The sequence below is a fragment of the Alosa pseudoharengus genome, unplaced genomic scaffold (genome assembly GCF_046254945.1).
Source record: "Alosa pseudoharengus isolate Yale_2024_CS ecotype anadromous, Long Island Sound unplaced genomic scaffold, YU_APseudo_1.1 YU_APseudo_1.1_scf_10, whole genome shotgun sequence".
Classification (NCBI taxonomy): domain Eukaryota; kingdom Metazoa; phylum Chordata; class Actinopteri; order Clupeiformes; family Clupeidae; genus Alosa; species Alosa pseudoharengus.
The window spans coordinates 14,158,941-14,219,770 of NW_027468565.1; the positions used below are offsets into that span (position 1 = coordinate 14,158,941).

The 60,830-nt window shown below is 41.3% G+C and overlaps 1 protein-coding gene across 1 annotated transcript; it reads left to right on the plus strand.

The window, feature by feature from the left end:
- The first annotated feature begins 28,703 nt into the window (after nt 1-28,703).
- LOC143101156 (proton myo-inositol cotransporter-like) lies at nt 28,704-36,431 on the plus strand. The gene is made up of 11 exons (XM_076264574.1): nt 28,704-28,982; nt 29,249-29,408; nt 29,789-29,994; nt 31,701-31,809; nt 32,305-32,468; nt 32,621-32,738; nt 33,112-33,237; nt 33,354-33,472; nt 33,582-33,734; nt 33,942-34,169; nt 35,730-36,431. Exons 1-10 carry the CDS (start codon nt 28,742-28,744, stop codon nt 34,163-34,165), a joined length of 1,620 nt encoding a protein of 539 aa, XP_076120689.1. The 5' UTR covers nt 28,704-28,741; the 3' UTR covers nt 34,166-34,169; nt 35,730-36,431.
- Nucleotides 36,432-60,830: the final 24,399 nt, after the last annotated feature.

The following is a 60,830-nucleotide window of genomic DNA, read 5'->3' on the forward strand; positions in this document are numbered from 1 at the left end:
CAACTAAGGTAATTAAATGGTTGCTAGGGTGTTGCTAGAGTAATCATAGTGGTTACTATTCTATATAAATGTGCTATAAATAAAAGTTACTTGACCTGACTTGATATAAAGTGGTTGCTCTGCAATTTGCTAGGGTAATCATTGTGGTGCTATAGTGGTTTCTACTGTAGGTTTACATTATGTTAGTGGTTGCTGAAATGTTGCTAGGATAATTGAGATGGTTGTTATTTAGGGTAATGATTATGTTTCTGATTATGTGTTTGTTAGGTTGGTTGACATTAGGCTATCTTATGGCTGTGGTTGGTTGGGTTTATTTTTCTTCTTTCAATATTTCTTGTTTTGTTTCAGGCATTTTCAGGACACTGGGGCACATGCAACTTTCTGGGCATGTAGCACCACTAGGCTGATACTGAAAATAAGCTCGGCTTCTCGCGCACACACTCTCTCACACATTCACACTCTGAAATATATACTGTAAGGAAAACGTATTGCGTACAGTAGGCTACATAATGCATAATAGCCTTGTAATAGCTTTTGAAAAAATATACTTCAGAGTGCAGTCTTCAAAAGCTTCAGACACACACAGATGCACAGACCCCTTTCTGTCAAGTTGCATGTCACAACAGCTTTTCACTACATTTTCAACTTCCCTCTAATCGCTCATTCAGAATATTCTTCCTAGTGAAGAACCACATATTGTATCCTTGATGCTTTTCTACCCAAAATAGAGAAATGCATAGTAATGAATAGAAAGGTGCATTAGGTTGTATACTGTAGATGAACATGCACATCTCCTATATACTGAAGATACGTAGCTTACATATTCATTTGTTTTCTACAGAATGTTACAGGCAATGATATAGCTGAGCTCCTGCTCTGTAAGGAAACAGCAAAAATAAGACAGGAGGAGGAATCTACAGTCTACGATCTGGTAGATATAGATGGCAAGGCAAAGCGTAGGGCTAAGGGGACCCTTAGTGTAAAAGCTGTAGATGTCAGCAAACCTGGCGACTGGAGCGCCGCATCACAGCGCTTCAGGCAGTTGCTCTGTGCAGGCAGGGCAAAGGTAATGGTAATGTGTTGTTTACTGTCATTATATTAAGGCTGCAGTGCATGTTAGTTGTCAATGTAAAGGTGAAAAATGTGTTATCTGGAATTCCAGGAGGCACTGGAATACGCTGTCCAGAAGGCGTTGTGGGGCCATGCCTTTCGACTGGCAAGCAGGATGGGCACCACAGAACTGCAAAGAGTTGTGGCAAGGTGAGAAAAAGTACCCCAAATGATCTACTATTTCTTTATCATTATCTATTCATCCTTTTATGTATTAAACTATTATTTTATACATTGTAGTACTACATTACTACTATATCATTATTCTTATGTTTTTATGTTTACATGTTTTACACTTCTATTTCATGTATGTAAACATGTGCACAACTGTGATGTACCCTTTCCCTGTAATCCTGACACCATTAATAAGGGAGGTTGCCACAATGTGTTACCCCAGGATTAAATAATGAATTTAATTCATTGAAAATGTCTTGTAAAATAAGCCAATTTACGTAAAGACACTCCATGAGACTGTACCATTAAAATAATTACACACAAATCTAAACTACACTAATCTAATATTGATTAGATTAAGGGAACAGAATTACACAAGGAGGGCCCAGATATCCCAGGAGAGGATGTGATATATACAGAGACAAAGAGGGAAATGGGGGAGGCAGTACTGAGGCAGGGGTCAGGCCATGCTGAACAGATTATTCTTTTTTTTCCCCATGACATATCCGGGGCTCCGTAGAATAGTGTTGTACATGGGTGATTTAACACTTTTTTTTCTTCATAACTATACAGACCTGTAAATCATGTCATATTGTCAACTCTTAGATTTGCTGATTCTATGGAGGAGGGTGATCCCCTGAGGACTCTATATCAGATAGAGTCTGGAAGAATACCAGACGTTGCCACGGTATGCATTCCCTAGTTGTGCTGGTTCTGTATTTGTGGTGTGAGAAACATATTTTGACCTTTACACAATGTCAAATGGTTCCTCTTCCAGCGTTGTGGTGAAAACTGGTACACTCATCTGGCCTCTGTTTTGACTGCGGTGTGTCCGAAAGATCTACGGATCACAACAGCAAAAATGATGGGAGAAAGCTTGAGTAAATATGAACAATTACTATTGCTTTCCTTTCTTAATGCAATTTCTTAAAGACATTCTACTACATTCTACCATCACACACATTAATGACTAACCTTGAGCCACTTCTGTCATCAGGATCGAGGGGCATGATGGAAGCATCCCATTTTTGTTTTGTGGCTGCTCAGATCCAGCTGGGCACACTATATTTAGTGCCATTAAAAGTTGAAATTGACCCTGACCAAAGGTGAGAGGTGGAGTGATGGTATGCATGCATTTGGTGATATCCAGGCAAATGTATCAATGTATTTACCGGTACAGCATGTCTTTCCTTCTACCCCACAGAACTCCTCTTGTTCTGGAAGCAACGAAGGTTCCACTAGCTTTCAAGGTTTGACTTCTTAATTACCGTCCTTATAAATTGATTAAATGTGCTCTTGCATTTCTGTCTCTGAAATATATAAGCCTCGTTTCCATTGGATTGCAAATTAAATTTAGAAAGTGGAAAAATTACAGGCAACCTACGTTGGCCCTCTCAGCCATTGTGTCTCTATTACAAAAAGGGATCGTAGCGGGATTTGCCAGACTCCGGAGGTGACGTGCTCACCACACAAGCTTATTATCAGTCTACTTTTCATACATTCTTGTCCTTGTTCTTGTCATACTTTCTTCTCTTGTCTTATTTTCTATCTTCTGCTAGTCATCACTCTTCTTCGACTTGCTTTTAAAAATGGCGCTGTTGTTGTAGCACGAGGGTCGACTTTTATTTATGTGACATCCCGCCTTTAGTCATATCAAATCAGCATCGAGGATTTATTCGCGATCGAAAAATAGGCTACCTTTCACTGGGTAGATATTCTTTTGGCCCTGAAAAAGCCTAGAAATAAGCCCTTAGGGGCAGGGTCTGTGAAGGGAGACACACCCAGACAGGTAAATTTACCGGGTAAATTTGTTGATGGGTTGAGGCTATTTTAACTCTCATTCCAACAAATTCAACATATCATACCCCTTGTCAGCAGGAGGTGACGGCGGCAAAAGCCGAAGATCCTCCTCTCGCTGACAATGAGGCTTCAGTGCCCATCTCTGCAGGGCCAGCACAAGTGCCCATCCCAGCACCAATGACCATTACCGTCCCATTGGGAAAAGTGAAGCAGTCACATGCTGACCACTATCATCTGAATAGTGAGTGTGTTTGTTTATCTCATAACGGTGTTTCTGAAAACCATTGCCTTGGAAATAGACTCCAAGTAGCTAATCAGTCTGGAGCTGACATGTCCCATAATATATCTTCGAATCAGCTGTAGGTTCAATTAGATGTAGTTTACCATACTATGGCAAATGCATTGATGGATGTATCTCGATTCACATTTACAGATGAGACTGGACAGTGCATAAAAACGACTCTGTCTGCTCAGGTATCACATAACTGTTCAATTCAAAAGTAAAATCAATTCAAAAGTAAACAAAATAAATTTCTTTTTAAATCATTCAAATTCAAACATCTTCAATATGTCACACCTGTCTCCTCTCAATAGGAGGTGATGGCTGTCTCTCCTGCTCCTGATGTGGAGGCTGCCCAGTCACAGCCTCTGATAGAGCAGAAGCTTCTGGAACCAGCTGCTGATAGTGTCACAGGCACTCAATCACTCAGAGGAGCGAACACTGTGGATCCTGGCAAGATGGACGCAGTGAGTCCTCAAGTGAAGACTGCTTGCACCAAGAATGACGCACCATCCTTTAAGGTTTGGATGAAGATCCTGCATAAAACACACAAATGTTATGTCTTATTCATAATGAGATTGCATTACTTTTGCTGGAAAAAGCTCACAGATTTTACAAGTTGAATTTAATTAAACATCATCAGAAATAAGTAACTACGGTACAATAGGATGATGCAAGAACGACACAATGTTGTGCAATCAGTTTCATTTTTGCTCCAATAACTGCATTCAGAAGGAAAACTTACCTTTTCTTAAGGGTTATCTTGAACTCACTGTCACAAATGTAACCATTACAAGCTATTTTAACTCCAACAAATTCAACATATCATACCCCTTGTCAGCAGGAGGTGACAGCGGCAACAGCCGAAGATCCTCCTCTCGCTGACATGGAGGCTTCAGTGCCCATCTCTGCAGGGCCAGAACAAGTGCCCATCCCAGCACCAATGACCATTACCGTCCCATTGGGAAAAGTGAAGCAGTCATATGCCGACCACTATCATCTGAATAGTGAGTGTGTTTGTTTATCTCATAACGGTGTTTCTGAAAACCATTGCCTTGGAAATAGACTCCATGTAGATGGTCAGTCTGGAGCTGACATGTCCCATAATATCTCTTAGAATCAGCTGTAGGTTCAATTAGATGTAGTTTACCATACTATGGCAAATGCATTGATGGATGTATCTCGATTCACATTTACAGATGAGACTGGACAGTGCATAAAAACGACTCTGTCTGCTCAGGTAATCACATAATTGTTCAATTCAAAAGTAAAAAATATATATATTTCTGTTTTAAATCATTTAAATTCAAACATCTTCCATATGTCACACCTGTCTCCTCTCAATAGGAGGTGAAGGCTGTCTCTCCTGCTCCTGATGTGGAGGCTGCCCAGTCACAGCCTCTGATAGAGCAGAAGCTTCTGGAACCAGCTGCCGATCGTGTGACTGGCACTCCATCACTCAGAGGAGTGAACACTGTGGATCCTGGCAAGATGGAGGTAGTGAGTCCTCCAGTAACAGCTGCTTCCACCAAGGATGATGCACCATCCTTTAAGGTTTGGATGAAGATCCTGCATAAAACACACAAATGTTATGTCTTATTCATAATGAGATTACATTACTTTTGATGGAAAAAGCTCACAGATTTTACAAGTTGACTTTAAATAAATATCATCTGAAATAAGTAACTACGGTACAATAGGATAATGTAAGGATGACACAATGTTGTAGGAAAACGTACATTTTGTTAAGGGTTATCTTGAACTTCCTGTCACAAATGTAACCATTACAAGCTATTTTAACTCCAACAAATTCAACATATCATAATCCTTGTCAGCAGGAGGTGACGGCGGCAAAAGCCGAAGATCCTCCTCTCGCTGACATGGAGGCTTCAGTGCCCATCTCTGCAGGGCCAGCACAAGTGCCCATCCCAGCACCAATGACCATTACCGTCCCATTGGGAAAAGTGAAGCAGTCACATGCTGACCACTATCATCTGAATAGTGAGTGTGTTTGTTTATCTCATAACGGTGTTTCTGAAAACCATTGCCTTGGAAATAGACTCCATGTAGCTGATCAGTCTGGAGCTGACATGTCCCATAATATCTCTAATCAGTAGGTTATGGGATGTTTAGAATGTTTACTGGTTTATAGCAGACATATGAACGCAGCTCTGGTCCTCCTTTCTCCAACAGGGCCCAGGGGGAGGTATGAGGATGTATTTGCAACATCAGAGCTGACTGTGCCAGTCGCCCCACCTAACATGCTGGACCTCATAGCACCAATGGCCATTCCTGACCTCATAGAACATCAAGGTTAGTCACACAAAAGCACACTGTGCAGACATCCATTAGTGTCCATGGCATCTGTGAGAAGAAGTCATTTGAAAACAAAAAGGATGGCTGACAAATTTACATGTAGTTTACCATACTATGGCAAATGCATTGATGGATGTATCTCGATTCACATTTACAGATGAGACTGGACAGTGCATAAAAACGACTACTCTGTCTGCTCAGGTATCACATAACTGTTCAATTCAAAAGTTTAAAAAAATATATGTTTCTGTTTTAAATCATTCAAATTAAAACATCTTCCATATGTCACACCTGTCTCCTCTCAATAGGAGGTGAAGGCTGTCTCTCCTGCTCCTGATGTGGAGGTTGCCCAATCACAGCCTCTGATAGAGCAGAAGCTTCTGGAACCAGCTGCCGATAGTGTCACTGTCACTCCATCACTCAGAGGAGTGAACACTGTGGATCCTGGCAAGATGGAGGCAGTGAGTCCTCCAGTAACAGCTGCTTCCACCAAGGATGATGCACCATCCTTTAAGGTTTGGATGAAGATCCTGCATAAAACACACAAATGTTATGTCTTATTCATAATGAGATTACATTACTTTTGATGGAAAAAGTTCACAGATTTTACAAGTTGACTTTAAATAAATATCATCTGAAATAAGTAACTACGGTACAATAGGATGATGTAAGGACGACACAATGTTGTAGGAAAACGTACATTTTGTTTAGGGTTATCTTGAACTTCCTGTCACAAATGTAACCATTACAAGCTATTTTAACTCCAACAAATTCAACATATCATAATCCTTGTCAGCAGGAGGTGACGGTGGCAACCGGTGAAGTTCCTCCTCTCGCTGACAATGAGGCTTCAGTGCCCATCTCTGCAGGGCCAGCACAAGTGCCCATCCCAGCACCAATGACCATTACCGTCCCATTGGGAAAAGTGAAGCAGTCATATGCTGACCACTATCATCTGAATTGTGAGTGTGTTTGTTTATCTCATAACGGTGTTTCTGAAAACCATTGCCTTGGAAATAGACTCCATGTAGCTGATCAGTCTGGAGCTGACATGTCCCATAATATCTCTAATCAGTAGGTTATGGGATGTTTAGAATGTTTACTGGTTTATAGCAGACATATGAACGCAGCTCTGGTCCTCCTTTCTCCAACAGGGCCCAGGGGGAGGTATGAGGATGTATTTGCAACATCAGAGCTGACTGTGCCAGTCGCCCCACCTAACATGCTGGACCTCATAGCACCAATGGCCATTCCTGACCTCATAGAACATCAAGGTTAGTCACACAAAAGCACACTGTGCAGACATCCATTAGTGTCCATGGCATCTGTGAGAAGAAGTCATTTGAAAACAAAAAGGATGGCTGACAAATTTACATGTAGTTTACCATACTATGGCAAATGCATTGATGGATGTATCTCGATTCACATTTACAGATGAGACTGGACAGTGCATAAAAACGACTCTGTCTGCTCAGGTATCACATAACTGTTCAATTCAAAAGTTTAAAAAAATATATGTTTCTGTTTTAAATCATTCAAATTAAAACATCTTCAATATGTCACACCTGTCTCCTCTCAATAGGAGGTGATGGCTGTCTCTCCTGCTCCTGATGTGGAGGCTGCCCAATCACAGCCTCTGATAGAGCAGAAGCTTCTGGAACCAGCTGCCGATCGTGTGACCGGCACTCCATCACTCAGAGGAGTGAACACTGTGGATCCTGGCAAGATGGACGCAGTGAGTCCTCCAGTAACAGCTGCCTCCACTAAGGATGATGCACCATCCTTTAAGGTTTGGATGAAGATCCTGCATAAAACACACAAATGTTATGTCTTATTCATAATGAGATTACATTACTTTTGATGGAAAAAGCTCACAGATTTTACAAGTTGAATTTAATTAAACATCATCAGAAATAAGTAACTGCGGTACAATAGGATGATGTAAGGACGACACAATGTTGTGCAATCAGTTTCATTTTTGATCCAATCACTGCATTCAGAAGGAAAACATACCTTTTCTTAAGGGTTATCTTGGACTCCCTGTCACAAATGTAACCATTACAAGCTATTTTAACTCCAACAAATTCAACATATCATACCCCTTGTCAGCAGGAGGAGACAGCGGCAACTGCTGAAGTTCATCCTCTCGCTGACATGAAGGCTTCAGTGCCCATCTCTGCAGGGCCAGCACAAGTGCCCATCCCAGCACCAATGACCATTACCGTCCCATTGGGAAAAGTGAAGCAGTCATATGCTGACCACTATCATCTGAACAGTGAGTGTGTTTGTTTATCTCATAACAGTGTTTCTGAAAACCATTGCCTTGGAAATAGACTCCAAGTAGCTAATCAGTCTGGAGCTGACATGTCCCATAATATCTCTTAGAATCAGCTGTAGGTTCAATTAGATGTAGTTTACCATACTATGGCAAATGCATTGATGGATGTATCTTGATTCACATTTACAGATAAGACTGGACAGTGCATAAAAACGACTCTGTCTGCTCAGGTAATCACATAATTGTTCAATTCAAAAGTAAAAAAAAATATATTTCTGTTTTAAATCATTCAAAATCAAACATCTTCCATATGTCACACCTGTCTCCTCTCAATAGGAAGTGAAGGCTGTCTCTCCTGCTCCTGATGTGGAGGCTGCCCAGTCACAGCCTCTGATAGAGCAGAAGCTTCTGGAACCAGCTGCCGATCGTGTGACTGGCACTCCATCACTCAGAGGAGTGAACACTGTGGATCCTGGCAAGATGGAGGCAGTGAGTCCTCCAGTAACAGCTGCCTCCACTAAGGATGATGCACCATCCTTTAAGGTTTGGATGAAGATCCTGCATAAAACACACAAATGTTATGTCTTATTCATAATGAGATTACATTACTTTTGATGGAAAAAGTTCACAGATTTTACAAGTTGACTTTAAATAAATATCATCTGAAATAAGTAACTACGGTACAATAGGATGATGTAAGGACGACACAATGTTGTAGGAAAACGTACATTTTGTTTAGGGTTATCTTGAACTTCCTGTCACAAATGTAACCATTACAAGCTATTTTAACTCCAACAAATTCAACATATCATAATCCTTGTCAGCAGGAGGTGACGGTGGCAACAGCTGAAGTTCCTCCTCTCGCTGACAATGAGGCTTCAGGGCCCATCTCTGCAGGGCCAGCACAAGTGCCCATCCCAGCACCAATGACCATTACCATCCCATTGGGAAAAGTGAAGCAGTCATATGCTGACCACTATCATCTGAATTGTGAGTGTGTTTGTTTATCTCATAACGGTGTTTCTGAAAACCATTGCCTTGGAAATAGACTCCAAGTAGCTAATCAGTCTGGAGCTGACATGTCCCATAATATCTCTTAGAATCAGCTGTAGGTTCTTATGGGATGTTTAGAATGTTTACTGGTTTATAGCAGACATATGAACGCAGCTCTGGTCCTCCTTTCTCCAACAGGGCCCAGGGGGAGGTATGAGGATGTATTTGCAACATCAGAGCTGACTGTGCCAGTCGCCCCACCTAACATGCTGGACCTCATAGCACCAATGGCCATTCCTGACCTCATAGAACATCAAGGTTAGTCACACAAAAGCACACTGTGCAGACATCCATTAGTGTCCATGGCATCTGTGAGAAGAAGTCATTTGAAAACAAAAAGGATGGCTGACAAATTTACATGTAGTTTACCATACTATGGCAAATGCATTGATGGATGTATCTCGATTCACATTTACAGATGAGACTGGACAGTGCATAAAAACGACTCTGTCTGCTCAGGTATCACATAACTGTTCAATTCAAAAGTTTAAAAAAATATATGTTTCTGTTTTAAATCATTCAAATTAAAACATCTTCAATATGTCACACCTGTCTCCTCTCAATAGGAGGTGATGGCTGTCTCTCCTGCTCCTGATGTGGAGGCTGCCCAATCACAGCCTCTGATAGAGCAGAAGCTTCTGGAACCAGCTGCCGATCGTGTGACTGGCACTCCATCACTCAGAGGAGTGAACACTGTGGATCCTGGCAAGATGGACGCAGTGAGTCCTCCAGTAACAGCTGCCTCCACTAAGGATGATGCACCATCCTTTAAGGTTTGGATGAAGATCCTGCATAAAACACACAAATGTTATGTCTTATTCATAATGAGATTACATTACTTTTGATGGAAAAAGCTCACAGATTTTACAAGTTGAATTTAATTAAACATCATCAGAAATAAGTAACTGCGGTACAATAGGATGATGTAAGGACGACACAATGTTGTGCAATCAGTTTCATTTTTGATCCAATCACTGCATTCAGAAGGAAAACATACCTTTTCTTAAGGGTTATCTTGGACTCCCTGTCACAAATGTAACCATTACAAGCTATTTTAACTCCAACAAATTCAACATATCATACCCCTTGTCAGCAGGAGGAGACAGCGGCAACTGCTGAAGTTCATCCTCTCGCTGACATGAAGGCTTCAGTGCCCATCTCTGCAGGGCCAGCACAAGTGCCCATCCCAGCACCAATGACCATTACCGTCCCATTGGGAAAAGTGAAGCAGTCATATGCTGACCACTATCATCTGAACAGTGAGTGTGTTTGTTTATCTCATAACAGTGTTTCTGAAAACCATTGCCTTGGAAATAGACTCCAAGTAGCTAATCAGTCTGGAGCTGACATGTCCCATAATATCTCTTAGAATCAGCTGTAGGTTCAATTAGATGTAGTTTACCATACTATGGCAAATGCATTGATGGATGTATCTTGATTCACATTTACAGATAAGACTGGACAGTGCATAAAAACGACTCTGTCTGCTCAGGTAATCACATAATTGTTCAATTCAAAAGTTAAAAAATATATATTTCTGTTTTAAATCATTCAAAATCAAACATCTTCCATATGTCACACCTGTCTCCTCTCAATAGGAAGTGAAGGCTGTCTCTCCTGCTCCTGATGTCGAGGCTGCCCAATCACAGCCTCTGATAGAGCAAAAGCTTCTGGAACCAGCTGCCGATAGTGTCACTGGCACTCCATCACTCAGAGGAGTGAACACTGTGGATCCTGGCAAGATGGACGCAGTGAGTCCTCAAGTAACAGCTGCCTCCACTAAGGATGATGCACCATCCTTTAAGGTTTGGATGAAGATCCTGCATAAAACAAACAAATGTTATGTCTTATTCATAACGAGATTACATTCCTTTTGCTGGAAAAATCTCACAGATTTTAGAAGTTGACTTTAAATAAATATCATCTGAAATAAGTAACTACGGTACAATAGGATAATGTAAGGACGACACAATGTTGTAGGAAAACGTACCTTTTCTTAAGGGTTATCTTGAACTCACTGTCACAAATGTAACCATTACAAGCTATTTTAACTCCAACAAATTCAACATATCATACCCCTTGTCAGCAGGAGGAGACAGCGGCAACTGCTGAAGTTCATCCTCTCGCTGACATGAAGGCTTCAGTGCCCATCTCTGCAGGGCCAGCACAAGTGCCCATCCCAGCACCAATGACCATTACCATCCCATTGGGAAAAGTGAAGCAGTCACATGCTGACCACTATCATCTGAATAGTGAGTGTGTTTGTTTATCTCATAACGGTGTTTCTGAAAACCATTGCCTTGGAAATAGACTCCATGTAGCTGGTCAGTCTGGAGCTGACATGTCCTATAATATCTCTTAGAATCAGCTGTAGGTTCAATTAGATGTAGTTTACCATACTATGGCAAATGCATTGATGGATGTATCTTGATTCACATTTACAGATGAGACTGGACAGTGCATAAAAACGACTCTGTCTGCTCAGGTAATCACATAACTGTTCAATTCAAAAGTAAAAAAATATATATTTCTGTTTAAAATCATTCAAATTCAAACATCTTCCATATGTCACACCTGTCTCCTCTCAATAGGAGGTGAAGGCTGTCTCTCCTGCTCCTGATGTGGAGGTTGCCCAATCACAGCCTCTGATAGAGCAGAAGCTTCTGGAACCAGCTGCCGATAGTGTCACTGTCACTCCATCACTCAGAGGAGTGAACACTGTGGATCCTGGCAAGATGGACGCAGTGAGTCCTCCAGTAACAGCTGCCTCCACTAAGGATGATGCACCATCCTTTAAGGTTTGGATGAAGATCCTGCATAAAACACACAAATGTTATGTCTTATTAATAATGAGATTACATTACTTTTGATGGAAAAAGCTCACAGATTTTACAAGTTGACTTTAAATAAATATCATCTGAAATAAGTAACTACGGTACAGTAGGATGATGTAAGGACGACACAATGTTGTAGGAAAACGTACATTTTGTTAAGGGTTATCTTGAACTTCCTGTCACAAATGTAACCATTACAAGCTATTTTAACTCCAACAAATTCAACATATCATACCCCTTCCCTTGTCAGCAGGAGGTGACGGTGGCTGAAGTTCCTCCTCTCGCTGACAATGAGGCTTCAGTGCCCATCTCTGCAGGGCCAGCACAAGTGCCCATCCCAGCATCAATGACCATTACCGTCCCATTGGGAAAAGTGAAGCAGTCATATGCTGACCACTATCATCTGAATAGTGAGTGTGTTTGTTTATCTCATAACGGTGTTTCTGAAAACCATTGCCTTGGAAATAGACTCCAAGTAGCTCATCAGTCTGGAGCTGACATGTCCCATAATATCTCTTAGAATCAGCTGTAGGTTCTTATTGGATGTTTAGAATGTTTACTGGTTCATAGCAGACATACAGTATGAACGCAGCTCTGGTCCTCCTTTCTCCAACAGGGCCCAGGGGGAGGTATGTGGATGTATTTGCAACATCAGAGCTGACTGTGCCAGTCGCCCCACCCAACATGCTGGACCTCATGGCACCAATGGCCATTCCTGACCTCATAGAACATCAAGGTTAGTCACACAAAAGGACACTGTGCAGACATCCATTAGTGTCCATAGTATCTGTGTGAAGAAGTCATTTGAAAACAAAAAGTATGGCTGACAAAATTACATGTAGTTTACCATACTATGGCAAATGCATTGATGGATGTATCTCGATTCACATTTACAGATGAGACTGGACAGTGCATAAAAACGACTCTGTCTGCTCAGGTAATCACATAACTGTTCAATTCAAAAGTAAAAAAATATATATTTCTGTGTTAAATCATTTAAATTCAAACATCTTCAATATGTCACACCTGTCTCCTCTCAATAGGAGGTGAAGGCTGTCTCTCCTGCTCCTGATATGGAGGCTGCCCAATCACAGCATCTGATAGAGCAGAAGCTTCTGGAACCAGCTGCCGATAGTGTCACCGTCACTCCATCACTCAGAGGAGTGAACACTGTGGATCCTGGCAAGATGGACGCAGTGAGTCCTCCAGTAACAGCTGCCTCCACTAAGGATGATGCACCATCCTTTAAGGTTTGGATGAAAATCCTGCATAAAACACACAAATGTTATGTCTTATTCATTATGAGATTACATTACTTTTGATGGAAAAAGCTCACAGATTTTACAAGTTGAATTTAATTAAACATCATCAGAAATAAGTAACTACGGTACAATAGGATGATGTAAGGATGACACAATGTTGTGCATCAGTTTAATTTTTGCTCCAATAACTGCATTCAGAAGGAAAACGTACCTTTTCTTAAGGGTTATCTTGGACTCCCTGTCACAAATGTAACCATTACAAGCTATTTTAACTCCAACAAATTCAACATATCATACCCCTTGTCAGCAGGAGGAGACAGCGGCAACTGCTGAAGTTCATCCTCTCGCTGACATGAAGGCTTCAGTGCCCATCTCTGCAGGGCCAGCACAAGTGCCCATCCCAGCACCAATGACCATTACCGTCCCATTGGGAAAAGTGAAGCAGTCATATGCTGACCACTATCATCTGAACAGTGAGTGTGTTTGTTTATCTCATAACAGTGTTTCTGAAAACCATTGCCTTGGAAATAGACTCCAAGTAGCTAATCAGTCTGGAGCTGACATGTCCCATAATATCTCTTAGAATCAGCTGTAGGTTCAATTAGATGTAGTTTACCATACTATGGCAAATGCATTGATGGATGTATCTTGATTCACATTTACAGATAAGACTGGACAGTGCATAAAAACGACTCTGTCTGCTCAGGTAATCACATAATTGTTCAATTCAAAAGTAAAAAAAAATATATTTCTGTTTTAAATCATTCAAAATCAAACATCTTCCATATGTCACACCTGTCTCCTCTCAATAGGAAGTGAAGGCTGTCTCTCCTGCTCCTGATGTGGAGGCTGCCCAGTCACAGCCTCTGATAGAGCAGAAGCTTCTGGAACCAGCTGCCGATCGTGTGACTGGCACTCCATCACTCAGAGGAGTGAACACTGTGGATCCTGGCAAGATGGAGGCAGTGAGTCCTCCAGTAACAGCTGCCTCCACTAAGGATGATGCACCATCCTTTAAGGTTTGGATGAAGATCCTGCATAAAACACACAAATGTTATGTCTTATTCATAATGAGATTACATTACTTTTGATGGAAAAAGTTCACAGATTTTACAAGTTGACTTTAAATAAATATCATCTGAAATAAGTAACTACGGTACAATAGGATGATGTAAGGATGACACAATGTTGTAGGAAAACGTACATTTTGTTTAGGGTTATCTTGAACTTCCTGTCACAAATGTAACCATTACAAGCTATTTTAACTCCAACAAATTCAACATATCATAATCCTTGTCAGCAGGAGGTGACGGTGGCAACAGCTGAAGTTCCTCCTCTCGCTGACAATGAGGCTTCAGGGCCCATCTCTGCAGGGCCAGCACAAGTGCCCATCCCAGCACCAATGACCATTACCGTCCCATTGGGAAAAGTGAAGCAGTCATATGCTGACCACTATCATCTGAATTGTGAGTGTGTTTGTTTATCTCATAACGGTGTTTCTGAAAACCATTGCCTTGGAAATAGACTCCAAGTAGCTAATCAGTCTGGAGCTGACATGTCCCATAATATCTCTTAGAATCAGCTGTAGGTTCTTATGGGATGTTTAGAATGTTTACTGGTTTATAGCAGACATATGAACGCAGCTCTGGTCCTCCTTTCTCCAACAGGGCCCAGGGGGAGGTATGAGGATGTATTTGCAACATCAGAGCTGACTGTGCCAGTCGCCCCACCTAACATGCTGGACCTCATAGCACCAATGGCCATTCCTGACCTCATAGAACATCAAGGTTAGTCACACAAAAGCACACTGTGCAGACATCCATTAGTGTCCATGGCATCTGTGAGAAGAAGTCATTTGAAAACAAAAAGGATGGCTGACAAATTTACATGTAGTTTACCATACTATGGCAAATGCATTGATGGATGTATCTCGATTCACATTTACAGATGAGACTGGACAGTGCATAAAAACGACTCTGTCTGCTCAGGTATCACATAACTGTTCAATTCAAAAGTTTAAAAAAATATATGTTTCTGTTTTAAATCATTCAAATTAAAACATCTTCAATATGTCACACCTGTCTCCTCTCAATAGGAGGTGATGGCTGTCTCTCCTGCTCCTGATGTGGAGGCTGCCCAATCACAGCCTCTGATAGAGCAGAAGCTTCTGGAACCAGCTGCCGATCGTGTGACTGGCACTCCATCACTCAGAGGAGTGAACACTGTGGATCCTGGCAAGATGGACGCAGTGAGTCCTCCAGTAACAGCTGCCTCCACTAAGGATGATGCACCATCCTTTAAGGTTTGGATGAAGATCCTGCATAAAACACACAAATGTTATGTCTTATTCATAATGAGATTACATTACTTTTGATGGAAAAAGCTCACAGATTTTACAAGTTGAATTTAATTAAACATCATCAGAAATAAGTAACTGCGGTACAATAGGATGATGTAAGGACGACACAATGTTGTGCAATCAGTTTCATTTTTGATCCAATCACTGCATTCAGAAGGAAAACATACCTTTTCTTAAGGGTTATCTTGGACTCCCTGTCACAAATGTAACCATTACAAGCTATTTTAACTCCAACAAATTCAACATATCATACCCCTTGTCAGCAGGAGGAGACAGCGGCAACTGCTGAAGTTCATCCTCTCGCTGACATGAAGGCTTCAGTGCCCATCTCTGCAGGGCCAGCACAAGTGCCCATCCCAGCACCAATGACCATTACCGTCCCATTGGGAAAAGTGAAGCAGTCATATGCTGACCACTATCATCTGAACAGTGAGTGTGTTTGTTTATCTCATAACAGTGTTTCTGAAAACCATTGCCTTGGAAATAGACTCCAAGTAGCTAATCAGTCTGGAGCTGACATGTCCCATAATATCTCTTAGAATCAGCTGTAGGTTCAATTAGATGTAGTTTACCATACTATGGCAAATGCATTGATGGATGTATCTTGATTCACATTTACAGATAAGACTGGACAGTGCATAAAAACGACTCTGTCTGCTCAGGTAATCACATAATTGTTCAATTCAAAAGTTAAAAAAGATATATTTCTGTTTTAAATCATTCAAAATCAAACATCTTCCATATGTCACACCTGTCTCCTCTCAATAGGAAGTGAAGGCTGTCTCTCCTGCTCCTGATGTCGAGGCTGCCCAATCACAGCCTCTGATAGAGCAAAAGCTTCTGGAACCAGCTGCCGATAGTGTCACTGGCACTCCATCACTCAGAGGAGTGAACACTGTGGATCCTGGCAAGATGGACGCAGTGAGTCCTCAAGTAACAGCTGCCTCCACTAAGGATGATGCACCATCCTTTAAGGTTTGGATGAAGATCCTGCATAAAACAAACAAATGTTATGTCTTATTCATAACGAGATTACATTCCTTTTGCTGGAAAAATCTCACAGATTTTAGAAGTTGACTTTAAATAAATATCATCTGAAATAAGTAACTACGGTACAATAGGATAATGTAAGGACGACACAATGTTGTAGGAAAACGTACCTTTTCTTAAGGGTTATCTTGAACTCACTGTCACAAATGTAACCATTACAAGCTATTTTAACTCCAACAAATTCAACATATCATACCCCTTGTCAGCAGGAGGAGACAGCGGCAACTGCTGAAGTTCATCCTCTCGCTGACATGAAGGCTTCAGTGCCCATCTCTGCAGGGCCAGCACAAGTGCCCATCCCAGCACCAATGACCATTACCATCCCATTGGGAAAAGTGAAGCAGTCACATGCTGACCACTATCATCTGAATAGTGAGTGTGTTTGTTTATCTCATAACGGTGTTTCTGAAAACCATTGCCTTGGAAATAGACTCCATGTAGCTGGTCAGTCTGGAGCTGTCATGTCCTATAATATCTCTTAGAATCAGCTGTAGGTTCAATTAGATGTAGTTTACCATACTATGGCAAATGCATTGATGGATGTATCTTGATTCACATTTACAGATGAGACTGGACAGTGCATAAAAACGACTCTGTCTGCTCAGGTAATCACATAACTGTTCAATTCAAAAGTAAAAAAATATATATTTCTGTTTTAAATCATTCAAATTCAAACATCTTCCATATGTCACACCTGTCTCCTCTCAATAGGAGGTGAAGGCTGTCTCTCCTGCTCCTGATGTGGAGGTTGCCCAATCACAGCCTCTGATAGAGCAGAAGCTTCTGGAACCAGCTGCCGATAGTGTCACTGTCACTCCATCACTCAGAGGAGTGAACACTGTGGATCCTGGCAAGATGGACGCAGTGAGTCCTCCAGTAACAGCTGCCTCCACTAAGGATGATGCACCATCCTTTAAGGTTTGGATGAAGATCCTGCATAAAACACACAAATGTTATGTCTTATTAATAATGAGATTACATTACTTTTGATGGAAAAAGCTCACAGATTTTACAAGTTGACTTTAAATAAATATCATCTGAAATAAGTAACTACGGTACAGTAGGATGATGTAAGGACGACACAATGTTGTAGGAAAACGTACATTTTGTTAAGGGTTATCTTGAACTTCCTGTCACAAATGTAACCATTACAAGCTATTTTAACTCCAACAAATTCAACATATCATACCCCTTCCCTTGTCAGCAGGAGGTGACGGTGGCTGAAGTTCCTCCTCTCGCTGACAATGAGGCTTCAGTGCCCATCTCTGCAGGGCCAGCACAAGTGCCCATCCCAGCATCAATGACCATTACCGTCCCATTGGGAAAAGTGAAGCAGTCATATGCTGACCACAATCATCTGAATAGTGAGTGTGTTTGTTTATCTCATAACGGTGTTTCTGAAAACCATTGCCTTGGAAATAGACTCCAAGTAGCTCATCAGTCTGGAGCTGACATGTCCCATAATATCTCTTAGAATCAGCTGTAGGTTCTTATTGGATGTTTAGAATGTTTACTGGTTCATAGCAGACATACAGTATGAACGCAGCTCTGGTCCTCCTTTCTCCAACAGGGCCCAGGGGGAGGTATGTGGATGTATTTGCAACATCAGAGCTGACTGTGCCAGTCGCCCCACCCAACATGCTGGACCTCATGGCACCAATGGCCATTCCTGACCTCATAGAACATCAAGGTTAGTCACACAAAAGGACACTGTGCAGACATCCATTAGTGTCCATAGTATCTGTGTGAAGAAGTCATTTGAAAACAAAAAGTATGGCTGACAAAATTACATGTAGTTTACCATACTATGGCAAATGCATTGATGGATGTATCTCGATTCACATTTACAGATGAGACTGGACAGTGCATAAAAACGACTCTGTCTGCTCAGGTAATCACATAACTGTTCAATTCAAAAGTAAAAAAATATATATTTCTGTGTTAAATCATTTAAATTCAAACATCTTCAATATGTCACACTTGTCTCCTCTCAATAGGAGGTGAAGGCTGTCTCTCCTGCTCCTGATATGGAGGCTGCCCAATCACAGCATCTGATAGAGCAGAAGCTTCTGGAACCAGCTGCCGATAGTGTCACTGGCACTCCATCACTCAGAGGAGTGAACACTGTGGATCCTGGCAAGATGGACGCAGTGAGTCCTCAAGTAACAGCTGCCTCCACTAAGGATGATGCACCATCCTTTAAGGTTTGGATGAAGATCCTGCATAAAACAAACAAATGTTATGTCTTATTCATAACGAGATTACATTCCTTTTGCTGGAAAAATCTCACAGATTTTAGAAGTTGACTTTAAATGAATATCATCTGAAATAAGTAACTACGGTACAATAGGATGATGTAAGGACGACACAATGTTGTAGGAAAACGTACATTTTGTTAAGGGTTATCTTGAACTTCCTGTCACAAATGTAACCATTACAAGCTATTTTAACTCCAACAAATTCAACATATCATAATCCTTGTCAGCAGGAGGTGACGGTGGCAACCGCTGAAGTTCCTCCTCTCGCTGACATGGAGGCTTCAGTGCCCATCTCTGCAGGGCCAGCACAAGTGCCCATCCCAGCACCAATGACCATTACCGTCCCATTGGGAAAAATGAAGCAGTCACATGCTGACCACTATCATCTGAATAGTGAGTGTGTTTGTTTATCTCATAACGGTGTTTCTGAAAACCATTGCCTTGGAAATAGACTCCATGTAGCTGATCAGTCTGGAGCTGACATGTCCTATAATATCTCTTAGAATCAGCTGTAGGTTCATTTAGATGTAGTTTACCATACTATGGCAAATGCATTGATGGATGTATCTTGATTCACATTTACAGATGAGACTGGACAGTGCATAAAAACGACTCTGTCTGCTCAGGTAATCACATAACTGTTCAATTCAAAAGTAAAAAAATATATATTTCTGTTTTAAATCAATCAAATTCAAACATCTTCCATATGTCACACCTGTCTCCTCTCAATAGGAGGTGAAGGCTGTCTCTCCTGCTCCTGATGTGGAGGTTGCCCAATCACAGCCTCTGATAGAGCAGAAGCTTCTGGAACCAGCTGCCGATAGTGTCACTGTCACTCCATCACTCAGAGGAGTGAACACTGTGGATCCTGGCAAGATGGACGCAGTGAGTCCTCCAGTAACAGCTGCCTCCACTAAGGATGATGCACCATCCTTTAAGGTTTGGATGAAGATCCTGCATAAAACACACAAATGTTATGTCTTATTCATAATGAGATTACATTACTTTTGATGGAAAAAGCTCACAGATTTTACAAGTTGAATTTAATTAAACATCATCAGAAATAAGTAACTACAGTACAATAGGATGATGTAAGGACGACACAATGTTGTGCATCAGTTTAATTTTTGCTCCAATAACTGCATTCAGAAGGAAAACGTACCTTTTCTTAAGGGTTATCTTGAACTCACTGTCACAAATGTAACCATTACAAGCTATTTTAACTCCAACAAATTCAACATATCATACCCCTTGTCAGCAGGAGGAGACAGCGGCAACTGCTGAAGTTCATCCTCTCGCTGACATGAAGGCTTCAGTGCCCATCTCTGCAGGGCCAGCACAAGTGCCCATCCCAGCACCAATGACCATTACCATCCCATTGGGAAAAGTGAAGCAGTCACATGCTGACCACTATCATCTGAATAGTGAGTGTGTTTGTTTATCTCATAACGGTGTTTCTGAAAACCATTGCCTTGGAAATAGACTCCATGTAGCTGGTCAGTCTGGAGCTGACATGTCCTATAATATCTCTTAGAATCAGCTGTAGGTTCAATTAGATGTAGTTTACCATACAATGGCAAATGCATTGATGGATGTATCTTGATTCACATTTACAGATGAGACTGGACAGTGCATAAAAACGACTCTGTCTGCTCAGGTAATCACATAACTGTTCAATTCAAAAGTAAAAAAATATATATTTCTGTTTTAAATCATTCAAATTCAAACATCTTCCATATGTCACACCTGTCTCCTCTCAATAGGAGGTGAAGGCTGTCTCTCCTGCTCCTGATGTGGAGGCTGCCCAATCACAGCCTCTGATAGAGCAGAAGCTTCTGGAACCAGCTGCCGATCGTGTGACTGGCACTCCATCACTCAGAGGAGTGAACACTGTGGATCCTGGCAAGATGGAGGCAGTGAGTCCTCCAGTAACAGCTGCCTCCACTAAGGATGATGCACCATCCTTTAAGGTTTGGATGAAGATCCTGCATAAAACACACAAATGTTATGTCTTATTCATAATGAGATTACATTACTTTTGATGGAAAAAGCTCACAGATTTTACAAGTTGACTTTAAATAAATATCATCTAAAATAAGTAACTACGGTACAGTAGGATGATGTAAGGACGACACAATGTTGTAGGAAAACGTACATTTTGTTAAGGGTTATCCTGAACTTCCTGTCACAAATGTAACCATTACAAGCTATTTTAACTCCAACAAATTCAACATATCATAATCCTTGTCAGCAGGAGGTGACGGTGGCTGAAGTTCCTCCTCTCGCTGACAATGAGGCTTCAGTGCCCATCTCTGCAGGGCCAGCACAAGTGCCCATCCCAGCACCAATGACCATTACCGTCCCATTGGGAAAAGTGAAGCAGTCATATGCTGACCACTATCATCTGAATTGTGAGTGTGTTTGTTTATCTCATAACGGTGTTTCTGAAAACCATTGCCTTGGAAATAGACTCCATGTAGCTGATCAGTCTGGAGCTGACATGTCCCATAATATCTCTAATCATCTGTAGGTTCTTATGGGATGTTTAGAATGTTTACTGGTTTATAGCAGACATATGAACGCAGCTCTGGTCCTCCTTTCTCCAACAGGGCCCAGGGGGAGGTATGTGGATGTATTTGCAACATCAGAACTGACTGTGCCAGTCGCCCCACCCAACATGCTGGACCTCATGGCACCAATGGCCATTCCTGACCTCATAGAAGATCAAGGTTAGTTACACAAAAGCACACTGTGCAGACATCCATTAGTGTCCATAGTATATGGGTGAAGAAGTCATTTGAAAACAAAAAGTATGGCTGACAAATTTACATGTACTTTACCATACTATGGGAAATGCATTGATGGATGTATCTTGATTCACATTTACAGATGAGACTGGACAGTGCATAAAAACGACTCTGTCTGCTCAGGTAATCACATAACTGTTCAATTCAAAAGTTTTAAAAAATATATGTTTCTGTTTTAAATCATTCAAATTCAAACATCTTCAATATGTCACACCTGTCTCCTCTCAATAGGAGGTGATGGCTGTCTCTCCTGCTCCTGATGTGGAGGCTGCCCAATCACAGCCTCTGATAGAGCAGAAGCTTCTGGAACCAGCTGCTGATAGTGTCACAGGCACTCAATCACTCAGAGGAGCGAACACTGTGGATCCTGGCAAGATGGACGCAGTGAGTCCTCAAGTGAAGACTGCTTGCACCAAGAATGACGCACCATCCTTTAAGGTTTGGATGAAGATCCTGGAAAAAAACACACAAATGTTATGTCTTATTCATAATGAGATTACATTACTTTTGATGGAAAAAGCTCACAGATTTTACAAGTTGAATTTAATTAAACATCATCAGAAATAAGTAACTACGGTACAATAGGATGATGTAAGGACGACACAATGTTGTGCAATCAGTTTCATTTTTGATCCAATAACTGCATTCAGAAGAAAAACTTACCTTTTCTTAAGGGTTATCTTGAACTCACTGTCACAAATGTAACCATTACAAGCTATTTTAATTCCAACAAATTCAACATATCATAATCCTTGTCAGCAGGAGGTGACGGCGGCAACTGCTGAACATCCTCCTCTTGCTGACATGGAGGCTCCACAGTTACAGACTCTCAGTGGTCCGTTGCCGGTGAATACTCCGAAGCAGCCTCATGTTGGTCCTGGCAGCATGAAGGCAGTGAGTCCTCAAGTGAAGACTGCTTGCACCAAGAATGACGAACCATACTTTAAGGTTTGGATGCAGCAACTGAAAAACTGAAATAATTTTCATTATAAGAGTTCCTTTCTTGTTTGTGATGTTATTCTGGCTTATTCTAACATAATTTTCACTGAATTGGTCTTGCTGTAAATGCTTTATCTAATTCAAGTTTTTATGTATTTGCTGCAGAGATATTTTAGGGGTTGGCTCTCGTGGATAATTCCTCGAAAGAAAGAAGCTCATCTCCCTGATGACAAAAACAAATCTGTAAGCAATCTAGTTTGTAAAATAAAACCTGCTGAAATGGTATGAGGAAGATGTTAAACAAATGTTAAAAAATTCTTACAGATTTTTTGGAATGAGTCTAAACAAAAATGGGTGGATCGGAATGAACCAGAGGAAAAGGTAAACTATTAAATGAGCAATGAAAATGAAATAGTCAATCAGACAACTATTGCCAGTAATCTTTTATTACGCTCTTAAATGAAAACGAAATAGTACCCAAGGTTTACACAATGAAATACCAGTTCATGATTCTCTTACTGATTTTGTTCTACTCAAAAGACCAAAGCCGTCCCACCACCACCCATGGGCCCTCCACTGATGCCCCCCAGGTACACAGGCAGTCCAACAGGAAGTGGTGGTCCATCTACTGCACTCCCCACCAATGGACCACCAGTCAACATGTTCCGAAGGATTGGTGAGTTCATCTTCAGTGTGCTATTATAGTTTTTTTCTGATTGCTTGAGCACATTTTTTGTAACTATGGCTTTTTTTGCAAAACTCTACACACAAATAGGAAAACCTTTCACCCAATCAGCAAAACATTGTAGTTCTCTTGCAAAAGCTAACACGCCTTGCTTAACTCTTCACACCTTCGTAAAAAAATGTGTTTTCGTATCAAACAGTAAACACAAGCCATCACAATAGGAAGCACACAATGTGCCAACTACACACTGATGGTATGAATAAAAAACACATCTGGCTTTTGCTTTCTCTGTGCACAAGGTAGACAATGTCAGTTTGAGGTCATACTTTTGTCATAGTTCTGAAAACATACAGGGATCCAAAGTTCAAGTATTTGTGTTTATTTACACACATCAAAACAAACACAAGTGTGTTTTTCCAAGTCAAAACACAAAATAGCAATTTCACTACAAGTCAAAACATAAAATAGCAATTTCACTGAGACAAAACAAATCAGTCTACATTGTGTCGTCTCTCTCAAAATTTCGTCTACATCACATGCAATGTCCTAGTCCAAGGCACCGGGGAAAATGCCTGTAAAAGGGCTATTTCTTTCTCTTCTTACCCTTCCTCTTCCTCATCCTCATCCTCCTCTTGCTCCTCCTTGTCCTCTTCCTCTAACTTCACCTCCTTGTCCTTGTCATCCTCTCCCTCTCACTTCTTCACCTCCACGTCCTATTCTTCAGCCTCCTCTAATTCTTACTCTTCTCACTCTTCCTGCTCCCTCCATTGTACCCATTGTACATTACCTGTGGCTTATTTATAGTGCTTAGGCTGATTGCAAAGTGAACTAATTATCTAAAACAGTTTTCACATGAGAAAGTGTGCCGGAGAGTTGGCAAAATAGTGAAAATAATAGCCATAGATAGTGTATAGATTTTCTAGGAGTGTGTTGATCATTTGGAAATTGAGTGTAAATTTGTGTTTACAGTTCTGCAAAAAGAGTGCTGTGCAGTAATTGTGCCTACAGTTGTGCAAAGTGTGTGTTACAAAATTGCAAACTGAGTGCAAAGCAGTGTTTGTGCTTTTACTTTTGCGAACTCAGTGAGTGGTTTTGCTATACGTATTAATAGTTTTAGAAATTGTGCTATAAGAATCACAGTTGTGTTTAAGCATTCAGAAAAAACTGTAACAGCACCTGGCCATTGGGTCAGTCTGATATTTCAACTCCAGACTGAGAGATGTCTTGTACTGAAAGTCCTGTCTTAACATCAGATCACTTGTTTGGCAAAATTATCCTTAACATTTCGCAGCCAAGTATAATTGTTTTAACACATTTGGCCAACATCAGACCATTGGTTATGGATTGAGATTAGCTGCCCTGCCTGAAATACATTGGAAAATGACGAATGACGCATCATATTTTTCATCATTTGACATTTTTGAGCAATCGATTTGTAAATCTGGTATGAAAAGGGTTTTGTTTGGGAATGTCCAGCTTGTACACTACATTACTTTTTCTTAAGTGTTAGCACATACAGTAACTCAGCCATATTGAAGCCCACTTGTTTTAGTGAATAACATGTTCCAGTACCGGGTCATTTACCAGTGTTTACCATTAGTCAGTGGTCATCTTGTGTGTCTTCTTCACTATATAGGAAATAAGAACCGATATGTTGACATCATGAACCCAAGTGGAGACAACACTAAGCCTGTGGAGTCTTTCGTTTCACCAAGCATGCTGACCCTGTGGACTCCTGTGGTCAAGACAATTATATTCAACCCAGCTCAAGGTCAGTCGTAGATGTGTTGTCCTTTTTTTAGGCATTGATTGTTTCATTCCAAGGCAAAGAGGCCATTTTTGATGTTCCTGCAACTGGATAAAAATGGTTGCCTTGTTTGTTTTGCATACAGTGTGTGCAGGGGATATGGTTGAAAGCATTACACAGCCTTGTCCACCTTTGCCTGAGCTCTCAAGACCCCCCACTGAGGTAACGCTTACACACCAGTCATATACCATTAGTAAGAAAATAGCAAATGTAGATGTTTCTGATATATTGCAATGCTGATTCTTTGGTCAACAGACTGTGCATGACCCTGCTCAGGGATTTTAATCCTTCTATAGATCAACTACATTTTGGTGGTAAGTTTCTGTCAGTAAAAGCAACCTGAAATTGCAAATTCATTTTTGCATACTCATTGCATTTTCTCAGTTTAATCTCAATGATTTTGTTTGTTTGTCTGCTTGTTTTACAGCCTTAAAGAATGCAGGACATTCTAAAAAACATACAAAAGCCAGACACTTTACTATTACAAAAATAAATTTTCATTCAGCATCCTAATTGCACTCTCCTTTCATCTGTTCCTGGATGCTACCATTATGACCGCCACGGCAAAGCAGCGGTCATTTAGGTTTAGTCAGAGTTGCTTTACTTTTTTCTTCAGTGATTTTGTGTCAGCAATTCCTGGGAAACTGAAAGACCGGGCTGCACGAAACTTGGTGGGCATGTAGACCTACAAGGATGACACGGAACCATTGATTTTCGTTTTTAATCCGTCACCCACCCACTGCACTGAACCCCCAAAAGGAGTGTAGGGCAGACAGAGTTTTCTGTGAATATCTCAAGAATTGTAGGGCCTGACCAGTTTTTTGTATGTGGGTCTCAAGGGGCCATCTCAGCATATCCCATAACCACTAATTTAGCACTACATAGTTAAAAATTAAAAAGCAAAAATGAGGCGTAATTGCAGGTATCTGCAGGTAGCTCACATGTTCAAAACGGACATGAAATCAAAACGAAATTTGAAGGGTAGGGTCTTTATGACACCTCCTGAATGCATGCTTCAATGCATGTTTTGTGAAACATGGGGGGTCATATTATGTGTACCAATTTGACCAATTTATATGGACATTTAGTGACTGTACACAAATTGGCCTGTAGATGGTGGTGTTGAGCGAAGGGTTGCCGGTAGAGGATGAGTACTTACTACATTTCTACAAGCACGCACACAAATGCATGCACACAAACACACACACACACACACAAACGTACGCACGCACACACACATACACCTGCACACACACACACACACGCACATGCACATGCACATACATAAACACATGCACAAACACACTTAAAAACACAAGCACACATGCAGGCACGTATACACACACATGCACACACAACCATGCAAACACTCACACACACACACACATGCACACACACACACACACACGTGCACACGCACACACACAGGCACACAAACACTCACACGCATGCACACAAGCGCGCACGCTCACGCACACACAACCATGCAAACACTCACACACACACAAGCACACGCACATGCATACACACACGCGCACACTCTCTCACACACACACAGGCACGCACGCACATTCACACACACATACACGCACACACACACACACACATCAGGGATGGAAATTAAATATTTTGTCCACGGTGTACTCCAAAAAGCTAAATCTTTGTCTCATCAGATCAATGAACCTTCTTTCATTTGACCTTGGAGCTTTTCACATGTCTTTGGGCGACTCACGCAGGAATACTTATTGACCAGTGAAAGGACCTTCCAGACACAGATGCCTTTATATTACTATTATACACATTCACTGCACTCAGGGGATCTCCATTTCACTAATTGTGAGACTACTAGCACCAATTGGCTGGATCGCTGTTGATTTAGGTCAGTCACTTTAACAAGGGGGGGGGGGGTCTTCTATCTGCTTACACTTTGACATTATAGAGGGTTTTTTTGTAAATTATTGAAAAAAACGCCAAATTCAATTGATAAAGATCCCATTTCTAAAAGCAGTAAAAGGGGAAATATCCAAGGGGGCTGATTAATATGATTAATAATCTATAGGCACTGTATGTAGAACAAGTGATATAAGTGTTTTGGATACCCTAAAAAGGGTATTCAAACTCTGGGCATAGCCAAAGTCCTTTTAGGCAAGTCCCTCCACTTGGCGGCCATATTGCAACGCTTTTTGGGCACTCATCGGGCATCCTATTCGGCAGAAATGTGCGTGTGCAAGGCTTCACCACACCAATCTTGCTCCAGCTGCGAGTTCACAACACATGATTGGCACAATGTCTTCACAACACACCATATGATTGGCTCAATGTATTCACATCACACCACGTGATTGGCTCAATGTATTCACATGTCGACGTTTTGCCGAGGAAGGGGTGTAATATGTGTAGACAACGGACAAACTAGCCCCATGCATTTCTATGGAGGATTTTTTGAGTGCTGTGTCTCCTCATTAGAAAGTCTCTGGCATAGCTACATCTAGGTTGCATTGTAACTGAACTCTTGGTTCTCCACACTGGGTGGCAGCATTTCCTTTCTGAAGCACTTTTCATTCACTCTAAGCTCTACAGGGTAATCTGGATACACCATGCATTTAATGGACTGTTGCATTTATTACTTGTGATATAGTTCACATTGAAAAGTACATACTCTGCAAATACTCTGAAAAGCCGTACTTTGCTTTTCTAGCTAGTACAATCTAGATTGAAAATGTACACAAACTTACACATGAGGATAACCAAGAGATGCAATAAAGACATCTGTCAACCTCCAAATGTTCTGTATGGGAATGTAAAAAGGGATGTGCAACCTACACAACCCAAAGAAATGTCATTAAAAATCTGCATTCATGATTAAAACAAGATATAAAGCATAGCGATGCATATTATGACCGCCATATGGTACTGCAGTGCATACTATCAAAAGAAAATAAATCACGCTTGTCAACTTCTCCATCCTACTCTTGCAACTCCTTGTAAACGGCAAGTCTTACATGCTCTCCCCTTGGTTGCTACATGCCATAGAATTCTCTTCCAATTCAGCTGCCTCAAGATGATTAACAGAATGCCAGATTTCCTTTCCAAGGAAACTAAACAGCTGATTCATCCGTTTCAACAATTTACAACTCTCACCTAAATCATGAGTTTCTCATGTGGGGATCTTTCCCAAAGGCATACCATGTTTAAAGTTTAGAGAGAAAACTCATATTCAATATGTACTCAACCTCTGGCATCAGATGGACTCCAGTGTGTATCAGACATCAGACCTGTCTCTGAACTTTCTGTTTAACTCAGCAGTTAGTTGTCAAAGTTGCCGATGACATCATCACAAAACTTGGTTCAGAGACAGATAAGAATTCTATTCTCCCACATGTGACCTCTCTACAGTCAAAAAAATAAAAGTGCTAATAGACCGGTTTCAGGTCCCTAACAACCGTAGTCAAGAACGAACTCGGAGGACAAGCACTAGTTGTTTACACTGACAGCGCATAGAAAACAAGCTGGCTGAACTTGATATAAGATGAAGAATAAAAACATATTGCCGAAATATTTCGGTGTAGCCGAGTCTGGATTGTTTTCATCTAGAGGTGTAGCGGATTTACCTATGAAAAAGCAACGGGTTTTTCCAATGCTACTCATTCATTCGTCTACGTCTTGTCCTTCTTCTCCGCCTTTGGTGGCTTTCTGTTCGGATATGACACTGGAGTGGTGTCTGGGGCCATGCTCCTGCTCAAGAAAGAGATGAATTTGAGTGCACTATGGCAGGAGTTACTGGTCTCCAGCACGGTGGGCGCTGCGGCGCTATCTGCTCTGGCTGGCGGGTACCTAAATGGACTGTACGGGCGACGAGTCTGTATCTTGCTGGCAAGCTTTATTTTCACTGTCGGTGGCCTTATGTTGAGTTTAGGTCCGAACAAAGAGGTTCTACTTCTTGGGAGATTAATAGTTGGACTTGGGATAGGTAAGTTAATTTCTGATGAGTTGTTCAATATTTCTAATGGTGAATTCATCAGGCCTCTGTAACCTAAGTCTGATAGTCTGATTATAGACTAATACAAACAATCAATCAAATGTATATGATAATAGTTATATTTACCCTGTTTATCTGTTCCCCAGATTAACCTAAGTATGAGTAACATGTTTTATGAGTAACATGCATCACTCCTGCACATAGGCCTATTATGCACAATGGTCTGTATGAGGCTCATGAGCTCCCTGTTTTCACAGGGATCGCCTCTATGACAGTGCCGGTTTATATCGCCGAGGTTTCTCCGCCACACCTCAGGGGACAACTGGTTACCCTCAACACCCTGTTCATCACTGGTGGCCAATTTATTGCCAGTATTGTTGATGGAGCTTTCAGCTATCTGCACCATGGTGGCTGGAGGTATTTCCAACTTAACCTTGTAGTTATTAACACTTAACACCCAATAATAGAATATGAAGATTAGCTCCTTTTAGTTTAATCTCTTTAGTATTGGTCTAATAATACCACATACCATGGTATCCTTGTATATTATGTTAAAAGGACATTACATAGTGGGCAATCTCTTGCTATTTGAACTTTTTCCACATCTGGGCAGTTCACACTACCCTAAATAATACTGGTTGTACTCCATACTAATGTTTTCTCTCATAGTATAGTTATGTGGATTCCCCCTTGCCCTCATCTCAGGGAAGAACATCAATAATCTTCTTGGTTGTAAACAATAAAGAGTAAGCAGTGTGTTGTAATGGTCTTAAGGAGCCGTGTTGTGATCACTTCAGGTACATGTTTGGCCTCTCAGTGGTACCAGCTCTGCTGCAGTTCCTCGGCTTCCTCTGCCTCCCTGAGAGTCCACGCTGGCTCCTCCAGAAGGGGCTCCTCCAGAAGGCCCGGCAGGAGCTCAGCAAGATCCGAGGAACTGCACACGTGGATGAGGAATATGATGCCATTAAGACCAGCATTGAAGCCGAGAGGGATTCTGGAGGAGGTGAATAAACAAATATATATCTATGACAGCATCTATTTATGGCCTATGAACATTTGTAGAATATATGTCAGTATTACATTCTGACTGATTGCCTTCCATCATGCAGAAGGTGGGTTAAGTTAATAGGATTTGTTCTTTGAGATCTCTACAAATGCAGGCAATAGAGGCTGCTTGAAAATGTAGTCAGATTTTTTTGCATCATAAAGGGAAATGGCTCAGCAAGGAAATCAAATCACTGTACTTAGAAAGAAAGAAAGCATTTCAGAGTGGTGATGTATGTCAATACACTAGAGCTAAATATACTTTTGAACAAGCAGTTAAAAAGGCTAAAGCCAACTACAGGGCCAAACTAGAAACCAAACTCAATGCTCATGACAGCAAGGGTGTTTGGAACAGCCTATAGCAGATTACCAATTACAAATGTAGCAATGCAGTTCTATATGATGACCCCCTGCTCCCTGACAAAGTAAATGAATTCTACTGCAGATTTGACTATAAGTCCATAGACAGCTCCAACCTCCCCTATGATGCCACTCTCCTTGACCCACCATTTTTGATAGAAGAGCATGAGGTCAGGAATCTGTTGAAAAGACAACAGCAGGAAAGCAGCTGACCCTGACTCGGTCTCTGCAGCCACTATCAAATGGTGTGCCGATGAGCTGTCTATGCTATTTACTGACATCTTTAACTGGTCTCTGAAAGAATGTCAGGTCCCAACATGTTTTAAATCTGCCATAGTTATTTCCATACCCAAAAAGACTAACATCAGTTATCTTAATGACTATAGACCAGTGGCCTTAACTTCCATCATAATGAAAGTGTTTGAGCGACTAGTGGCTAACCACCTGCCTAGTGGGTTACTTGATCCATTTTCACTCATGACATCTTACAACACCTAGAAGAGAAAGCACTGTAAGTCTTCAAGTCCTTCAACCTCAAGGACCTGTTTTCTTAATGTTAAACACATTGTGAAGAAGGCTCACCAGTGCCTGTTCTTTCTTCGCCAACTGAGGAAATTCAAGGTGTCTAAGGCTGGAATGAGGGTCTTCTACAGAGCTGTGATAAAGAGTGTTCTCACATTCTCTGTCACAGTCTGGTTTGGTAACTGCTCAGCCGACGACAAGAGGGTGCTAAATAGGGTTGTCTAGACAGCGTCAAAAATCATAGGGCAGGACCTTCCTGACATCAAGGACATAATAACACCCGACTGCTTAAAATGGGAGGGGAAATAGTCAGGGATCCCTCCCATCCTGCCAATGCCCTATTCACCCCTCTTCCTTCAGGGAAAAGGCTTAAAAGCATCACAGCCAGAACTTCACGATTCACCAACAGTAAATATCCCCAGTAAGAACCCTCAACACCCCAACATCCCAGAGTATCTGATCTGCACAGTACCTGGTTACGTCCTCCTCAGAGTCAGTTTTAAACCAAATTCCAGGCTATGTTCCATCGCACTGGCAATAAAGCATTGACTTGACTTGACTTGAAAAGCCTCTAGACTGTAAGATGTTTTAAGGCATGATGGAAGAACAGCTTTACTAGGGGTGTAACCGTTTAAGTGCAGGATGTTACAGAAACACATTTGACACACTTTTCAAAATACTATTCTTTATATGTGTTGAGCATCAGCAATATTGTCAGTGAATATCAGGCTAGCAGTACTTACAGGTTTACTGTACCGAAAATGAACCGATCCTGTCCTGCAGATGGTCCAGTGCTCTGTCGTATCCTGGCCAGTCCCCCAGTGCGACGGGCCCTGCTTGTTGGATGTGGGCTCCAGATGTTCCAACAGCTGTCTGGGATCAACACAGTCATGTACGTTTTCTAAAATCTCCTCAATTATATTTGTGTTTGCTGGGCTCATAAAAAAAATATTAAAATTATGTATGGAGTATAACTGAACAAATGAAAAAGATTTTAGACCATTAGTGGCAATATATTGGGCAATTTGTCTGTAACCCGCCAGCGGACTGCCAGAGAACCGATGAGCAAAATGCCAGCGGACCACCAGATCTGCTCCCAGTGGGCCGCCAGTGGTCCAGCAGCCCCTTGCTATCTGGGACTTAAAGCCCATTTTCAAGTGTTTTCTGTATGTTTCCCTTTATCTGCCCTGCATACAAAAGCAACATTTCTGTCCATGTCACCAGCAAAGAGTTTCAGTACATATAGTGTTATAGAGTCAAATGATAATGAAACTGGAATTCAGCACTCTTTCATTTGTATAGAGTGATTAAGTAGTAGCTTGTTTATAATTGTTTGCTTATATTATTGAATTCCCAGGTAAATTAACCACCTGTAGTCTCTTCTCAGGTATTATAGTGCCACCATATTGCAGATGGCAGGTGTGCGGGATGATAAAATGGCCATTTGGCTAGCAGCGGGCACTGCTGGCACCAATTTCCTCTTTACTCTGGTGGGGGTGTGGCTTGTGGAAAGGGTTGGGCGTCGGAAATTGACTCTGGCCAGTATTGTTGGTAAGGCAATTGCAGACTTGCCAAGTAATCAATTGGCATATTTTATAACCAGCATAACATGGTGTTACCCTGTTAATGTAAAGACTGCTTTGTTTTCATCAGACGTGTGTGTGTCTGTGTGTGTGTGTGTGTGTGGGTGTACTGTGTATCAGGTACAGCTTTGAGTTTGGCTGTGCTGGCTGTTGGGTTTCTGTTGTCCGCCCAGTTGTCTCCCCCAGTCAATTTCCATCCCATCGGCCCTGTTCTGAACTCCTCCTGCACACAGTACAGGTAGGAATGCTTGCATTCAACCTCTCACTAATCAGCGACACACTCAAAGACAGCACACCTGTGTTTTGTTACAGAGTTCCTATGTTTTTTTTTTCTGTTCTTAGAATTGTGAAGCATCTAAATCTATTCTAGTAGACCACAAAATGAAATAATGTACAGTGAAAATGAGCATAATATGGCCTCAACTACTGTGTCTGTATAAGACTGTATTATTATATGAGGGCAATTCCACGCAAAACTGTCACATCTATAACGGCAACACAGTTCCATGGTATTGTATTTGCATTTGATTGTATTTCATTATTTTATTTTTTTTCAGATTTGTTACGTAAGTGTGGAATAGTGAAGTAATAACCTGACATTTTTGTTGCAGTTTCTGTGAGCCCTGCATGCTTGATCCAGATTGTGGTTTCTGCTACCCTGAGAATGGCACGTCTTTGTTTGACACATCTTGTGTCTCTGTCAATCAAGCCAACACCGAGGAGGCCTCATCGGGCAGGTGGGGAACTGGGAGATCTCAGCATGTCACATCTTCTCTTCGTGTCAAGTCATGTTGTGGTCTTCATGACCTATGCTTTAGCTGGATGTCATAAATTATTTTTGTTTTATTTGTAGGTGTTCCAATTCCTCTCAGGAAAATTCTGGGATATTCTGGGCTTATAATTATTGCCCTACTCCCTACTCGTGGGTTGTCCTGCTGGGACTTATTCTGTACTTGGTCTTCTTTGCCCCTGGTAAGAACTCCAAGAGTATAGTAGGTCAGGCAGTATGTTTGTTCAATATCTGTGCAGTCGCTCTGAAACTGCATGAGCTGAATATCTGTGGTGGTTGACCCCTCTGTAGGTATGGGTCCTATGCCCTGGACTGTCAACTCTGAGATCTATCCTCTGTGGGCAAGGAGTACAGGAAATGCTTGTTCAGCTGGCGTCAACTGGACCTGCAACGTCTTGGTGTCTCTGACATTCCTGCATGTGGCAGAGTACCTCACTTACTACGGTGGGATTGATTATCTGATAATATGATCTCAAAATGATTAAAATGATGGATATCTGTAATGGTATAGAATTTAAAAATGATAATGTTGTATGTATCTCTTATGTTAGAGAAGCAGCCCTCTGCTGTGTTGGTGGGAGTGCTGAAGTGGTGTTGTATGTGATGTGTCAGGTGCGTTACGCTGAAGTGGTTTTATATGTGCTGTGTCAGGTGCGTTCTTCCTCTACTCGGGCCTGGCTCTGCTGGGCTTCCTCTTCATCTTCAGCTGCCTGCCCGAGACCAAAGGCCAGCAGCTGGAGGACATAGAGGCCCTGTTTACGGAGCAGCTGTGCACCTGTAGGAACTCTGGCGCCTCCCACAGACACTACATCAGGGTAAACGACGGCAACTATCAGTCTGAAAATGAGGTGTCGGATGAAGACTTAAGACCCTAAGAAGGTGTGGAGACTGGGTGTCAATCTTTCGTTTCCGTTTCCGGAGTTAGGGTTGGGTGAGCCTTGTGAAACTGCCTTCACTTTGATGACCTTTGCTCTGCATGCACTCCAGAGAATCAGCACTTTTGTTCACTGAACAGAACACTGAACTTCAGCTATTTCGATGACCCTTGCTCTTATTGCTTTTCAAACAAGTTTATGCTGTGAAGGTCTATGCTGTTGATCAGTATAGCATATGTTACAAAATAGTGAAATTATTTAGTTCCTTGAATATGTGTTGTGAATTAAAATGGTCACGTTACAAAATTAGCACACCCATGCTAAAGTTGACTAAAAAGAGGAATAAAAGAGATTGGCATGTGATGATGTGGGGCTATTTTAATTCCAAAAGCCAATGGAACTTTATCAGGATGCATAGTATCATGGATCCATGAAATAACTGGCCTTTAAAAACTTTGTAATGCGACTGTAACTTTCAATTCTGGAAAGAGAAAGATACATTGAAAAACTGTAAAGTATATGCCTTAAATATATGGTAGTTTTCTAAGCTACCAGTAAGCAAGAAAAAAAGAGAATGGACAAATAAAATATCTAGTCTCTGGAAAACAGATCTTAACATTCTCTCAGACACTGGGAATGTTTTTTTTTTCAATTGTGAAAGGGTTATGTTGAGCTCTTCTTGGGCGCTTTTTGTTCACTCATGTTAATTGAGATTTTCCAAGTAAGTATAAGTATACTCTTTTGATCCCGTGAGGGAAATTTAGTCTCTGCACTTATCCCAATCCGTGAATTAGTGAAACACACTCAGCACACAGTGAACACACAGTGAGGTGAAACACACACTAATCCCGACGCAGTGAGCTGCCTGCTACAGCGGCGCTCAGGGAGCAGTGAGGGGCTCAAGGGCACTTCAGCCATTCCTACTGGTCGGGGTTCGAACCGGCAACCCTCCGGTTACAAGTCCGAAGAGCTAACCGGTAGGCCACAAGTGACAAGTTTCAATTAGGCTGATTATGATAATGTCAACAGTGCGCAAAGCAGTCAAGAAGATAAATGGACGGAGGCTATTTTGAAGAATCTAATGCATTAAATAAAACAAAGTATGTTTCATGAATCAGTTTCTTGAAAGTAGCCTCCAATAACTTTCATGACTGCACACTATTGGCATAATCATAACCAGCTTCATGACTGCACACTATTGGCATAATCATAACCAGCTTCAAGAGATGATTATCTGGAGTGCTCAACATGTATAGGAGCTCCTTCAGGACTGTGGCTGAGAGAATGCCAAGATTATGACATTTGAAAAGCCTAAAATATAAAACATGCTTTAAAAATAGTAGAATAGATAATATAGGAGTAAGGGTGTCCAAACTTTTTACTGGTAGTGTACATATTTGATCTGCTTATGATGAATACTGAGAATACCTCATAAATATCTTGTAACTAAATAACATGTTATTTTGGTGGGATGACAAGATTCTATGGTGATGGAACTGTAAAGTTGTCCAACAGCAGATGTCATTTGTACATTTTGGTAATTCAACAATGATTAATTTCCCAGCCCCAAATGGAGTTAACCCAAATGCACTATGGATCGCTGAAGCGAAATACCGCTGTTTCATACATAACAGTGAGTAATGCAAACGCACATTAATGGACATGGCACAACTACATGAATAATAACAGTAGTTATTGAAGCCTTATTCTGCACTTTACTAATAGTTTTCCCCTTCTTCACACCATCATTTATCTTCAGTTGTCGTAGTGCTACAACAGTTCCCCCTCATGGAATGCATTACTGGGAACAATACAGTGTAAGTGGCTTTCTTGAAGACAGAAGGCCTCTGTTTCTGTTAGTTTTCTTTCTTTGGTTTGTTGATTTTTGAATTTCAATCATTTTTGCCTTTTGCAGAACACATGTTGTTGCTGCTTTTGGAGTAGGCCTACTCTGTGTAATTTAACTGATATGTATTATTTTCTGGATGGCATTTTGTTGTTTTGGAAGCAGTCCTCTTAATACACAGCCACAGGGATCCAATTGTATTGTGCAATGCAGTGTATGTTATAGTTTCTGTCATGTCAAACACTGAAAGGCTATGATCTGCCATTTATCAAAGGGACGGTTTATTTATTTGTCTAGATGAATGATTGCATATTTGGTTTTAGTTGACCATATCATAAAGTCTGTATAGGATTTCTCTCGAAAATGTATAAGATAATAAATAATTATTTCTGTCCATTAAATTTTGATATTGAGACTGTTGCCACTGAAATGTCTACTTTTGTGTGTGAGAGCCAAATTATTCCTTACTAAACTAAAACCAAAGGGGAGGATTTATTGTAATTTCCCTTGTGTCTAGGGGCAGGCATTTACAGACTCCAGGCTGAGGGTAGATGGTTCGAGTAGAACGGAATCTATGAATTCCAATAACGTGTTAGTGGCGATTTTTATATAAATTTGATTTGATATAAATTGTAATAGTCAGAGTAATAAAAATCAATTTTATGTAAAGGAGGATGCCGTGGACCTTGTCTCAGACCTACACGCAATAGCCAGCGCCTAGAGAGGACAATTCGTGTGCATGTTTTACTAAATTGTGGCACGATTTACTAAATTGAGAGCACAATTTAGTAAAATGAGCGCACATTCTCTCGATACACAAACATATCGTGCAATGACACCTCCTGGGCTCCATAGTAATTACATTAATTAAGGTGCTGATTCTGCTAAATTGACTGACCTTTCCCTACTTCATTGTCAACTGGCTGCTAAAGAAAAAAAAAGGTATTTTGGAATGGTACAAATTTAGAAACCATGGGGGTGCACTATGACATGTTCCCATGGCCACTTCATTTCTACAGTAAGGCTGGAAAAGAAGATAGTTGGCTCAGTATTGATCATATGCTTGTTTCATTATTTTTACTATTACCTAGCAGTGGTAAAAGTAGTCAATTGTTATTTGTGTCAGATGTAACAGTGCTATGAGACAACCCTGCCACTCATGCAGGGCCCAGTTCCCCGAAAGCTCTTAAGCCTAAGAGCGTCGTAAAGTCCCTCTTACGAACGTCTTAAGATTTGCCGACTGTTTCCCGAAACCATCGTAGCTTAAGAGCGTCGTGAAAACACTCGTAGATCTACGACAACCTTTTTTGTGCCACGGCACACTTAAAATGTCCCACCCACGGGACACTAACATCCTGTGTGAAGAAAAAATAAACATACCATAGCCTAAAATTTCAAATAATACACAGATATGACCTTATTATGGCTTCTATGCAAGACCTGCTCAATAAAACAAGCACCCTCTGTTTCATTTGTAGGTGACTATATCTAATTTGAATGTTGTTATGAACTGGATATGTGATGATTCTGTGAATGCTGGATATGGGGCCCCCGTTGTACAATGCCTGCATACCACAAATAGTGCAAACATACAATCAATGAGAGCATGTGGTTATAAATTCTTTGATGCAACAGTTGCTTTTCTGGACCAGTGAGTGACATTTGGGTAATTTTCTGGGGCACACCTCTCACGGCACACTAGTGTGCCCCGGCACAGTGGTTGAAAAACACTGCTCCAGTGTAGAGGTCTGCGCGGGACTGATTCTTCAGTCCCGCTCCCGCAATATTCTGTCCCGCTCCCGCCCGCTCCCGCAGTAATGTGTCATTTTTAGTCCCGCTCCCGCCCGCATCTGTAACATGATGTCCCGCTCCCGCCCGCTAAAGCCCGCATGCAGGAGGGATAGCCTATTCAGTTTTTCTTTCTGTCTCACGAAAGGAGCACAAACACCTGAGAAAGACTCCAGATGTCAGTTTCTTGGTTCTGAATGTAGGCCTAGGCTAACAACTGAAGGCCTAGTCTGGTGCCCTCTTCCTCTGTCATGCTTTCGATTTTTGAGTTTTGACAATGAGCAGCAGGAACAAATTGAACCCACGTAAACGGCAATATAGGCTATAGGCCTGCTATCCGTCAGTTTTTTAATGCTGCCTTACAGAACATCCAGCTGATCTATAGTTATGAACAGTACTTTAATCATTTCCATATTTAATTTTACGCACATATTTAATTTGCGGGAGTGCAGTGAATCATCGGTTTGTCCCGCACCCGCGAACGCACCTCTCTCATCCCGCCCGCTCCCGCAAAGAGCTTTCAAAAGTTGTCCCGCGCCGCACTCTTTTGCGTCGGGACCCGCGGGTCCCGCGGGTCTACCGCGGGAGTGCAGACCTCTACTCCAGTGTACTCGTTACCGGCTAAGAGCGTCTTAACAGTAGGCCTACTTCTCACTGAGGTCACCAACAGGACATACAGAGGAATTACAACTTAGAATACATAATCCAATTTACGTTCCCATTCTTTATTGTGTTTACCTGTGATTAATCAGACTTTAGCGTGCAAAATAGCATAGCCTACATTTAATGGGCATAATAATGTGATGACAAGCGGACAAAAATGCAATCAAAGAGACGTTGCCAAAATAGTTTGACATTATCTTTGCTAAGTGAAGGCTATATTTTATTAGGCCTTTGAGGTGAAAAGCGGAGAAACCAACATGTGGTTTAGTCTGTACTGCATTAAAATCTAAGCCTACACATTTCCTCACTTTCTTACTCGACTTCTTTATTATCTTCAAACGTGTTCTTAAGTGACACTGCGAAAAATTATAGCATGGCGCAACAATCTAATCTTAAAATAATTACAATTATTTATGTCTCTGTGTGGTATATAACCTATACTTGGGATGCATACATGCAGATGTCAAAGTGTTTCTATTTTCGTATTGATGTGAATTAATGTGTAGATCCGAAGTTTAAATGGTAGGCCATGCAGTCACCTGACATCACCGTCAAATCGCGTCAAATTAGAGGATATTTCAGAACTATTAACGTGGACAGCTCCCCTTAAGAGCGTCTTAAGAGAAGTGCACGCGCGTTCACGCTACGAGCATGTTCGGGAAACAGTCGGAAAAAACAAACGAACGATCGTAAGATGAATCGTAGAAAACCCTCTTAAGAGCGTGTCTCCGTCGTTATCGGGAAACTGGGCCCAGACCAATTTTGGACCGATGTGCGTTTGGACGCCAGGGCCCAGTTTCCCGAAAGCATCTAAGCCTAAGAGCGTCGTAAAGTCCCTCTTACGTGAACGTCTTAAGATTTGCCGACTGCTTCCCGAAATCATCGTAGCTTAATGGGACACCAGGCAACGTTTTCGTGTTAATTACTCATCTTCGTATGTCGGTATATGGTTAAATGACTCATTACAGGGCGAATGAAGACTCTCTCGCCCGCCCCTATGCCTGTAGGAAGAATATCCCGCTTGCAAGTTCAGTGTATCGTACCCGGCGACCGAAGCAGTTTCAGTTTCCATCCTGCATCCACAGCACAGAGGGAGGCTAACGAAACGCTAGCGATTGTTGCAAACGTGTGTATTTAATGGCAGAGCCGGCGAAGAAGCAGCGAAAACCCTTGACGGAAGATGCAAAGAAAAGGAAAAGAGCTTCAGACCGAGCGAGGGGGAGTTTCGTAGAGAAAAAACTTCAGGCTTGCCTGGTGTCCCTTTAAATAATTACAATTATTTAGGTATGTGTGTGGTAACCTAGCCTACTTGAGATGCTTACATGCAGATGTTAATGTTTCTATTTTCGTATTGATGTGAATGAATGTGTAGATCCGAAGTTTAAATGGTAGGCCTATAGCTGTGACGTGCAGTCACCTGTCATCACCATCAAATTAAAGGATATTTCAGAACTATTAACGTGGACAGCTCCTCTTAAGAGCAGTGCATGCGCGTTCACGCTACGAGCATGTTCGGGAAACAGTCGGAAAAACCAAACGAACGATCGTAAGATGAATCGTAGAAAACCATCTTAAGAGCGTGTCTCCGTCGTTATCGGGAAACTGGGCCCAGTTCCGTCCCAGTGTTTGCTATCTGGGCCGTGACGTTCGAATGGAACGTCACGGCCCAGAACGCCCTGTCTTCTCTGCTCTGTGGCGTCAGCATTCACTTTAATTAGCCGTCACAATCAAACAACATTTATGTGACCCTGCCTACAGCAAAAGTTCAAAATAGCGTTTGATAAGAGCAGGCACATTTCTAACACATTTTGCTCAGCAAACTTTTCGAATATGATACAAATTCTGGTAACATCAGGTAGGCCAATCTATTTCTATCAATTATGTATATTTAATTTTTACTTTCTGTAACTTCTCGAAATGTAGCTTTAAACGTTGAAATTCGAACATCTATTAGGATGTCTAAAAGAAAAAGACAATCTTAATTGATTTTTAAAAAGTTTCTTATAGTTTATTTGTCCCAAGTATCTCTTTAGATCACATTTTGCTTTTCTTATACATTGGGAAAACTAAAATCATTTCATGAGTATTTGAAACATCTTACTCTAGGCTATATAACTATAATGCATTAGCAAACACATTGCTCTGACTGTCTTTATATAGCCTAATATAGCTTAGTGTTGTATTCTGAGATATTGAGTTCCAACCTTCTCCCATACTTCCATATATCCAAAAGGACTATAGCTAGCATCAGTCCTGAGACCATGGATTGCCATGTCACTGGTAGATCTGCATATCCTGACAACTGGAGATCAGTTGTTGGACAACGCAGTCCAGGCCAGTGGCATCAGGGCGACTGTGGATCTCCTCAGTACTACAAGGTAAGCAAATGCTCCTATATGGGCACGGACATTGTCAGAAGACACATGGGTCCCTCTGGAATATTTGGCATCACACATATGTTGGTGGTCTACTGCGGGTGGAGCAGCTGCATCTGCTTACATTATCAAGATCACTCACTGTACTGTATTGTACTAGGTGGACCCCAAAGATTGCAGGGGCTTTCTGGGAGTTCAGGACGAGTAAGTCAGATATACCATCACACCATGATTTAAACTATACACATTCATAGACATCCACTCTAATTATTTTAAAAGATACGACCACATTTGTTAACATTTGCACATTATTACTTTTGTTGACAAAAATGGCTTTTTTATTCATATTTTGTTATTTAACGACAGCAATGACCCTCCTAAAAGTGAGGTCATGGCCTTCTTAAAAGGGAAGGCCTTGGAGTGCCTCCGTGACCTCAGTGTGGAGGACCGCTGCTCAGCATACCTCTGTTGGCAGCTCACAGCTCTGCTCTGCCAAATGAATGGAGTGAGTTTCAGAGAACATGATACAAATGCCAGAAACATATAATTACTTGTGTTGTAAGGCTGCGTGTAGGCCTACATATCCATATTGGAGCTCCAGTGGAATTTTAATTTCATGACGAGAATTCTCCTAACCGTCCATGTGCTGTTGAAACGGCGTAAATAGGCAACCCACCAGGCCAGCACTAACCTCCGAGCGTGGTAAACAAAATCGGATATTTCAGGCAGTAAATGCTCCCGTTAAGAACCAAAACAGATTTTGTTCAAATCTACACACCTATGGCTACTGCACAATGGAAGGTTCATTTAGGCAGAAAATGAAGGCAGTGGGGAGTTACTTTCAGTTTCCGTTTTGATGCCCCATGGGTCTGCTTTAAGCTGCCTGTCCATAACTTGGCCTACGTTGTCCCAAATTGTCTCATTCTTTTTCCGATGGGCTGCATGTGGTGAGCTTATACAACAAGGCTATGGGTCAATTTACACTGAACTTACACTTTAACTGTTACCATGTTATTGGTCGCCTTAGTTAAAAATCGTCAGCCAGCCAAATGTAATGTAATGTAAAAGTCAAAGTTACACACCTGCAGATAATAATAAGGTGCACACTTTTTGACCAGTCAGTTGAGAATATGTAGGCCTACATTAGCCTTTGATTTTCTTGGAGTAGGGGGATTCTTAGCCTGAATTTACGTACGTCAGGGTAGGGATTCCTTGTTAGTTTACGCAAACCAGGCCAAAAAGGCTGATTCTATATGATCTGCACAAAAGATAAACGTTACTTTTGTTGTTGCTACAGTAGAGGTGGTGGTTGCTATGCTGGTTTCTATGGCAATCATGTTGGTTGCTATGGTGATTGCTAGGTTGACATAATGCGAGTGGTTGCTACGGTATTGCTATGGTAGTTGAGATAGTTGGTTGCTAGGGTGTTGTTAGGGTAATAATAGTGGTTACTATGCTAGTAGTTGCTATGCTGTTTGCTAGGATAATCATGTTGGTTGCTATAGTGGTTGCTAAGTTGACATAATGCTAGTGGTTGCTAGGGTGTTGCTAGGATAATTAAGATGGTTGCTAGGGTGTTGCTAGAATAATCATAGTGGTTACTATGCTATAAAATATAAGTGACTTGACTTGACTTGATATAAAGTGGTTGATCTGCTGGTTGCTAGGGCAACCAATGCTATGGCGTTTGCTAGGTTGACATAATGTTAGTGGTTGCTAGGGTGTTGTTATGGTAATTGAGATGGTTGCTAGAGTGTTGTTAGGGTAATCAGAGTGGTTACTATGCTATATAAAATGGTTGCTATGCTGTTTGTTAAAGTAATCATGTTGGTTGCTCTGGTGATTGCTAGGTTTACATTACGTTAGTGGTTGCTACGGTGCAACTAAGGTAATTAAATGGTTGCTAGGGTGTTGCTAGAGTAATCATAGTGGTTACTATTCTATATAAATGTGCTATAAATAAAAGTTACTTGACCTGACTTGATATAAAGTGGTTGCTCTGCAATTTGCTAGGGTAATCATTGTGGTGCTATAGTGGTTTCTACTGTAGGTTTACATTATGTTAGTGGTTGCTGAAATGTTGCTAGGGTAATTGAGATGGTTGTTATTTAGGGTAATGATTATGTTTCTGATTATGTGTTTGTTAGGTTGGTTGACATTAGGCTATCTTATGGCTGTGGTTGGTTGGGTTTATTTTTCTTCTTTCAATATTTCTTGTTTTGTTTCAGGCATTTTCAGGACACTGGGGCACATGCAACTTTCTGGGCATGTAGCACCACTAGGCTGATACTGAAAATAAGCTCGGCTTCTCGCGCACACACTCTCTCACACATTCACACTCTGAAATATATACTGTAAGGAAAACGTATTGCGTACAGTAGGCTACATAATGCATAATAGCCTTGTAATAGCTTTTGAAAAAATATACTTCAGAGTGCAGTCTTCAAAAGCTTCAGACACACACAGATGCACAGACCCCTTTCTGTCAAGTTGCATGTCACAACAGCTTTTCACTACATTTTCAACTTCCCTCTAATCGCTCATTCAAAATATTCTTCCTAGTGAAGAACCACATATTGTATCCTTGATGCTTTTCTACCCAAAATAGAGAAATGCATAGTAATGAATAGAAAGGTGCATTAGGTTGTATACTGTAGATGAACATGCACATCTCCTATATACTGAAGATACGTAGCTTACATATTCATTTGTTTTCTACAGAATGTTACAGGCAATGATATAGCTGAGCTCCTGCTCTGTAAGGAAACAGCAAAAATAAGACAGGAGGAGGAATCTACAGTCTACGATCTGGTAGATATAGATGGCAAGGCAAAGCGTAGGGCTAAGGGGACCCTTAGTGTAAAAGCTGTAGATGTCAGCAAACCTGGCGACTGGAGCGCCGCATCACAGCGCTTCAGGCAGTTGCTCTGTGCTGGCAGGGCAAAGGTAATGGTAATGTGTTGTTTACTGTCATTATATTAAGGCTGCAGTGCATGTTAGTTGTCAATGTAAAGGTGAAAAATGTGTTATCTGGAATTCCAGGAGGCACTGGAATACGCTGTCCAGAAGGCGTTGTGGGGCCATGCCTTTCGACTGGCAAGCAGGATGGGCACCACAGAACTGCAAAGAGTTGTGGCAAGGTGAGAAAAAGTACCCCAAATGATCTACTATTTCTTTATCATTATCTATTCATCCTTTTATGTATTAAACTATTATTTTATACATTGTAGTACTACATTACTACTATATCATTATTCTTATGTTTTTATGTTTACATGTTTTACACTTCTATTTCATGTATGTAAACATGTGCACAACTGTGATGTACCCTTTCCCTGTAATCCTGACACCATTAATAAGGGAGGTTGCCACAATGTGTTACCCCAGGATTAAATAATGAATTTAATTCATTTAAAATGTCTTGTAAAATAAGCCAATTTACGTAAAGACACTCCATGAGACTGTACCATTAAAATAATTACACACAAATCTAAACTACACTAATCTAATATTGATTAGATTAAGGGAACAGAATTACACAAGGAGGGCCCAGATATCCCAGGAGAGGATGTGATATATACAGAGACAAAGAGGGAAATGGGGGAGGCAGTACTGAGGCAGGGGTCAGGCCATGCTGAACAGATTATTCTTTTTTTTTCCCATGACATATCCGGGGCTCCGTAGAATAGTGTTGTACATGGGTGATTTAACACTTTTTTTTTTCATAACTATACAGACCTGTAAATCATGTCATATTGTCAACTCTTAGATTTGCTGATTCTATGGAGGAGGGTGATCCCCTGAGGACTCTATATCAGATAGAGTCTGGAAGAATACCAGACGTTGCCACGGTATGCATTCCCTAGTTGTGCTGGTTCTGTATTTGTGGTGTGAGAAACATATTTTGACCTTTACACAATGTCAAATGGTTCCTCTTCCAGCGTTGTGGTGAAAACTGGTACACTCATCTGGCCTCTGTTTTGACTGCGGTGTGTCCGAAAGATCTACGGATCACAACAGCAAAAATTATGGGAGAAAGCTTGAGTAAATATGAACAATTACTATTGCTTTCCTTTCTTAATGCAATTTCTTAAAGACATTCTACTACATTCTACCATCACACACATTAATGACTAACCTTGAGCCACTTCTGTCATCAGGATCGAGGGGCATGTTGGAAGCATCCCATTTTTGTTTTGTGGCTGCTCAGATCCAGCTGGGCACACTATATTTAGTGCCATTAAAAGTTGAAATTGACCCTGACCAAAGGTGAGAGGTGGAGTGATGGTATGCATGCATTTGGTGATATCCAGGCAAATGTATCAATGTATTTACCGGTACAGCATGTCTTTCCTTCTACCCCACAGAACTCCTCTTGTTCTGGAAGCAACGAAGGTTCCACTAGCTTTCAAGGTTTGACTTCTTAATTACCGTCCTTATAAATTGATTAAATGTGCTCTTGCATTTCTGTCTCTGAAATATATAAGCCTCGTTTCCATTGGATTGCAAATTAAATGTAGAAAGTGGAAAAATTACAGGCAACCTACGTTGGCCCTCTCAGCCATTGTGTCTCTATTACAAAAAGGGATCGTAGCGGGATTTGCCAGACTCCGGAGGTGACGTGCTCACCACACAAGCTTATTATCAGTCTACTTTTCATACATTCTTGTCCTTGTTCTTGTCATACTTTCTTCTCTTGTCTTATTTTCTATCTTCTGCTAGTCATCACTCTTCTTCGACTTGCTTTTAAAAATGGCGCTGTTGTTGTAGCACGAGGGTCGACTTTTATTTATGTGACATCCCGCCTTTAGTCATATCAAATCAGCATCGAGGATTTATTCGCGATCGAAAAATAGGCTACCTTTCACTGGGTAGATATTCTTTTGGCCCTGAAAAAGCCTAGAAATAAGCCCTTAGGGGCAGGGTCTGTGAAGGGAGACACACCCAGACAGGTAAATTTACCGGGTAAATTTGTTGATGGGTTGAGGCTATTTTAACTCTCATTCCAACAAATTCAACATATCATAATCCTTGTCAGCAGGAGGTGACGGCGGCAAAAGCCGAAGATCCTCCTCTCGCTGACATGGAGGCTTCAGTGTCCATCTCTGCAGGGCCAGCACAAGTGCCCATCCCAGCACCAATGACCATTACCGTCCCATTGGGAAAAGTGAAGCAGTCACATGCTGACCACTATCATCTGAATAGTGAGTGTGTTTGTTTATCTCATAACGGTGTTTCTGAAAACCATTGCCTTGGAAATAGACTCCAAGTAGCTAATCAGTCTGGAGCTGACATGTCCCATAATATATCTTCGAATCAGCTGTAGGTTCAATTAGATGTAGTTTACCATACTATGGCAAATGCATTGATGGATGTATCTCGATTCACATTTACAGATGAGACTGGACAGTGCATAAAAACGACTCTGTCTGCTCAGGTATCACATAACTGTTCAATTCAAAAGTAAAATCAATTCAAAAGTAAACAAAATAAATTTCTTTTTAAATCATTCAAATTCAAACATCTTCAATATGTCACACCTGTCTCCTCTCAATAGGAGGTGATGGCTGTCTCTCCTGCTCCTGATGTGGAGGCTGCCCAGTCACAGCCTCTGATAGAGCAGAAGCTTCTGGAACCAGCTGCTGATAGTGTCACAGGCACTCAATCACTCAGAGGAGTGAACACTGTGGATCCTGGCAAGATGGACGCAGTGAGTCCTCAAGTGAAGACTGCTTGCACCAAGAATGACGCACCATCCTTTAAGGTTTGGATGAAGATCCTGCATAAAACACACAAATGTTATGTCTTATTCATAATGAGATTGCATTACTTTTGCTGGAAAAAGCTCACAGATTTTACAAGTTGAATTTAATTAAACATCATCAGAAATAAGTAACTACGGTACAATAGGATGATGCAAGAACGACACAATGTTGTGCAATCAGTTTCATTTTTGCTCCAATAACTGCATTCAGAAGGAAAACTTACCTTTTCTTAAGGGTTATCTTGAACTCACTGTCACAAATGTAACCATTACAAGCTATTTTAACTCCAACAAATTCAACATATCATACCCCTTGTCAGCAGGAGGAGACAGCAGCAACTGCCGAAGATCCTTCTCTTGCTGACATGGAGGATTCAGTGCCCATCTCTGCAGGGCCAGAACAAGTGCCCATCCCAGCACCAATGACCATTACCGTCCCATTGGGAAAAGTGAAGCAGTCATATGCTGACCACTATCATCTGAATAGTGAGTGTGTTTGTTTATCTCATAACGGTGTTTCTGAAAACCATTGCCTTGGAAATAGACTCCATGTAGATGGTCAGTCTGGAGCTGACATGTCCCATAATATCTCTTAGAATCAGCTGTAGGTTCAATTAGATGTAGTTTACCATACTATGGCAAATGCATTGATGGATGTATCTCGATTCACATTTACAGATGAGACTGGACAGTGCATAAAAACGACTCTGTCTGCTCAGGTAATCACATAATTGTTCAATTCAAAAGTAAAAAAAATATATATTTCTGTTTTAAATCATTTAAATTCAAACATCTTCCATATGTCACACCTGTCTCCTCTCAATAGGAGGTGAAGGCTGTCTCTCCTGCTCCTGATGTGGAGGCTGCCCAGTCACAGCCTCTGATAGAGCAGAAGCTTCTGGAACCAGCTGCCGATCGTGTGACTGGCACTCCATCACTCAGAGGAGTGAACACTGTGGATCCTGGCAAGATGGAGGTAGTGAGTCCTCCAGTAACAGCTGCTTCCACCAAGGATGATGCACCATCCTTTAAGGTTTGGATGAAGATCCTGCATAAAACACACAAATGTTATGTCTTATTCATAATGAGATTACATTACTTTTGATGGAAAAAGCTCACAGATTTTACAAGTTGACTTTAAATAAATATCATCTGAAATAAGTAACTACGGTACAATAGGATAATGTAAGGATGACACAATGTTGTAGGAAAACGTACATTTTGTTAAGGGTTATCTTGAACTTCCTGTCACAAATGTAACCATTACAAGCTATTTTAACTCCAACAAATTCAACATATCATAATCCTTGTCAGCAGGAGGTGACGGTGGCAACCGGTGAAGTTCCTCCTCTCGCTGACATGGAGGCTTCAGTGCCCATCTCTGCAGGGCCAGCACAAGTGCCCATCCCAGCACCAATGACCATTACCGTCCCATTGGGAAAAGTGAAGCAGTCACATGCTGACCACTATCATCTGAATAGTGAGTGTGTTTGTTTATCTCATAATGGTGTTTCTGAAAACCATTGCCTTGGAAATAGACTCCAAGTAGCTAATCAGTCTGGAGCTGACATGTCCCATAATATCTCTAATCAGTAGGTTATGGGATGTTTAGAATGTTTACTGGTTTATAGCAGACATATGAACGCAGCTCTGGTCCTCCTTTCTCCAACAGGGCCCAGGGGGAGGTATGAGGATGTATTTGCAACATCAGAGCTGACTGTACCAGTCGCCCCACCTAACATGCTGGACCTCATAGCACCAATGGCCATTCCTGACCTCATAGAACATCAAGGTTAGTCACACAAAAGCACACTGTGCAGACATCCATTAGTGTCCATGGCATCTGTGAGAAGAAGTCATTTGAAAACAAAAAGGATGGCTGACAAATTTACATGTAGTTTACCATACTATGGCAAATGCATTGATGGATGTATCTCGATTCACATTTACAGATGAGACTGGACAGTGCATAAAAACGACTCTGTCTGCTCAGGTATCACATAACTGTTCAATTCAAAAGTTTAAAAAAATATATGTTTCTGTTTTAAATCATTCAAATTAAAACATCTTCCATATGTCACACCTGTCTCCTCTCAATAGGAGGTGAAGGCTGTCTCTCCTGCTCCTGATGTGGAGGTTGCCCAATCACAGCCTCTGATAGAGCAGAAGCTTCTGGAACCAGCTGCCGATAGTGTCACTGTCACTCCATCACTCAGAGGAGTGAACACTGTGGATCCTGGCAAGATGGAGGCAGTGAGTCCTCCAGTAACAGCTGCTTCCACCAAGGATGATGCACCATCCTTTAAGGTTTGGATGAAGATCCTGCATAAAACACACAAATGTTATGTCTTATTCATAATGAGATTACATTACTTTTGATGGAAAAAGTTCACAGATTTTACAAGTTGACTTTAAATAAATATCATCTGAAATAAGTAACTACGGTACAATAGGATGATGTAAGGACGACACAATGTTGTAGGAAAACGTACATTTTGTTTAGGGTTATCTTGAACTTCCTGTCACAAATGTAACCATTACAAGCTATTTTAACTCCAACAAATTCAACATATCATAATCCTTGTCAGCAGGAGGTGACGGTGGCAACAGCTGAAGTTCCTCCTCTCGCTGACAATGAGGCTTCAGTGCCCATCTCTGCAGGGCCAGCACAAGTGCCCATCCCAGCACCAATGACCATTACCGTCCCATTGGGAAAAGTGAAGCAGTCATATGCTGACCACTATCATCTGAATTGTGAGTGTGTTTGTTTATCTCATAACGGTGTTTCTGAAAACCATTGCCTTGGAAATAGACTCCATGTAGCTGATCAGTCTGGAGCTGACATGTCCCATAATATCTCTAATCAGTAGGTTATGGGATGTTTAGAATGTTTACTGGTTTATAGCAGACATATGAACGCAGCTCTGGTCCTCCTTTCTCCAACAGGGCCCAGGGGGAGGTATGAGGATGTATTTGCAACATCAGAGCTGACTGTGCCAGTCGCCCCACCTAACATGCTGGACCTCATAGCACCAATGGCCATTCCTGACCTCATAGAACATCAAGGTTAGTCACACAAAAGCACACTGTGCAGACATCCATTAGTGTCCATGGCATCTGTGAGAAGAAGTCATTTGAAAACAAAAAGGATTGCTGACAAATTTACATGTAGTTTACCATACTATGGCAAATGCATTGATGGATGTATCTCGATTCACATTTACAGATGAGACTGGACAGTGCATAAAAACGACTCTGTCTGCTCAGGTATCACATAACTGTTCAATTCAAAAGTTTAAAAAAATATATGTTTCTGTTTTAAATCATTCAAATTAAAACATCTTCAATATGTCACACCTGTCTCCTCTCAATAGGAGGTGATGGCTGTCTCTCCTGCTCCTGATGTGGAGGCTGCCCAATCACAGCCTCTGATAGAGCAGAAGCTTCTGGAACCAGCTGCCGATCGTGTGACTGGCACTCCATCACTCAGAGGAGTGAACACTGTGGATCCTGGCAAGATGGACGCAGTGAGTCCTCCAGTAACAGCTGCCTCCACTAAGGATGATGCACCATCCTTTAAGGTTTGGATGAAGATCCTGCATAAAACACACAAATGTTATGTCTTATTCATAATGAGATTACATTACTTTTGATGGAAAAAGCTCACAGATTTTACAAGTTGAATTTAATTAAACATCATCAGAAATAAGTAACTGCGGTACAATAGGATGATGTAAGGACGACACAATGTTGTGCAATCAGTTTCATTTTTGATCCAATCACTGCATTCAGAAGGAAAACATACCTTTTCTTAAGGGTTATCTTGAACTCACTGTCACAAATGTAACCATTACAAGCTATTTTAACTCCAACAAATTCAACATATCATACCCCTTGTCAGCAGGAGGAGACAGCGGCAACTGCTGAAGTTCATCCTCTCGCTGACATGAAGGCTTCAGTGCCCATCTCTGCAGGGCCAGCACAAGTGCCCATCCCAGCACCAATGACCATTACCGTCCCATTGGGAAAAGTGAAGCAGTCATATGCTGACCACTATCATCTGAATAGTGAGTGTGTTTGTTTATCTCATAACAGTGTTTCTGAAAACCATTGCCTTGGAAATAGACTCCAAGTAGCTAATCAGTCTGGAGCTGACATGTCCCATAATATCTCTTAGAATCAGCTGTAGGTTCAATTAGATGTAGTTTACCATACTATGGCAAATGCATTGATGGATGTATCTTGATTCACATTTACAGATAAGACTGGACAGTGCATAAAAACGACTCTGTCTGCTCAGGTAATCACATAATTGTTCAATTCAAAAGTAAAAAAAAATATATTTCTGTTTTAAATCATTCAAAATCAAACATCTTCCATATGTCACACCTGTCTCCTCTCAATAGGAAGTGAAGGCTGTCTCTCCTGCTCCTGATGTGGAGGCTGCCCAGTCACAGCCTCTGATAGAGCAGAAGCTTCTGGAACCAGCTGCCGATCGTGTGACTGGCACTCCATCACTCAGAGGAGTGAACACTGTGGATCCTGGCAAGATGGAGGCAGTGAGTCCTCCAGTAACAGCTGCCTCCACTAAGGATGATGCACCATCCTTTAAGGTTTGGATGAAGATCCTGCATAAAACACACAAATGTTATGTCTTATTCATAATGAGATTACATTACTTTTGATGGAAAAAGTTCACAGATTTTACAAGTTGACTTTAAATAAATATCATCTGAAATAAGTAACTACGGTACAATAGGATGATGTAAGGACGACACAATGTTGTAGGAAAACGTACATTTTGTTTAGGGTTATCTTGAACTTCCTGTCACAAATGTAACCATTACAAGCTATTTTAACTCCAACAAATTCAACATATCATAATCCTTGTCAGCAGGAGGTGACGGTGGCAACAGCTGAAGTTCCTCCTCTCGCTGACAATGAGGCTTCAGGGCCCATCTCTGCAGGGCCAGCACAAGTGCCCATCCCAGCACCAATGACCATTACCGTCCCATTGGGAAAAGTGAAGCAGTCATATGCTGACCACTATCATCTGAATTGTGAGTGTGTTTGTTTATCTCATAACGGTGTTTCTGAAAACCATTGCCTTGGAAATAGACTCCAAGTAGCTAATCAGTCTGGAGCTGACATGTCCCATAATATCTCTTAGAATCAGCTGTAGGTTCTTATGGGATGTTTAGAATGTTTACTGGTTTATAGCAGACATATGAACGCAGCTCTGGTCCTCCTTTCTCCAACAGGGCCCAGGGGGAGGTATGAGGATGTATTTGCAACATCAGAGCTGACTGTGCCAGTCGCCCCACCTAACATGCTGGACCTCATAGCACCAATGGCCATTCCTGACCTCATAGAACATCAAGGTTAGTCACACAAAAGCACACTGTGCAGACATCCATTAGTGTCCATGGCATCTGTGAGAAGAAGTCATTTGAAAACAAAAAGGATGGCTGACAAATTTACATGTAGTTTACCATACTATGGCAAATGCATTGATGGATGTATCTCGATTCACATTTACAGATGAGACTGGACAGTGCATAAAAACGACTCTGTCTGCTCAGGTATCACATAACTGTTCAATTCAAAAGTTTAAAAAAATATATGTTTCTGTTTTAAATCATTCAAATTAAAACATCTTCAATATGTCACACCTGTCTCCTCTCAATAGGAGGTGATGGCTGTCTCTCCTGCTCCTGATGTGGAGGCTGCCCAATCACAGCTTCTGATAGAGCAGAAGCTTCTGGAACCAGCTGCCGATCGTGTGACTGGCACTCCATCACTCAGAGGAGTGAACACTGTGGATCCTGGCAAGATGGACGCAGTGAGTCCTCCAGTAACAGCTGCCTCCACTAAGGATGATGCACCATCCTTTAAGGTTTGGATGAATATCCTGCATAAAACACACAAATGTTATGTCTTATTCATAATGAGATTACATTACTTTTGATGGAAAAAGCTCACAGATTTTACAAGTTGAATTTAATTAAACATCATCAGAAATAAGTAACTGCGGTACAATAGGATGATGTAAGGACGACACAATGTTGTGCAATCAGTTTCATTTTTGATCCAATCACTGCATTCAGAAGGAAAACATACCTTTTCTTAAGGGTTATCTTGGACTCCCTGTCACAAATGTAACCATTACAAGCTATTTTAACTCCAACAAATTCAACATATCATACCCCTTGTCAGCAGGAGGAGACAGCGGCAACTGCTGAAGTTCATCCTCTCGCTGACATGAAGGCTTCAGTGCCCATCTCTGCAGGGCCAGCACAAGTGCCCATCCCAGCACCAATGACCATTACCGTCCCATTGGGAAAAGTGAAGCAGTCATATGCTGACCACTATCATCTGAACAGTGAGTGTGTTTGTTTATCTCATAACAGTGTTTCTGAAAACCATTGCCTTGGAAATAGACTCCAAGTAGCTAATCAGTCTGGAGCTGACATGTCCCATAATATCTCTTAGAATCAGCTGTAGGTTCAATTAGATGTAGTTTACCATACTATGGCAAATGCATTGATGGATGTATCTTGATTCACATTTACAGATAAGACTGGACAGTGCATAAAAACGACTCTGTCTGCTCAGGTAATCACATAATTGTTCAATTCAAAAGTTAAAAAATATATATTTCTGTTTTAAATCATTCAAAATCAAACATCTTCCATATGTCACACCTGTCTCCTCTCAATAGGAAGTGAAGGCTGTCTCTCCTGCTCCTGATGTCGAGGCTGCCCAATCACAGCCTCTGATAGAGCAGAAGCTTCTGGAACCAGCTGCCGATAGTGTCACTGGCACTCCATCACTCAGAGGAGTGAACACTGTGGATCCTGGCAAGATGGACGCAGTGAGTCCTCAAGTAACAGCTGCCTCCACTAAGGATGATGCACCATCCTTTAAGGTTTGGATGAAGATCCTGCATAAAACAAACAAATGTTATGTCTTATTCATAACGAGATTACATTCCTTTTGCTGGAAAAATCTCACAGATTTTAGAAGTTGACTTTAAATAAATATCATCTGAAATAAGTAACTACGGTACAATAGGATGATGTAAGGACGACACAATGTTGTAGGAAAATGTACATTTTGTTAAGGGTTATCTTGCACTTCCTGTCACAAATGTAACCATTACAAGCTATTTTAACTCCAACAAATTCAACATATCATACCCCTTGTCAGCAGGAGGTGACGGTGGCAACCGCTGAAGTTCCTCCTCTCGCTGACATGGAGGCTTCAGTGCCCATCTCTGCAGGGCCAGCACAAGTGCCCATCCCAGCACCAATGACCATTACCGTCCCATTGGGAAAAGTGAAGCAGTCACATGCTCACCACTATCATCTGAATAGTGAGTGTGTTTGTTTATCTCATAACGGTGTTTCTGAAAACCATTGCCTTGGAAATAGACTCCATGTAGCTGATCAGTCTGGAGCTGACATGTCCCATAATATCTCTAATCAGTAGGTTATGGGATGTTTAGAATGTTTACTGGTTTATAGCAGACATATGAACGCAGCTCTGGTCCTCCTTTCTCCAACAGGGCCCAGGGGGAGGTATGAGGATGTATTTGCAACATCAGAGCTGACTGTGCCAGTCGCCCCACCTAACAGGCTGGACCTCATAGCACCAATGGCCATTCCTGACCTCATAGAACATCAAGGTTAGTCACACAAAAGCACACTGTGCAGACATCCATTAGTGTCCATGGCATCTGTGAGAAGAAGTCATTTGAAAACAAAAAGGATGGCTGACAAATTTACATGTAGTTTACCATACTATGGCAAATGCATTGATGGATGTATCTCGATTCACATTTACAGATGAGACTGGACAGTGCATAAAAACGACTCTGTCTGCTCAGGTATCACATAACTGTTCAATTCAAAAGTTTAAAAAAAATATGTTTCTGTTTTAAATCATTCAAATTAAAACATATTCAATATGTCACACCTGTCTCCTTTCAATAGGAGGTGATGGCTGTCTCTCCTGCTCCTGATGTGGAGAATGCCCAATCACAGCCTCTGATAGAGCAGAAGCTTCTGGAACCAGCTGCCGATCGTGTCACTGGCACTCCATCACTCAGAGGAGTGAACACTGTGGATCCTGGCAAGATGGAGGCAGTGAGTCCTCCAGTAACAGCTGCCTCCACTAAGGATGATGCACCATCCTTTAAGGTTTGGATGAAGATCCTGCATAAAACACACAAATGTTATGTCTTATTCATAATGAGATTACATTACTTTTGATGGAAAAAGCTCACAGATTTTACAAGTTGAATTTAATTAAACATCATCAGAAATAAGTAACTACGGTACAATAGGATGATGTAAGGACGACACAATGTTGTGCATCAGTTTAATTTTTGCTCCAATAACTGCATTCAGAAGGAAAACGTACCTTTTCTTAAGGGTTATCTTGAACTCACTGTCACAAATGTAACCATTACAAGCTATTTTAACTCCAACAAATTCAACATATCATACCCCTTGTCAGCAGGAGGAGACAGCGGCAACTGCTGAAGTTCATCCTCTCGCTGACATGAAGGCTTCAGTGCCCATCTCTGCAGGGCCAGCACAAGTGCCCATCCCAGCACCAATGACCATTACCATCCCATTGGGAAAAGTGAAGCAGTCACATGCTGACCACTATCATCTGAGTAGTGAGTGTGTTTGTTTATCTCATAACGGTGTTTCTGAAAACCATTGCCTTGGAAATAGACTCCATGTAGCTGGTCAGTCTGGAGCTGACATGTCCTATAATATCTCTTAGAATCAGCTGTAGGTTCAATTAGATGTAGTTTACCATACTATGGCAAATGCATTGATGGATGTATCTTGATTCACATTTACAGATGAGACTGGACAGTGCATAAAAACGACTCTGTCTGCTCAGGTAATCACATAACTGTTCAATTCAAAAGTAAAAAAATATATATTTCTGTTTTAAATCATTCAAATTCAAACATCTTCCATATGTCACACCTGTCTCCTCTCAATAGGAGGTGAAGGCTGTCTCTCCTGCTCCTGATGTAGAGGTTGCCCAATCACAGCCTCTGATAGAGCAGAAGCTTCTGGAACCAGCTGCCGATAGTGTCACTGTCACTCCATCACTCAGAGGAGTGAACACTGTGGATCCTGGCAAGATGGACGCAGTGAGTCCTCCAGTAACAGCTGCCTCCACTAAGGATGATGCACCATCCTTTAAGGTTTGGATGAAGATCCTGCATAAAACACACAAATGTTATGTCTTATTAATAATGAGATTACATTACTTTTGATGGAAAAAGCTCACAGATTTTACAAGTTGACTTTAAATAAATATCATCTGAAATAAGTAACTACGGTACAGTAGGATGATGTAAGGACGACACAATGTTGTAGGAAAACGTACATTTTGTTAAGGGTTATCTTGAACTTCCTGTCACAAATGTAACCATTACAAGCTATTTTAACTCCAACAAATTCAACATATCATACCCCTTCCCTTGTCAGCAGGAGGTGACGGTGGCTGAAGTTCCTCCTCTCGCTGACAATGAGGCTTCAGTGCCCATCTCTGCAGGGCCAGCACAAGTGCCCATCCCAGCATCAATGACCATTACCGTCCCATTGGGAAAAGTGAAGCAGTCATATGCTGACCACTATCATCTGAATAGTGAGTGTGTTTGTTTATCTCATAACGGTGTTTCTGAAAACCATTGCCTTGGAAATAGACTCCAAGTAGCTCATCAGTCTGGAGCTGACATGTCCCATAATATCTCTTAGAATCAGCTGTAGGTTCTTATTGGATGTTTAGAATGTTTACTGGTTCATAGCAGACATACAGTATGAACGCAGCTCTGGTCCTCCTTTCTCCAACAGGGCCCAGGGGGAGGTATGTGGATGTATTTGCAACATCAGAGCTGACTGTGCCAGTCGCCCCACCCAACATGCTGGACCTCATGGCACCAATGGCCATTCCTGACCTCATAGAACATCAAGGTTAGTCACACAAAAGGACACTGTGCAGACATCCATTAGTGTCCATAGTATCTGTGTGAAGAAGTCATTTGAAAACAAAAAGTATGGCTGACAAAATTACATGTACTTTACCATACTATGGCAAATGCATTGATGGATGTATCTCGATTCACATTTACAGATGAGACTGGACAGTGCATAAAAACGACTCTGTCTGCTCAGGTAATCACATAACTGTTCAATTCAAAAGTAAAAAAATATATATTTCTGTGTTAAATCATTTAAATTCAAACATCTTCAATATGTCACACCTGTCTCCTCTCAATAGGAGGTGAAGGCTGTCTCTCCTGCTCCTGATATGGAGGCTGCCCAATCACAGCATCTGATAGAGCAGAAGCTTCTGGAACCAGCTGCCGATAGTGTCACCGTCACTCCATCACTCAGAGGAGTGAACACTGTGGATCCTGGCAAGATGGACGCAGTGAGTCCTCCAGTAACAGCTGCCTCCACTAAGGATGATGCACCATCCTTTAAGGTTTGGATGAAAATCCTGCATAAAACACACAAATGTTATGTCTTATTCATTATGAGATTACATTACTTTTGATGGAAAAAGCTCACAGATTTTACAAGTTGAATTTAATTAAACATCATCAGAAATAAGTAACTACGGTACAATAGGATGATGTAAGGATGACACAATGTTGTGCATCAGTTTAATTTTTGCTCCAATAACTGCATTCAGAAGGAAAACGTACCTTTTCTTAAGGGTTATCTTGAACTCACTGTCACAAATGTAACCATTACAAGCTATTTTAACTCCAACAAATTCAACATATCATACCCCTTGTCAGCAGGAGGAGACAGCGGCAACTGCTGAAGTTCATCCTCTCGCTGACATGAAGGCTTCAGTGCCCATCTCTGCAGGGCCAGCACAAGTGCCCATCCCAGCAGCAATGACCATTACCATCCCATTGGGAAAAGTGAAGCAGTCACATGCTGACCACTATCATCTGAATAGTGAGTGTGTTTGTTTATCTCATAACTTTGTTTCTGAAAACCATTGCCTTGGAAATAGACTCCATGTAGCTGGTCAGTCTGGAGCTGACATGTCCTATAATATCTCTTAGAATCAGCTGTAGGTTCAATTAGATGTAGTTTACCATACAATGGCAAATGCATTGATGGATGTATCTTGATTCACATTTACAGATGAGACTGGACAGTGCATAAAAACGACTCTGTCTGCTCAGGTAATCACATAACTGTTCAATTCAAAAGTAAAAAAATATATATTTCTGTTTTAAATCATTCAAATTCAAACATCTTCCATATGTCACACCTGTCTCCTCTCAATAGGAGGTGAAGGCTGTCTCTCCTGCTCCTGATGTGGAGGCTGCCCAATCACAGCCTCTGATAGAGCAGAAGCTTCTGGAACCAGCTGCCGATCGTGTGACTGGCACTCCATCACTCAGAGGAGTGAACACTGTGGGTCCTGGCAAGATGGAGGCAGTGAGTCCTCCAGTAACAGCTGCCTCCACTAAGGATGATGCACCATCCTTTAAGGTTTGGATGAAGATCCTGCATAAAACACACAAATGTTATGTCTTATTCATAATGAGATTACATTACTTTTGATGGAAAAAGCTCACAGATTTTACAAGTTGACTTTAAATAAATATCATCTGAAATAAGTAACTACGGTACAGTAGGATGATGTAAGGACGACACAATGTTGTAGGAAAACTTACATTTTGTTAAGGGTTATCCTGAACTTCCTGTCACAAATGTAACCATTACAAGCTATTTTAACTCCAACAAATTCAACATATCATAATCCTTGTCAGCAGGAGGTGACGGTGGCTGAAGTTCCTCCTCTCGCTGACAATGAGGCTTCAGTGCCCATCTCTGCAGGGCCAGCACAAGTGCCCATCCCAGCACCAATGACCATTACCGTCCCATTGGGAAAAGTGAAGCAGTCATATGCTGACCACTATCATCTGAATTGTGAGTGTGTTTGTTTATCTCATAACGGTGTTTCTGAAAACCATTGCCTTGGAAATAGACTCCATGTAGCTGATCAGTCTGGAGCTGACATGTCCCATAATATCTCTAATCATCTGTAGGTTCTTATGGGATGTTTAGAATGTTTACTGGTTTATAGCAGACATATGAACGCAGCTCTGGTCCTCCTTTCTCCAACAGGGCCCAGGGGGAGGTATGTGGATGTATTTGCAACATCAGAGCTGACTGTGCCAGTCGCCCCACCCAACATGCTGGACCTCATGGCACCAATGGCCATTCCTGACCTCATAGAAGATCAAGGTTAGTTACACAAAAGCACACTGTGCAGACATCCATTAGTGTCCATAGTATATGGGTGAAGAAGTCATTTGAAAACAAAAAGTATGGCTGACAAATTTACATGTACTTTACCATACTATGGGAAATGCATTGATGGATGTATCTTGATTCACATTTACAGATGAGACTGGACAGTGCATAAAAACGACTCTGTCTGCTCAGGTAATCACATAACTGTTCAATTCAAAAGTTTTAAAAAATATATGTTTCTGTTTTAAATCATTCAAATTCAAACATCTTCAATATGTCACACCTGTCTCCTCTCAATAGGAGGTGATGGCTGTCTCTCCTGCTCCTGATGTGGAGGCTGCCCAATCACAGCCTCTGATAGAGCAGAAGCTTCTGGAACCAGCTGCTGATAGTGTCACGGGCACTCAATCACTCAGAGGAGTGAACACTGTGGATCCTGGCAAGATGGACGCAGTGAGTCCTCAAGTGAAGACTGCTTGCACCAAGAATGACGCACCATCCTTTAAGGTTTGGATGAAGATCCTGGAAAAAAACACACAAATGTTATGTCTTATTCATAATGAGATTACATTACTTTTGATGGAAAAAGCTCACAGATTTTACAAGTTGAATTTAATTAAACATCATCAGAAATAATTAACTACGGTACAATAGGATGATGTAAGGACGACACAATGTTGTGCAATCAGTTTCATTTTTGATCCAATAACTGCATTCAGAAGAAAAACTTACCTTTTCTTAAGGGTTATCTTGAACTCACTGTCACAAATGTAACCATTACAAGCTATTTTAATTCCAACAAATTCAACATATCATACCCCTTGTCAGCAGGAGGAGACAGCGGCAACTGCTGAACATCCTCCTCTTGCTGACATGGAGGCTCCACAGTTACAGACTCTCAGTGGTCCGTTGCCGGTGAATACTCCGAAGCAGCCTCATGTTGGTCCTGGCAGCATGAAGGCAGTGAGTCCTCAAGTGAAGACTGCTTGCACCAAGAATGACGAACCATCCTTTAAGGTTTGGATGCAGCAACTGAAAAACTGAAATAATTTTCATTATAAGAGTTCCTTTCTTGTTTGTGATGTTATTCTGGCTTATTCTTACATAATTTTCACTGAATTGGTCTTGCTGTAAATGCTTTATCTAATTCAAGTTTTCATGTATTTGCCGCAGAGATATTTTAGGGGTTGGCTCTCGTGGATAATTCCTCGAAAGAAAGAAGCTCATCTCCCTGATGACAAAAACAAATCTGTAAGCAATCTAGTTTGTAAAATAAAACCTGCTGAAATGGTATGAGGAAGATGTTAAACAAATGTTAAAAAATTCTTACAGATTTTTTGGAATGAGTCTAAACAAAAATGGGTGGATCGGAATGAACCAGAGGAAAAGGTAACCTATTAAATGAGCAATGAAAATGAAATAGTCAATCAGACAACTATTGCCAGTAATCTTTTATTACACTCTTAAATGAAAACGAAATAGTACCCAAGGTTTACACAATGAAATACCAGTTCATGATTCTCTTACTGATTTTGTTCTACTCAAAAGACCAAAGCCGTCCCACCACCTCCCATGGGCCCTCCACTGATGCCCCCCAGGTACACAGGCAGTCCAACAGGAAGTGGTGGTCCATCTACTGCACTCCCCACCAATGGACCACCAGTCAACATGTTCCGAAGGATTGGTGAGTTCATCTTCAGTGTGCTATTATAGTTTTTTTCTGATTGCTTAAGCACATTTTTTGTAACTATGGCTTTTTTTGCAAAATTCTACACACAAATAGGAAAACCTTTCACCCAATCAGCAAAACATTGTAGTTCTCTTGCAAAAGCTAACACGCCTTGCTTAACTCTTCACACCTTCGTAAAAAAATGTGTTTTCGTATCAAACAGTAAACACAAGCCATCACAAT

Coding starts and splice junctions, on each gene's coding strand:
- LOC143101156 (XM_076264574.1), top strand. CDS start 28,742: ATGCTCCTGCTCAAGAAAGAGATGAATTTGAGTGCACTATGGCAGGAG. Junction 31,810..32,304: donor TCTGGGATCAACACAGTCAT/GTACGTTTTCTA, acceptor GTCTCTTCTCAG/GTATTATAGTGCCACCATAT. Junction 32,469..32,620: donor GACTCTGGCCAGTATTGTTG/GTAAGGCAATTG, acceptor ACTGTGTATCAG/GTACAGCTTTGAGTTTGGCT.